Source organism: Piliocolobus tephrosceles, chromosome 17, assembly GCF_002776525.5.
Source record: "Piliocolobus tephrosceles isolate RC106 chromosome 17, ASM277652v3, whole genome shotgun sequence".
In the NCBI taxonomy this organism is placed as follows: domain Eukaryota; kingdom Metazoa; phylum Chordata; class Mammalia; order Primates; family Cercopithecidae; genus Piliocolobus; species Piliocolobus tephrosceles.
In genome coordinates, this window is record NC_045450.1 from 29,619,481 (window position 1) to 29,691,569 (window position 72,089).

At 42.6% G+C, this 72,089-nt stretch overlaps 1 protein-coding gene across 1 annotated transcript; it reads right to left on the reverse strand.

Annotated features, from left to right (window-relative positions):
- Window positions 1–1,733: 1,733 nt before the first annotated feature.
- Window positions 1,734–29,275, reverse strand: LOC111525685 (putative cyclin-Y-like protein 3). The gene is made up of 8 exons (XM_031934440.1): window positions 29,255–29,275; window positions 21,723–21,823; window positions 16,303–16,354; window positions 15,594–15,713; window positions 11,429–11,595; window positions 6,843–7,005; window positions 4,885–4,966; window positions 1,734–1,975 (listed from the first exon to the last, which is right to left on the reverse strand). Exons 1-8 carry the CDS (start codon window positions 29,273–29,275, stop codon window positions 1,734–1,736), a joined length of 948 nt encoding a protein of 315 aa, XP_031790300.1.
- Window positions 29,276–72,089: the final 42,814 nt, after the last annotated feature.

A 72,089-nucleotide genomic window follows, 5' to 3' on the forward strand; every position in this document is an offset into this window, starting at 1 on the left:
TAAAAACCAAACTCAGAGAATCTAGTATCTAGAATATATAAAAAACTCTCATCAGTCAATAATAAAACAACTATTGACCAAGTAAAAATTGACAAAAGATTTGAATAGACGTTTTCCATAGAAGATACACAGTTTGCCAATTTGCTCAATTTCATTAGTTGGTAAGAAAATACAAGTCAAACCACAAATTAATACTAGTTGACACCCGCTAGAATGGCTATACCAAAGATACAATGACAAATGTTAGAAAAGAAGTGGAGAATATGGAACTCACATATGCTACAAATAGGAACGTAAAATATTGCACCACCTTGAAAACAAAACAATACAAAATAAAAATGTGGCTCTCCCTCAAAATGTTGCACATAAAATCACTATAGGACACAGAAATTTTAACCCAAAGTTAGTATGCAAAAGGAATGGAATTCCTATAATCATACAAAGACTCTTATATGAATGCTCATAACATGTGGTAATGTCCATGCAGTAGAATGCTACTTGCCATCCCAGAAATGAAACCCAAAAACATTTGGCTAAGTGAAAGAAATCAGACCCAAAAGACCACATAATTCATGATCCTGGCTATTAGAAACTCTGATAATAGGCTCATCTATAGAGACATAAAATTGATTGTTGTCTAGATCTGACATGGCAAAGATGAATGCAAATAGGATGCATTTTCCTCCTAAGAGATACAAATATTCTAAACTTAGGTGATAATTAAGCTCACATGGCTCTATAAATATACTAAATAGCCTGGTGTTATACTTAAAATATGTGATTCTGTTATATAAAATATACCCTAGTAAAGCGTTTTAAAAAATTAACTTGTCAACATACACTAAGGTTGTTTAAGATTTTCAGAAACCCAAGTCACGGACTGTAAAAATGAAATCTGTTTCTTGTCCATTTCAAAGCGTAATAAAGAAAAGGGAGGCGGCAAGCTAACACGCAAAGGTTTGGTTACTGATGCAGGGGTGTTAATGGGCAGGAACCACGTGATTCGTTTAACCAGGTCAGAAAAGCAAAGGAAATGATAATAATTTATTGAAGACCACTCTGACTCAGAGTGACTCAGATTGTTAGGAATGTGAAAGCTGTACTCGCAGGGTTGGGCATATTTCTTATCAAACACAGCTCGAAAGAGCCATCTCACAGAAAGGTTATCAGCGACTCTCCTATCGGCAGTTGCCTGGAGTTTTCCAGTTGTCTACCGCCAGTCCTAAAACTGCATTGTAGTCACTCATTCTAAATCCAATGTAACACTAAAATCTAATACAAAACTCCACATTTCATGACTACCATATTCAATAATTTGCCTTTTTTTTCTCGGCCAGCCCTCCGCATTCCCTCTGTTTGTAGCCCTACCTGTCGCCGCTCGCTCTGGAGCAAAATTGTCCACCTCGGGAGCTCAGGCTGTGGGTGGCTGCGGGTCCGCATTCTGCACCGAGTGCCAGTGTTGGCTGGCTCAGGAGGTGTGGGGCGGGCTTGGCGCTCACAGGGCGCCGATTTCCGCTGACAGTCCCGGGAGCCCGCGGCCACCCCCCGCACTAGGCCGAGCTCGGCTCAGCAGGCGCCCCAGGGGCTCAGATCTGCGCTGGAAACTGCGCCTGGCAGAGAAGGAGCAGGGGGTGCGCCGACCTCACTCTCCACTCCGCACCGTTGGCCAAGTAAAACCAATTCCAATTCCGTAATAAAAGGGTGCAGAGGTGCGCTACTAGCTCCGTCCGTTCCTACTGCCGACCCTTAAGGGGTGGCCCTCCTATCCCCAAGGCTCGAGGAGGTTCCCCGCCCAGGAGCACCGCGACTCCCCCCGAACTGAGTTTTCCATGCGCCACGTGTGGCAGGCAGGAGCCCAGGCCTCCTGGCCGCGTCCACAGGGCGGTGCAGAGGGCAAAGCCGGTTTCACTTGCTTCCTCCGGGATCCAGAAAGGTCTGACGCCGGGAAAATACCCAGCCCCGGGTAGGGGCGACCCTAGGGGCCCCACGGATCTATCTCACAGACGTCCTACAGAAGGGCCCTGCAAGACCTAACCTGATGAGGCCCCTTCCACCCTTTACCCCTCGGGGGAGCCATCATTCCCCTGCGAGCCCTCCTAGGTTATTCCTGCGCACCCTGCATTGACTTCTGGCCTTGGAGCACCCTCGAGTTTTCCCCGCCTGAAACGTGGGGACCCCACAATTATTCCCTTCCAAAGACGCCTCCCAAACCTGTCTCCTGGCATCAGCGACGCTGACACACGGCGGCGACTGCCCAGGCTGCCCCCTTCCCCGTCCCAACCATCTCATAGTCTCCACAATGACTTCCCCAGGTCGAGGGCTGTACTGAGACCCCGCATAGTGACCCCGACACACAGGACGATCCTCCAGCACTCCCTCAGACATCCCGCCCACCCTACAGTGGAGACCAGGCCCCACCCTCCATTCAGGCGATGACTTCCCCCAACCACCCCTAAAAAGATGCTTTCCCGGAGACCCCTCGCAGGGTGCCTCTGTCACACAGGGGCGACCCTATAAATCCCTCCCCAGACATCCTCGGCCCTCCCCAGATGGAGACCTCACAAGGGGAGGACTCCCCTGGAGAGGATCCTCAGAAACCATCCTCAAAGCCACCACCACAACCAGAAAGACCCGAGGGAGAATCGTGGCCACCAAACGCATCTCCACACACGCACTCCTCCCGGCGCTCACAGCCACCTCATCCCATGGAGACCTCAAAACCTCTCCCCATGTTGCAGGGAAAAGAAGAGTCCAGCAGAACTTCCCACAGAAGAATCCATTTTCCTTTTATTCATTATGCACTGGAGCTAAAGTACAGGGCACGAAGGATTTTACACAAAATTTTAAGTTCTTATGTATAGGTTTTCATGGAAATTTAAACATTTAACAATGATAGGGATAATAGATAATAAACTCATCCTAAGTACATTATCACTAGATTTCAGCAATTCTTACTTTGCCATTTATTTTCAAGTATCAATCCAAATATCCTGGTAGTATTCTAAATCAAATACAAGATACAATATCATTAATTTTGGGAAAATTTAAGTAACTATATCTAACAAGTGAAGATAAAAAAGAAAATATTATCACAACTAATACAATTTTTAATATATAAAATAAATTTGTGTATTTACCAAAGAGCAGACTCTACAACCACTGAAGGTTTTTGCATGAAATGTTTTAACATCTTTAGTCAATATTTTATCTTCAGACACAAAATATCAATACATGTAAATTCAGTTACATATAAAGGGCCACAGATTATGGTTGGAGGAGGAAATCGCAAATCGACCGTAGGATATTCCAAACTACTGCACTGTGAAAGTAAAAGCAAGAAAGAAAATAGGGATTCTTACTGTTTCTGATCAAAGGAAAGGAAAAGTAACTCCCAGAAAGCCACTCCCTCACTTTGCCATATTCAAATGTCTAGGACAAGGCACAGGTCTGGCCATACCCAAGGAAAGATGAGGATTCAGGGTGTAACAAAAGACAGCAGGGATCATGGGGCATCTTAGGATTCTGCCCCCCACATCCACCCTTGCACAAAAACTTGATGTAACGTCTCACATTGGTGGGGATCTGGTCTTGTAAGGAAAAACAAAGTCTCAGAAAGTGTTTCCCGTGTAGGTTCTGAGGCAGTTGATCCTCAGTGCCTTCTATTTTGGAAGCCAGAAAATTCTTTCTTGATTGAGAAGGGGTGCAGTCCTGTGCACCATAGGAGTCCCATTGTTGACTGCATTTCAGTGGGTGCCACCACTTATTACAACCAGAACTGTGTGGGCAAACTTCCTCAGGATGCAGAAGCCACTCCCATGAGAACCGCTGCTCCTCTCCATCTGTGAACAGACTGACAGATGCAGGCAGCACCAGCAATCTCTTGAACCACTGCGGTGCACTGGAAAATGTGAGTCGTGGTGTGTCCCTGTGTTAGAATTATTGAGAGGCTTTTGTTTTGTTGACAAGTGCTGAGACTATACAATGCACTAGGGCAAGATTAGCTGGGAAAATGATCTTCTGATAATGTTTTGAACCCAGATGTTCCTCCTTTGTTGTTTTCCTGGAACTGGGTTAATTCAGTTTTCACTTCCGTAACTCCCCTAACAATCCCAAGGCCAGGTCTTTTACTGCTTCCCTAGGTGGCGTGACCATTATCGGCCTAGAGAAAGATGAGCTGATTTCATCTCTTCCTTTATAACCATGACATGGGGACCTCATTTCACATGCACAGATTCCCTCCAAAGGCTAGATGAGCAGGCCTGAGCCACTGTGGTGCTTGGAGTAATGACAGCCTTGCCCCGATGCCACTCTCTCTTCCCACCATTGTTGACTTTTGGGCCATTGCACATTCAGTGCCTCAGTGGACAGGGAACCAAACCCAGGTGCTCTCACAAATCTGGAGCCAATTCTAAAGGTTTTTGAGCTCCAGCTCAGTTCAGACCATTGTCACCTGCTAGGGACTGTGGGTGACTGTGGACACCACTGGCACCTGCTTAAGACTATGGGTGACTGTGGACTCTGAGCTGGGATGTGCTGTGTCCATGTGACACTCCTTCTCCCCAAGAGTTGTTCAATAAAGTGGTGCCCTAGGAATGCCATCTGGACCCAGTGAAAGAGGAAGGGCAGGAAGCACCTGGCACCCACTGTTCATACCACCATCACCAAGTTCCACAATGTGGCAAACTTGAAGATGCTTCCTCTGGATGAAAATCCTAAACAACAACAACAAAAACAAATAACAAAACAAAGAAAAAAAAGAAAATCCTAATTTTGTTGTTTCTTTAAGCAGAAGTGATATTTTCTAGTCTTTACAGTTGAGAAGTTCAGGGTCTTTTAAGGCCAATTTCTCTCTTTAAGATAAGATGGCATTAGAGCACCGAATACCAATGAAGTTCATGCTGATAGCCCTTTTCAATGCAGCTGCATCTCGATGCAAGTCTTTGTATTCACACGGCCGTGACACAGCCTAGGAAAGTAAATCAAAGAGAAAACAGGTACAATTTTAAAAAGGGCCCCAACTTTTTTTTTTTTTTTTTTTTTTTGACATGGTGTCTTGCTCTGTCGCCCAGGCTGGAGTGCAGTGGCGCAATCTCGGCTCACTGCAAGCTCTGCCTCCCGGGTTCACACCATTTTCCTGCCTCAGCCGCCTGAGTAGCTGGGACTACAGGTACCCGCCACTGCGCCCGGCTAATTTTTTCTATTTTTAGTAGAGATGGGGTTTCACTGTGTTAGCCAGGATGGTCTCGATCTCCTGACCTCGTGACTCACCCGCCTCAGCCTCTCAAAGTGCTGGGATTACAGGAGTGAGCCACCACGGCCGGCCAGGCTCCAGCATTTTTATAAAAGGCATCACTGATAAGAAGCCACACATACAGATTCCTTTAGATGGTTCCCCTGCAACTGCTTTGGCTAAGGTTTACACTGCCAGGTTCTGAGGATGCTACTCTCTGCCCATTCACTAAGGTGATCTCCTTTAAGGGCTATGAATAGATTGCCAGAGCCTAGAGGAACTTACTTTATTAAGTTATTTTAAAATTGGGTTCATCACTTGATGATATAGTCACATAAAAAATAAAATAGGTCTCCCAAAGATTTCAAGAGTATTGTGACACGATCCTAACAATATCATCTGTTACCTGTGCACTTGTTCCTTCAACATAATAAACATGCACTTGTGCCAAAAAATCAATTTACTCAGCGATTCAAATTCTATGCCATCTTTATTAGTTACTATATACTCAAAACAAATTTTCATGAGACAGGTGTGTGCTGGGCTATTTTGGAACATCCAAGAAGTCTAACGACTGAAGTACCATAAGGTGCTACTTATATGCACACTGTGGTGGAAAAATGTATTACTCTAAAGTACCACCAAGATACCAGAGAAAGTGCCAATTTTATATGTGTCGATTTCAGTTGTAATTTTCTTGTATACTCACTGAGGGTCATAAGCCATAAATCTTACATTGCCCCATGTAAGTTACCATTTTCATTAAAAACCCATATCCTTCCTATAGCCAGTACTTGAAACACTGGCACCTTATGCAGTCTAAGTAGAAGTCTCTCAGACACTACTGCTTTGTCTAATAAACTCATGGGACTGCATTGTGATATATACAGTAGACAATGACATAAATTTCCAAACTATGTAAGTAAAAGACAGTCAAGAGTGGTAAGTGCATTGTGTATGTAGATATAATTAGGAATACAATTGCATTTATTCACATATTGTTGTGTGAATGGATAGAGGTTAAAAACACCCATTAAAATCAGATTAAATTTAATTAAAAATATTCTGAATTATGGTCATAGCAGAAAGAATATCAATAATTTTTTAAGAATATGGATCATTGGCCAGGCACAGTGGCTCATGCCTGTAATTCCAGCACTTTGGGAGTCCAAGGTGGGCGGATCACCTGAGGTCAGGAGTTTGAGACTGGCCTGACCAACATGGTGGAACCCCATCTCTACTAAAAATACAGTATTAGCTGGGTGTGGTGGTGCATGCCTGTAATCCCAGCTACTTGGGAGGCTGAGGCAGAAGAATTGCTTGAACCCGGGAGGCGGAGGTTGCGGTGGGCCAAGATCGCGCCATTGCACTCCAGCCTGGGCAACAAGAGTGAAACTCCATCTCAAAAAACAAATTAATTAATTAATTAATAAAGAATATGGATCCTTCTATAAACCATAACAGAAAAGCAATATGATGCCAAAGAAATAAACTCTTTTGTCTGTTAATTTTAAGGCTTTCATTTTCCTAATCACTACTTAATATGATTTTGTAACAAATGTTGGCTTTTGTGGCCAATGGAAAACTCCAATACATGACTTCACATCCTTACCTCTAGTCTCTGTGCTTTATCTTTGTGAAGAAAACTAAATAGAAAGTACAGGTCATGGTCATTTGCCAAGGCACGCAGGTCGAAGTAATATTTTGCATAGACACTGGCAGATACATGAATATTAAACTCAAGTAGCTCCAAGAAACACTTCTCCATCTTGCTCCTGGGGGAGGAGAAACACAATAAAACCAACATAGGACAATTCTAGTCAAGTGGATTATCTTTAAAAATATCATTCTGAGCTACTAGGATGCTCTAAATTGTTTTGAAACAAATAAAGGCTGCCTGGTCGGGTTCCTACACTGATGTCCAAACAAGACACAGCTGCTTGGGGTCTCTTCTGCATTCCAGCACCCCAAGTTTGGGATGAGGGAAAGGTGGAAGCCTCTTCTGCACTCCCGCTGCGGACTCGGGGTTCATTCTTCAGAGTTCCCTTAGGGCAGTTGCACAACTCAGACTCCGTGCTCACTCACAAGCCCCGCAATAACAATCACATGACAAGCATGATGGGTGCCATTTATTAGCTCTGAAGGACCTCCAGGCATTTTTACCAGGACAACAATAGGAAGGAGCTTACTGAAGTAGAGAAGCACCAACAGGAGGACTGGGCGCATCACCACAGCAACAAATGGACCCATGGAGAGCTACCCTATTATCTCAGAGGAGGAAAACTCTAAGGCTACAAGAAGGATTCATCCCAAATAAATACCTGAGCAAGCTACATTCTGTGGCAAAAAGAATCCCCTTCCCTCATGCTCCAGCGCACAAGGCTATGTCAAAGGGGCATAACTCAAGTTTCTGCTCACCTTAGTATTATGAAGAGTTGAAACTGCCACTATGACAGGGCAAGGATATTCTTTAATTTCAAAGGCAGAAAAATCAAGGAGAGACATTTTGGCTAGACTAAACCCGTTTTATGATGTGATTTCTAGTAGGGCCCTGACCTTACACACGCAGTGTTGCTGCTGAGTTGGGAATGCAACCCTGAAGTGCTCAGCATCTGTCACCCCTGGCCAGAACGGGATGTGGGGGAGTTGAATGCAGTGGAACAGGAAAGGGCTGGGAGCCATCCTCTGCCACATGGTCATCCAGCCGCCCTCACCAAGGCTAAATTAACAGGTACACAGTTAGAGTAAATCTGGCTGTTTTCAGAGTAATCCCTGTAATGAGTTAATTGCTTAAAAATGATCAGTATCTGAACAATACATTTGGTTTCTTGGTTTGAAAATTTTAGTGTTTTACCCACTGGCTAAGTCAACAAATACGTGATGTTCTCCTGTAAGGGGGACAGTTAGATCATGAGCCAAGATGTGGTGATCTCATTTGCTGAACTTAAAACCCAGTTGAACCTACTTCCAAAATTAATTTTCTGTTCACATGTCCATAAGTCTATCGAAATTTAAATATATATATTTGAAGTTTATATATATATAATTTGAGTTATATGTATAATTCAAATAATACATGAATAGATAGCTAATCAGGACTAAACTTATTACAGGAATTAAAGGCACTTCACGGTCCCTTTTTTCTTCACTCGTACATTGTAACTGTGTAGAAATACAGTACTTCACAGAATTAACATATTAATAGAAATTTAATCCTGAAGAAAAGCATTCTGTGTATAGAATATGCATCTTCTGGGCTTTGTGGTTTTTTAAAACGGCTAGATGATTGAATAGCATACCCTTTACAGACACAGCAAATTTTCCAAATAGTAGCTACTTAGTTTAACTTACTTTTTAGAAAGGAAATATATTCTAGGGAGACACACAGATGTTGGAAAGTTTTAAGAAAAATCTGATGGACACCAATTTTTTAACTATTACATTTACACTCAAAATGGGACCATTGCAAACAGTCAACAGCAGGGGGCTGACACAAATGTCTATTAAACACTTTGACGTAACGCTTTTCAACTTCCCAAGATCATAAACAAGCAGCCTGTTCGGAGCATAGCTCCTGGGGTGTCTCCATTCACACACCAACAGCACTGTTTGGAACTGGTCTTGTTGGAACTGGGCTCTGCCCCCACTGCTCCTGGAGCTTACTTCTGTGGAACCTGCACATATCCCTGCATGCTCTCTGATCCTGTGACTAGAACTCAGAGCCCCAGCCAGCTTAACTGCAGGTTTTGAGAACAATTCAGCTGTCATAATGGTAGAACTAAGTGTTCATGATTACAAATTTGAAACTGCCTTTGCAAAAATTGTAACTGAGAAAATCGTGACGGTGAAAGAGAGCTGATCTAACTGACTTCATCTTGCTTCTAACCTCCAAGCTGTCCTTGTTCATTCCTAGGCAAAGGCCAAACTAACTTTGGGATGAACTTAGTTTATGGTTTAACTTTGAAACAAAGACGGTAGTAGCAGCCCCTTCCTAAAACAAACCTGCTTCCTGCCTAGGGACTAGACTGCCTTTCCAAGACTAACAAATAGCCACAAGATTAGAAATTATGGTTTAGGAGTCATGTGGCTGAAGGCTGCAAGAGTCTGAACCGCCCCATATTGCTCCTGGGAATAGCATCACTATTGTTAAACCTAAGATCCAGAGCTTGAGATATTTTGCAGGCCCTGTATTGGGATCAGGTGGCACCACTCCAATCAATAAACTTGGCTCATCTGGTTTTGTGGCCCCCACCCAGGAGCTGACTTAGTGCAGGAGGACAGATTCACCTCTCTCTGATTCCATCTCTGATGTGACCAATCAGCACTCCTCACTTTCTGACCCCCTGTCCACCAAATTATTCTTTAAAAAACCATCCCCGAGTTTTTGGAGAGACTAATTTGAGTAATAGTAAAACTCTGATCTCCCTGTACAGGTGCCTCTGCATGAACTAAACTTTTTCTCTATTGCAATTCCCCTGTCTTCATAAATCAGCTCTGGCTAGGCAGCAGGCGAGGAAAACTCAGGCAGTCACAAATCTTGCTTCCTTTGAGGGACCAGTTTGCAAACTGATGACTATGATCAAGGCCACTTTAGTGTTTGCAGTGTCCAAAGTACTTCTATTAGTTTCAAGTTCATTTGCTGTCACACTCTTTGCTAAAATGGCTACCAGAAATACCACCACGATCACTTGGTTTACACTATTAGCAAAGTGGTGTCAACAATAGATTTTTGGTTTTGTTTTTGAGAGAGTCTGGCTCCATCACCCAGGGCTGGAGTGCTGTGATGTGATCACAGTTCACTACAGCCTCAACTTCTCAGGCTCAGGCAATTCTCCCACCTCAGACTCCCAGGTAGCTGGGATCACTATAGCTGCCTGTCACCATGCCCGGCTAATTTTTTTTTTTTTTAATTTGTACGGACAGGGTTCACCGTGTTACCCAGCAGGTCTTCAACTCCTGAGCTCAAGCAGTCCACTCACCTCAGCTTCCTGAAGTGCTGGGATAACAGGCATGAGCCACTGAGCTCAGCCACAAAGGGGTCATTTTTAAACGTAGATATACACTGAGGTATATCTACAATAGACACTATATCTGCAATTGCAGACATACACTGAGGTGATTCAGAATGATAGTATTATCTGGAGTCATGGACAAAGGTCACAAAACTAACTTGTGCCACTGCCTAGAATGATCTTGATCTGCTGCTGCTGCTTAATGTGAACAAGAGCTGCTCCCTTGTCTTGCACAGATGCAGCCTGCACAGCTGTCCTCACTGTCCAGCGGGCACCCAGGAAGGCTCTGCTGGAAACGCCTCCCTGCTTACCCTGCCTGCCAGCTCCAGGGCCCGTCCCTTCATAGCAGTCATGAGGCAGGATTGGAAGGGAGCCCTGGTGAAGCTGTGTTTCAGTGTCATGTTGGTGCATCTGGGAGGAACTCCATGACCCTGCAAGGCTCCTCGCACTCTCATGGACAACTCCAGACCCCAGTGTGCTGCTGCGGATGTCTGAGTACCCATGGAGCCTTGTGAGTGTGGTGGGCATGGGGAGATGCCCCAGAAATGCTTCTCACACTGCAGGAGGTGAACATTGGAGCTTCTGACTCAGGCTGATTTCCAAACACATGCAACATTCCCAATGGGGAGGGGCCAGGGCACAGGAAACTGTGGCTATTTAACTTGATATCTCAAGGTTCCTATAAAAACAGATCTTCAGAAAAAAGGGGGAGGAAAGGACCAGCAAAAGCAACTTCACAATGGGTGTCTTAGGTTGAAGCTATAACTTCTCCATAGTCCAGAGCCCTTAAGACCTTAACAGTGGCCAATTATTTCAAAGGCCAGGTGTTTTCCCCTTAAAAAGGGACTGAAACTGGCAGATAGCTTCTAAAAAACTGTAAAGATATTTACTGTACTGTGTCATTCTGATAGTACACTTGTATGAGTTTTGCCAAAAAACAATCAGAAAAATACTTTTCAGTTTATCCAGGAGGTTATTACAACAATAACACATCAAGACCTACCCATGAATGCCAGAAAATATAAACTGTTATACTAAAGCTGGATAGAGAAAAGTCTGTGGCCTTATGCCTATTTCCTTTGTCTGCACAATGAAACCTATAAAGATATTTTCTACAATGTTAACTTGGAGAGCAAATAAGGTAGGGAAATTGGTTACACATGTCGCCAAAATCTTACAAACTCACATGTTCTCAACTGCAATGTCCTTGGGATTCTGGCTGTCATCCACACTGCACAGACCACGATTTCTCCAAACCTTGGAGGCAAGAAGCATGGCTCCAAGGACAATCTTTTTCCAATTAGTAGGACAAAGATCAATGTTAGCACTAGTTAAAAGTCGTTCGATGTACACCTGTAAAATAGAGCACTGCTCTTTGATTTCAGTTCAGTGTAAATGTGGTGATACAAACATTTAAGAATGAAAGATTTCTTCTGGTTTTGACCAGAAAGTAAGTGCCTTTTATTCTTATGTTCTGCAGAGACTTTGCTCAGACAAAGCAAGAGGCCAAATCACAGTCATAGTCAGATACCTCTGCAGCCTACTCTGCCCATAGACATTTCCAGCCCAATTTCGGTCACAGGGATGACTGGACATCCCTGTGGGCATGAAGAGAGGCACCATCAGTCCCTTCACACTCATGAAAGGCAGCACAAACTCAGGCCCAGTGCAGATTAAGTTGTTCAAGCAACACTCCAGTGCCGTCCGTGTGCAGTGTCACACCTGGCTGGCAGGTAGATAGGAACTTTACAGGTGTGCCATGCTTGAAAATGTAACATCCAAATGATACAACACTGCTGTCTTCTCCTTTTCACAATAACTAACGGGCTCTTGGGACACCAGCTGAGGAACTGTGGGTCAAGAGCGCTTCCCAATGACTGCCATGCAGACAGCATGACACGGGGTCTGTGTGGCTGAGAAATAGTTCCCATATTCAGTGCTTGATAAGGAACACACGTGTATGAGAGTCCTGCCACAGCCCCTATTTTCCACATCTCCACAATCACTTCATGAAAACTCATTTCTTGTCCTACAGTATCTGCATTCAGTCAGTTCGGTTGGCTTTTAGGCAGAGACAGCTGTCGTCCTCTGTTTCCCTGGGGTTCCTCTCAACCTGCCAAGCAGTTTATGAGACAACCTCAGGAAGTATTTCTGTTTATCCAATTTCTGTCCTATAAAGAACTGGGTGAGGGACCAGCAGAGTGAAGGTGACAGAGGTAAGCTGGGAGGCATTGCTACCCCAGAGGGTGCTCTGCAGAAGAGTACATCTCTATGCTACTTGATGTTTTTGTATCAAAACCAAAGGAAAATAGTTCATTTTAAGAGAGTTCATTCATTGTCCGAAGGTTATCAGATTGGCGGCTCAGATCTGGCAATGTTCTCCAAACTCAACTGTGCTGTTGAACGTGGTATGTTCTTTTAAGAGATTCTGCTCCCTTTCCCCCTAACTCTGCATGATTGGGTATCATAGGAATGACCCTCCCTCCCAGGGTTCAACTCCATGGGACTCGTTAGCGAGCACTTAAACAGTATTGGTGAGCCCTCAACCTCCTGTCACCTTTACTGGTAAGCTGTACTTGCTGACACTCAGTAATACCACTTGCCCTCCTGGGTCAGTGAGAAAGGTCCTTTTTTAACACCAACTCTTCTATCAGCACGGCGGATCCCATCCCACTTTTGCAGAACACTGTTCCCCAAATCACCTCTTCTTGAAGACTTTCTCCCTCTCTGCCAGAGATTTTCCCCAATACAAATGTGTTTTCTGTTCCCATCCTGCTCCCCACAGCTCCCCAGAGGCATCCTCTCATTTGCTCACAGCATCAAGCCCTGTTGCCAGCTCCTCACCTCCCATCTCTCCTTAACCCACCTCACCCAACCCCATCACTCACCTGAGACTCCTCTTGCCAAGGTCCTCAGAGTCTTGACCTACAAACCAGAGCCCTTCACCCCAAGTCTCCACTCCCCAAGCTAGCCTTTTTCTTGTCCAGGTAATTGCCATTGGCTGAGCTCCTGGGGACTAATACTTACATGTGAGTTACCCTGTTCCAATCTGTGTGCAATGCCTCTGTGCCTACCTTCACTGGTAGGCTGCCTGCTTCAGATTCTGAGCCGCCATGGGTTACAGCTCACCTACATCACCCTAGCTGCTTCTTTATCCTCTTATGCCCCAACCTTCCTCCCAGCTGCGGTCTACTCTCCCCAAAGCAGTCGCCATCACCTCTTAAATTAAGAACACTGCACTCCCCTGCTCAAGATCTGCCATGAGTACCCCCATCAAACTGGAATAAAACCTGAACTTCTTCCCATGGCCTGCAAGCAAAAGGGCTCTGTGAGCCGTGGCACTGCCTGTGCGGCCTCATCTCTTCCATTCTTTCCTTTATTCCTCTCACCACATGGGCCCCTGCTGTTTGTTCCTTGAACACACATGAAATGTGTTCCCGTCTCAGTCTTGGCACTCATCCCACTGCCTGTCATGCCAGCCCTCCTTATTGTCCTTGCTTTATAGTCAGGTCACTGTTCAAATGTGATCCTCTAGAGAGGCTCTTCCTGATCATTCTATCTGAAATAGTGAGCCCCTCCCATCACTCTCTCTTTATCCTGCTTTGTTGTTTTGCTATTTTCCATAACCCAAAAAAATGCTTTCCTTATTACAACATAAGCTGATAAAGACAAGCACTGTGTTCAACCTGTCCTCTTTATCCCAGCACTTAGGAGAGTGGGACAGGGTCGGCATCCAGAGGGTGTTTATGGAATGGACAACTTCTTGCAGCATTTAGCACTGTGACCACAGTCTTTCCTATCTTGAATCTGTATTTTTCTTTTATTATCCTTTCCTGCTTTTCCTCCTCCCACTCTAGCCACTTTACTGGGGGCTTGTCCCTTACATGCTGGTAGTCCTTACAGAGCTATCTTCTGTCTATCTTCTTTTCTTTTCCTTTTTAGAGATGGGGACTTGCTATGCTGCCCAGGCTGGACAGAAACTCTTGATCTCAAGTGATTCTCCTGCCTCAGCCTCCCGAGTAGGTGGGACTATAGGTATGTCCCACCATGCCCAGCTTCTCCACTTTCATTCTAAATACTTTCTCTGCATTTGAGCAGCTACTCTCTTTTTTTTTGAGACAGAGTTTCGCTCTCATTGTCCAGACTGGAGTGCAGTGGCACGATCTCGGCTTACTGAAACCTCTGCCTCTCGGGTTCAAGTGATTCTCCTGCCTCAGCCTCCTGAATAGCTGGGATTACAGGTGCCCACCACCACACCCAGCGAATTTTTTGTATTTTTAGTAGAGACAGGGTTTCACCATGTTGGTCAGGCTGCTCTCGAACTCCTGACCTCAGGTGATCTATCTGCCTCAGCCTCCCAAAGTGCTGGAATTACAGGTGTGAGCCACTGTGCCCAGCCTTGAGCAGGTACTCTTACTCCTCATTCCTTATTTCCAGTTCAGATTCATGCTCCAGTCCCATAGATCCAAATGTTGACTGCACACGGCCACTCTGCTATCTTACAGGCACACCAAATTTAGTCTGTCTACAGTGAACTCCCCCTTCTTCCAATCCAGCTTTCCCTCCAGCTTCAGCTCTCTCTCTCTCCAGCTGGAAGTTCCACTCCTGCTTCCCGCCAGCATGTGCTGAAATTCCAAAGGGCCTGCAGCTCAATGAAGAGGCCTGCGCCTGATCCAATCCCACAGAGGGATTTCTATGCAGGTGCCTAGCAGAAGCCTTCTTTTCTAAGCTCTAGCCAGATGCTAAAGGAGAGGGTATCTTTTATCTCCTGGCAGTGTGGTTGACATTCCTCTACAGGTTAGTGTGGGGAGGGTAAACCAATCCCAGTCATCTGAAGAGGACTTCATATTCAGAATGAGTCTCGCCACAGGAATTGTGTGAGAATGATGTAGAGGTGAGGACACAGCCACGGCTTAGCAGGCTATCTAGCAAAGCCTGTGTCCAAGCCTTACTGGTACCACATTCCTGAGCTATTTCTGGAGCAGACACAAGAGGTCAGCAGGAACAACAAAGCATTCAGAGCAGCAGCTCTCAGTCACTGCATGCATCAGAAGTGCCCAGGGAATATGGCCTGGGACTCAGCTTAGACCTACATTGGAATCTGTTGAGGGAGAAACCAGAAATCTCTCCTGCTGCCTTTAATAGCAATTATTCTGTGATAAGAAAACAATGGCATCACTTTAAACCATAATGATGATTAAACTCAAATATGTGTATTTACTTTGCTTGCACAGGTTTCTCTTAAAAGATCTGATGATAATTTCAGGAATCTACTTTTAGTTAGAAACATGGCCATACACTGTGTAGGAGACCAGTTGTTAAAGATGCTTTTTAGATAAGAAATATCTTACCAAAGCTGCGATTGCACATGGAGCTGTTAGTTTTATGACTTGAAAAAGAGTACAGAAATATCTGAAAATACAGTTGCGTTTGGGATCATGCTCGAAGGATTTCCCTGGAGCCTTGTCTTGCTGAAAGAAGAAAAAAGGCAATATAAATATCCACTCAAGAAAACTTTTTAGACCTCTTAAGATGGCAGTGTTCACATTTGTGCCCATGTGTCCCTTGCAACAATTTTGATGGGATAAATGTCTTTTAATTTTATAAATATAAACAGCGGGATCTGAAAATATTTTTGGTTTTCTGCAAACATAGGCTCTAAGGTGGTCCTGTGGCTATCATATATCTGAAGAAGGAAGTTTTTAAATTTTTATAGCATTTAAACTTATTTAAATTTAAATTGTTTTCTAATTCTATTCACAGACATTGTGTATATTTGTTAGGACTACTTACAAATACTAATATTGTTTACTGCTATAGAAAATTATTTTTTTTAAATGACACATTTTGTTATTTGTATGGTATATTTACTCCCTTTAGTGCACTAATTAAACAAAGCTGCAAGTCAGCTCTTGCTCCAGCATGCCCACTTGACAACACTCCTTATATAAGATGATTAAATACAACAGAGGGAAGACTTAAAGGTGGGTGATTTTGACTTCAGCATGAACTACATACAACTCTGAGACAAAAATAGAACCTCAAAGAAATAGAACTTACTGAAAGTGGATGTATTGGCTCTTCAAAAATAGCCAGAGATCTATTTGCATATCTATAAAATAAGAACGTACATTTAAGAAATTAATTCGGGAATTGTTAACATCTTGGTGAAGTATCTGCTGGGAGTAGGACATGGAGGGTGGACGGAGATTCATCTTGTTTGCTTTGGTAAAATTTGTTCACTAAAACAGTTTTTGCACATAATGTCCTGAACTGTGAAGTCTTTTCTACATTGATGAGCCAGACTTGCCTTTAAATATTGACCCCCACCGCTAACAAGAATGGTAATAAACTATATCTATTTTCACTCCTCTAACCTCATGCTGGAACACAAGACCATTTTATAAAGCAGTAGCGGTTGCCAATAAAGTGTTTAGAACTTTTAATAAATGTGAATGAGATTCAGATTTCCCAAATTTTCCTTTATTATACATTTATCATATTTGTTTAAGTAGTTTGAGTTACAAACTTAATTGCCTTTTTATTTTAAAAGAGGCCAGTCTTGAATGAACTTTAAAAAACTAACACATTGTGTGCTCACTTAGGAAACCAGTGGTTCTCCAAATGTGGTTTGTGTACCCCTGAGATTCCCTAGGAGGTCCATGATGTCAAAACTTTTTTTTTTTTTTTTGAGACATGGTTTTGCTCTTTTACCCTTTCACCCAGGATGGAGCACAGTGGTACAAACATGGCTCACTACAGGCTTGGCTCCCTGGGCTCAAGCAATCCTTCTGCCTCGGCCTCCCAAGTAGCTGGGATGAAATGTACACACCACCATGCCCAGCTAATTTTAAATTCTTTTTTGATATAGATGGGGTCTTGCCACATTACTCAGGCTAGTCTCAAACTCTTGGTCCAAGTAATTCTCCCACCTTGGCCTCCCAAAGTGCTGGGATTATAGGTGTCAACCACCATCTATGGCCCAAAATGTTCTTATAAGAATACTAATTCAACCTGAGAAGCTGATTGAAAATAAAACATAAGAAAAATTTATTACTTTCTGAACGTATTAAGACATTGCTTGCTTTCTCACTGTCAACACTTGTAATGATTTCATAAAAGCAAAAGTGGGTAAAACTGCTGGTTTCTCAGTATGAATAAAGGCCATGGTGCCAAATTATATTAGTATTCATTCCACTCTTCACTGCCCCTTGCAGTTTTTGTTAAAGTAGCCTGCTTCACTTAATAATGTCCTTGATGAAACAGTAAAAATATAATGGTGTTATTAAATCCTGAACTCTCTTTTTAGTATTCTAAGTAGGAAGTTCACATAAAACACTTCTGCATACTGGAGTATGGTCATGTTAAAGAAAAGCACTTGTGATTTAATTGTGTGCTGAACAAGCCAGTTTTTCACAGAACACCATTTCCATCTGAAAGTATGACTGACTGTCATTCTCAAAAAAGAAGTCAAGTGAGTCTGTCATTTCAAGGAAGATAACAAGAATTTGTCATCTATAATAAAGCTAAAGCTTTCAAGCTGAAAATCAGGACTTGGAAAACTCATACCTACTATTGGGAGCTTGACAGTGTCTCGATATTTGAAGACATTTTTATAATCATGGTGATACTTATGAAAGTGAGTTTTTTTGACACTATATATGAACATGAAGTAATATTTTCCAAATAGCCAGTGCATAATATTATAAAAGCCAGTGAGGGGAAAGATCCATTTATTGTACAAGAAAGATCCATGAGTATTAGTGGAATGAATTCATTGATATGTACAATCCCATTATAACTGTTTTAATAAATCAGCATTTGTGAAGTTTTGGTGTGGTTAAAGGATACCCACAATTACTTGAACGCTTTAAAAATACACATTTTTCCTACTATATATTTGCATGAGGCTACTTCATCTTTTTCTTTCTTCTTTTCAATAAATTGCAAACAAGACATAAACAAATACACTTTGAGATCCTCAATAATTTAAGGGTTAAAAGACTCTTGCAGACCAAAAACCCCACAAATGATTCACTTTAATACTGTAAGATAAGCACTCTACAGCTTATAATGTCCATAATTAAAACATAACAGCGTGTGTCATATTATACAAAGTGATGAGCCGGAGCAACAAGGCAGGTTTTCTAAGAGCTCACCTGTGCTTTATGTTGTAATATATTGCCAAAGTCACACTGTGGAGGGGAAAAAAACATATTTGTAAGAACTGATTTTATCATTTGTTAGGCCTGAATATATGTTTTTAAAAGGAGAGGAGGGAATTCTCTTAGTGGCCCTGAAATCTTCTCATTCAAAACAGTACCATATGAGCACTTTTCTTTTGTTTTAGCTCTCTGGCTTTATAGTGAAAATAGGAGAACCAAAATGCTAGGCAATATGCTGTTAGAAGATGTTTCTGCTGATGGTTATTATATATAAATAATTACATATTTTCCCTGTCACTTGCTCTTCTACCCATAGAACCTTTCATCCCGTGCAAGTCACATCTATGTGTACATATGCTTACATTTAGGCCATATAGTAGTGTTTTGCTTTTTTAGTGGCTAGGCCCTGCATTTCAGCTGATTTAGTTCACCATCACCTACTCACCCATTTGTCATGATTTCCCTAAAAACACATAATGAATGTGCTTTATACCAAATAAAGTAACTTAAAATCACCTATGCATAATTATTACCGGAAAATTTATTAGTAAACATAATGCACACAAAAATTGATGACACTTGTAGCTATCCTGAAATAAGCAGCACTAAACACACAGTGTAACACCACATCATAAAATACTCAGGTATTTCCACATTCGTTTAAACAAAATATTAGTGAACAAATACAACTCTTCAGATGTATGCTACTGTGGTCCTAAGTCATCCTCAGATGTTGTGTGTCAGCAAACAGGGGCTTCTCTTGGATAAGTTCTGTGCTTCCATTTGCCCTCAGCATTTAAAATGAGGCTCAGAATAACTTGAGAAGGCAAATTTGGGTTGTAAAAAGTAGGCCTTACAACATTATTAGCATCTAAGATGGATATTTCTATAGTGCCTCAAACAGTTTCATCTCCAAATTGATTTCAAAATCACAGAACGTAACGTTACATGCTGAAAAGGACCACTGAACCTTACATGACACCCATTTTACAAATAAGAGAACCAAGGCTTCAAACTGATTTGCCCAAGGTCCCCACATAGTGCTTTTGTGAACTGCAGGTGTTCACAAAACACCATGGTATGGTTTAAATTTAAGCATATGCACACATACATAGAAATGACTTGCACAGACGAAAGGCTCTATGGGTAGGAAACAGAGCAAACGACAGGGAAAACGTGTAATTTATACGTTAGAACCATCACTCCTCCACGCAAAGGAAGCAGTAGCCCCCTTGTTTGCTGCACACTGGATCACCCGAGGAACTTTTAAAATGGCCTCACCGCCAGCTGGAGACATTCTGATTTAATTGGCATTGGGTGTGATTTGGGCATCAGGGTTGTTGGTAAAGTTCCCCAGCTGATTCCAATGTGCAGCAAAGTTTAGGAATGACTGAGTTAGGGTTAAGGTCGGAATCATCTGGGATGCTTTTATCCATATAATGATGCCTCACATACTTAACCGTTTTCCTAAAAGGCTTGTGAGTGCCCAGAGATGGAGAGAATGTGGAGCTGGGAAGATGCATGTGTTTGCAAACATATATTTTGAAGAAACATGTATATGTGAGTCTAGTATGGCTCACTCATCCCTTGGACAACAATGGACTACTAACCATGAAAAACATTTTTCAAAAGCCAATTTGCTGTATTAATTTGCTCAGCAAATCTTTATTTAATCAAAGTAAATATATCAAACGATCCCTTCTAAAATTTGAGAGCAAATTAAAACTAACTGTATTTCAAAAATAGACTTCTAGGCCAGGCATGGCAGCTCATGCCCATAATCATAGCACTTTGGGAGGCTGAGTTGCGTGGATTGCTTGAGCCCAGGAGTTTGAAACCAGCCTGGCCAACACAGCAAAACCTCGTCTCTAAAAAGGAAAAAAAAAAATCTGTTTTAGAAAAACTTGTAAGACTTAGATGACGCTGGAAGAAAAAGCAGAACCTCTACTTGTTTGAGCAAGGTGAAACTTAACAACTACTTTTGAATTGCATACTGAAACATCAGAATCTTTTGAAATCAGAAGAAACCAGGGACTTGAGCCAAAACAGAGTGCCTTTTTACTCAGGGTTGAATACAAACATTAAGTGATGACTCCATAGAGGCCAAAGCTGAGGGCTTTAGACATAGATGGAGTCTAGTTCCTACTGAAACAGAATTTGATCTCAGTAATTGTTATACCTGAGAGAGGAAAGTGACATTATTATGAGTAAATTTACCATTTTTAATTAAACTAGGTTACTAACAAATTAGCTTAAAAAGCTAGTACATTAGAAACAAAATTAAGCTTGTAAGCTAGTCATGTTTATAGACTGGAAAGTTAAGTTACGGATAAGGACATTAACATTCAAAGGTAGACTTCTCAAACTGTTTTCCTGAAAATCAATACTCATAATCTAAGGAGATGTTAATAATGTTCCCTGGCCATCTCCAATGGAACTGGGCTTTGTTGTGACTTTTTAAAAAATTTTTATTTTATTTTATTTTTTAAAATTTTATTTTATGACAGAGTCTCTCTCTGTTGCCCAGGCTAGAGTGCAGTGTCGTGACCTCTGCTCACTGCAAGCTCTGCCTGCCGAGTTCACACCATCCTTCTGCCTCAGCCTCCCAAGTAGCTGGGACTACAGGCGCCCGCCACTGCGCCCGGCTAATTTTTTGTATTTTTAGTAGAGATGGGGTTTCACTGTGTTAGCCAGGATGGTCTCGATCTCCTGACCTCCTGATCTGTCCGCCTCAGCCTCCCAAAGTGCTGGCATGAGCCACCGTGTCTAGCCTATTGTGACTTTTTAAAGAAACTTGAACCCGTCGTACAAGGGTGTTTTGAAAAGTCATGTGTGATTGTGGCCTATGAAGTGCTTGTGCATGATGGGAAAATTTAAATGCAGATACACTATGGCACCACTGGAGGATAAGATGTTCCTTCTTCCAAGAGTACTTTCCAAAGTAGTACTCATTGTCTTAGGCCTGTAGCCCATAAAGAACTAATAATTTCTCCCAGAAACATCCAATAAAAAGCACCTCTCTTTCCCATTAGGTTCAACAGTGTCGTAACACAAATGCATCAAATAAATAGCTACACTATTTCTGGGATTGCTTATTTGCTATCTGGCTTTCCCTTCTGCCACACAGCATCTGAGGTTGAAAGAGAAACAGAAAATTCATATTTAGGTCCCAGCAATCCATATATCATTGACATCAGTTTCTTGAACTGCTTGCTGAAAAGGGAAACCAAATGGCTGAGATGACAGAGGATGGCCGGGATGCTTTTAGCATATGGGCGTCTGTCCCTCAGCCCTTGGCAGCCTCATTGTACTCACCTTTCTAGTGTGTGTCTAAGATCAGGCTGGCTGACTGTGCTGTTATCTAGCAATATGGTGGAACATGAGCTGTATTTTCTATCAAGATGCCATGGAGGTATCTGAAGGAGAAAGAAGATAGAGAAAAATGTCACAGTAGGCTGAACCTACAAAACTGTGGACTGTTTTCCTTAGTCAAAATGTCCAACAATAAAGCATTAAGGTATTTCTTATGCCCCGTGACCTGCCTGAGTGTGGTATCATGAGCAGCTCTATGGGAAACTCATTGCGGGTGCTTCACTTCTGCAGGTGATGTTCGAGGAATGGGTTATAAAATGCTGCCCTTGCTATGATACCAATCATCAAACCTGGCTCTATTATGAATTCCCTTTATAAATAATGGGAAAAGTTTAAAATAAGATTTCATGTTCTTTTAATTATGCAGTAAAAAGCAGCTGAGATTTTCTATTTCTATTATTCATTAACTACAACAAAACGTCATACATTAAAAAATATTGGCACAAGACCATTTTTATTGCAGCAAATAAAGACCTAATACTACATTCACTAAATTGCTAATCCTAATCCTAAGTGTGCTCATTCAAGAGACAGTGTGATGGAGCCAGCATTTTAGAGTCAGAGAGTCTGCGTGCCAGGGCGGCTCAGTGACCAAACAAGTGAGGGGCCATAGGTTTCTCTGGGCCTGTTTCCTTGGGGGAAGATAGAAAAAGTACTGCTTTAAGACTCTCTCACATCTGAAAATGAGATGATGAAAACAACTTCGGGAATTTAACTTTCACTTCATGTTTACATAAGACTGCTATTACATTACTCAAATGAGAACCTCTGAGAATACTTTGCATTCATTTCAAAAGTTGATTGATTTTATCCTGTAAGTTATTTGACACACATCATGGCACTTTCCTGCCTCACTCATGCTGCTCTCTGCCCGGAATAGCTATTTCCCCCTTGTCCCAGCAAGCTTCACCTCCTCTGCCTTCTGGGATCCCTCTGCCAGCAGCCACACCACAAAACATTTCCGGTTTTGTATACTCCTCAGTTTAATTCACCGTTTGTTACATGATAGCAATTGCCTGCAGAGCATCCCTCTGGTGAGAAAGTAAGCCTCTCCAGGGGAGGGAGGGCCCTTTCTCTCCTACCTGCAGCTGCTGAGCACAGAATGTTGGAGAAACTAAGGAGTTCAATGAGTGCTTGACAAGTTATTTAAATCAGTTACAATTTGAAAGGTAAATCTTCCTACAGTTACAAATCGGTGACAATCTATCTGCAGTGCTATCAGAGAGGTTACAGTGAACCTTTCCAGCCCTCTAGAAAATAAAGTATCTCTGAAACACTTTAAAAGTATCTATTCATTTGTCAAGAGTGCAACAGTCAATATGGAAACTGCCTCATCTATGTTTAAAAAAATGTTCTTCCTGGCTGGGCACGGTGGCTCACTCCGGTAATCTTAGCAGCTTGGGAGGCTGAGGCGGGTGGATCATGAGGTCTGGAGTTCAAGACCAGCCTGGCCAAGATGGTGAAACCTCGTCTCTACTAAAAATAGAAAAATTAGCTGGGTGTGGTGGTGGGTGCGTGTAATCCCAGCTACTCAGGAGGCTGAGGCATTCCAGCCTACGTGACAGAGCAAGACTCCGTCTGAAAACAAAACAAAACAAAACTCTTTCTTAAAAATAATGGCAGTAACCAAATCCTAGTTACCAAATAGTTGAAGAGATCAACAGCATTATTTAAAATCACAAAATACCAATTATTTTAGCTTTTAAAAAAATAACTCAGATGAGCCTTCCTTCCTCCTGTTGGGATATGCTTGTCTGCATCATGTTATCACACTCTTCCATCAGGGCCTCCCACAAGTACATAAAAGACAGGGAAGGGAGAAGATCTAGTGATTGTTTATAAAAGTACACAGTATTTAAAAATTGCCTGTAGCCAGTAATCAGAAATATCCATACAGTCTAACACCATTTTGCTTGTTTTAGATGCTTTTTACTGTAAATTCACTTACTTTTTTTTTTTTGAGATGGAGTCTTGCTTTGCCGCCCAGGCTGGAGTGGAGTGCAGTGGCCGGATCTCAGCTCACTGCAAGCTCCGCCTCCCGGGTTCACGCCATTCTCCTGTCTCAGCCTCCTGAGTAGCTGGGACTATAGGTGCCCGCCTCGTCACCCGGCTAGTTTTTTGTATTTTCTATTAGAGACGGGGTTTCACCGTATTAGCCAGGATGGTCTCGATCTCCTGACCTTGTGATCCGCCCGTCTAGGCCTCCCAAAGTGCTGGGATTACAGGCTTGAGCCACCACGCCCGGCCAATTCACTTACTTCTTAACAAAAATCCCAGATGTTTTTGAACAATATTACTATATGAAGGACCAAATTTTCCTTCAAGGTAGAAATGTTATAACTGTAGCTAAACTCTTATGTTTCTTAAGCTATTCTATTAATATGTATACTTTACATTAACAGTGTATGTGTGTCGATGTACATACTTTTATTGCCTCAAAAAACAAATATACTGTGAAAAATGAAAATTGACTCATTCAGATACTTTCATTCCAAATGAAAGAAGGTATCCCTTAAGGTCACTACTATTAGGGGTAATACAGCATAATACTACACCATAACAAAAGTTGTTTCTGAGGAAAAATCCATATATGAGAATAAAAAGAACAGAAAAAAAAAATGTACCCAAACACAGACTAGTTGGTACAGCTTTAGATGATATCTGTCCCCATTTTGTTCTATTTAAAATTTCGTATAATGAACATATATCGTTTTTTGTTTTTGTTTTTTTGAATTCTTGCTCTGTTTCTCACCCTGGAGTGCAGTGGCCTGAACTCACCTCACTGCAATCTCTGCTTCCCAAGTTCAACCAATTCTCCTGCCTCAGTCTCCTGTGTAGCTGGAAATACAGGTGTGTGCCACCATGCCGGGCTAATTTTTGTATTTTTAGTAGAGACAGGGTTTCACCATGTTGGCCAGGCTGGTCTTGAACTCCTGGCCTCAAGTGATCCACCTGCCTCAACCTCTCAAAGTGCTGGGATACAGGTGTGAGCCAACACGCCCAGCTCTCAAGATCACTTTTTTCTCCCAATTTTTTCACAAGACATGTTTCAGATATTTTAAAAATAATTAATGACTTTTAGCTAACTTAAAAATTTCTAACACTTTGTGCACTAACAAAAACAGTTCCATCTATGTTGTACAGCAATAGGACCTCATGGCAGGTATAGAGTTTGAATAGAATTCTTACACAAGGCCTGAGTGGAAAAGTGTAATATGCTTATTGTAGGTATAAATAGAAATTGTCTGAATTAATGTATAATTATGTCAAATTTAAACTTAGATTTACACTTATATATGGGTTCTAAATTTGGATTAAATATGATGGATTGAGCAGAAATTTATTTTCTCTTCCTTCTGAAATCTCATTAGCATTAGTCATAAAATAAACATTTTATACAGGACCAGGAGACAGGATAGATGGAAGATGATTCTGAGTCAATGTTGTGAGTTGAAAAGCAGATAGAGGAGTGGCAACTGACATGGAAGCACAACTTTGGAGCTGGCAGGGAGTGACCGGAACAGAAACAAGCAATCTTGTTTGAAGAACCCAACCCAGGCTCCAAAATCAGAGGCACATGGTACCTGGGAAGGTAGCATGAAATATACAAGACCAGCAAGTTCAACTGTAAATCTGTGCTTAGAGCCTCAAGTCTACCTCTCCTCCCATCTTATAAGGAATTTGGATGTGTATTCTCTGGATATATTATACCTGAGGGTTTCTGGGCTCAGAGCTACAAGGGCTGAAACCTGGGAAATGGGAATAAATTGCACACACAAAGTGAAACTCCACCTTCCTTCCCAACCCTGCTTCTGGAAAGCCAGCAGCCATGCTTGCACTGCCCAGGCAGAAAATTGGGAGACCCTTCTTGGAAGAAAATGGAACCAATGCAAAGAAAATACCCTCATACCCTCATATGATACACTGAGGTCCCCCAAAACAAAAGCTGACTTGACCTCCAAATCCCCACAATGAGATCCCTCAGTGAACAAAGGTCCTGCTTCCAAATAAAGAAAGCCAAAGGCCACCATACATCTGAGGGAAGTCTCCAATAAGAGTTCAAAATAACAGGAAAAAGGAATTCCTGGGACCAGTAAAAATTCAGGAGCAAAACTTTTTTAAAAATCTTAAAATAATCTCCTTAAGGAGATAAAAAAAAGTCAATAGAAGAGTTAGCACAGAAAGTCAAACAATCTCTAAGAAGCAGAGCAAAAGACAAATTGGAAAATAGGAGGGGAAGAAATTAAAGATCAATACAGAAATACTGGTCTAAGAGGCTCAATATCTGAATCATAAGAATATTAAAATAATAATAGAGAAAATAGGACAATTCTCTAAAAGAGACAGTCTGCAGACTTAATGGCCGCAATAAAATAAAAGGTTCCCACGAAGCTGTATTATACAATTCCAGAATCCCAGGAATAGAGAAGGTCCTAAAAAGCTCGAGAAATGTAAAAATGTGTTAAATATGATGTATCACACAATGGCAATAGTTTCAAGAGCAGTATAATGAAAACACAATACAGAAATGTCTTCAGAGCCGTGAAATTTAGTTTTCGCTGTAGGATTTTATACTCTATAACTCTATACATGTATGCCCATGAGCTTTTCCTCAGAAACTGTGCTCCAGCACCACTGGGGAGTAACACAGGGCAGAGGGCAATGCACAGTCTAGGACTCAGGGATCCAACATGAGTGGTCACAGAAGAGTTCAGAGAGGGCTCCCAGGCAAACAGGCTCAGGGCAGCCTAGGGATACACAGTCCATCCTGGAGGAGGATAACCAAAGGCCAAGGAAAGTTGCTTCCAGAGAAAACATGGAACATATGTTTTAGTAGATAAAATATTATTTTTGATAGGCATGTAACAAATGTTACAACACTTGGGGAAGAATAGCTGTCAAAAAAGAGGCAAAGGAACATAGTCAGAAAATTAATTCCACACACAAAATAATGAAGGATGCGAAAACAAAGAGGCCAGCTGGGGGCTAATGGTCGCATTTGGCTTTATGAGCTATCATGGGCTAGGAAAAGGGGGGTTATCTGGGAGAAGTGCAGACGTGTTCAGATTTCAGAATTACTTCAGAGAAACAATGAAGGATGTACAAGGAGGAGGCACAGTCAGAATACTACATGACTCAGCAGTGAATAATATGTGCATGGTCATAATCATGTAAATATCAATTAGTGATTTAATAAAAAATGTGTTTCAGGTGGAAGAAATGGGGAGGGAAATAAGGTCACAGTGGAGTGAGGAAGCTACTCTTTCACCTGCTATGACAGGAAGTCAGCAGAAAGTGTTGAAGAAAGTGGATTTAGCTATTTTTTAATTTTATTGGAATACAAAAGATTTAAATATTTAAGGCAGATATTTTTATCACAACCAAATTTTAGTAACTTAAATGTCAGACACCCTTAAACATGGTCACAGTAAGCTAAAGACTTACTTACTTAAAGTATAAATCTGATACTTAGGAAAATAGAAGAGATTTAGAAAATCCACCAAAAAATGATCATGCTAATAGCACTGACTTCCTGTTAAATTTTTAAGGAATCATGACAGAGTTTTAATTCAAACAATTTCTTAACTTTTCAAAAGCTTACTTACATAATATAGGTGAGAGCTCCTCCTCTTTTCTTGCACTAAGAATGAAAAAATAATCAGTTCTGGCATAAATACCATAGAATAAAAGTAGTTGCTAATCATCTGATTATCACTATATAAAATGAGATAAAATTCCATTTTTAAAAATTCTTACCAAAAAAATTTATAATTTAAATAATCTGGCATGATGAATCTCATAAAGTAAAATCTAAAAATATAGTTTTACTTTTTGACCTAACAGATATTCTATTGCATAAAAATGAAGGAATTCCCATATACACAAGGAAAGGCAAAACAAATTAGGCAATGTGTGTGCCCTCCAAATCTCATGTTGAAATGTAGTCCTCAGTGCTGGAGGTCAGGAAGTATTTGGATCATGGGGGCAGATTCCTCATGAATGGATTAGTGCCATCCCCTTGGTGATGAGTGAGTTGCTGCTCTGAGTTCATGCATGATCTTCTTGGGTTTTTGTTGTTTGTTGTTGTTGTTGTTGTTGTTCTGAGATGGGGTCTCACTCTGATGCCCAGGCTAGAGTACAGTGCTGTGATTATGGTTCACTGCAACCTTGACCTCCTGGGCTCAAGTGATCCTCCCACCTAAGCCTGTGGAGTAGCTGGCGCTGCAAGCATGCACCACCACACCTGGCTAATTTTTAAATGTTTTGTAGAGACAGGGTCTCATTATGTTGGCCAAGGCTGGTCTCAGACTCTGGCCTGAAGTGATCTGCCTGCCTCAGCCCCCAAAGTGCTGGGGTTACAGGCATGAACCACTGCACCTGGCCTGATCTGCTTGTTTAAAAGCAGGCAACACCTCCCACTCTCTCTTGCTCCTCTCAATATGCAAGAGATGACTTCACCTTCCACCATGATTATTAGGTTCTTGAAGCCCTTGCCAGAAGCAGATGCTAGCACCACACTTCCCGTGCGGCCTGTAGAACTGTGAGCCAATAAAGCCTCTTTTCTTTATAAATTATCCAGTTTCAGGTATTCCTTCATAGAAATGCCAAAATACAGGACAGATGAGAAATTTAGCTAGTAAAAAATTTACCTATTGTATATATGAACCCCGAAGCAGTAGTGTTTTCTGATTCTACATTTACACATAGCTTACTTTCATTACCAGGATCTGATAGCTGACAGCTCTAAGAACCAGTTTCTGGCCAGGAGCCAATCTCTAGATGCACTAGAATCCCTGCCAGCATCCCAAATGACTTATCGGTCATCTACTAATATGTCACTAAAAAAAAAAAATGGGTCTTTACACAACTGAAAAGTAGCCTATCTTAAACTCAAATGTTAAAATGAGTGTGCCAACATAACTGAACATGGCATCCTCAGCACACAAAATCATTTTGTTCTAACACAGGTCTGAAGAAAAAAAGCTACAAGGAGGACTTGGGCCACACTTTGTTCCCTACAGTGCCTCCTGCTTTGAAGTTGAACTGGTCTCACTGACACACATTTCTCACTGATGAAGGGATGGGGACATGGGGTAGGTTTTCTTCTACTTCCATATACTCCGTGTGTGAGAAGCCCATGGCTCCGGAAGAAACTGAGAAATACAACAATCCTAACCAGAAGTTACCAGCTCAAGACAGGCAAAGTCGACACAAACTATGAAAATGCAGGGGAGAAACCCATGTTTTATTGTGTGGCATTACTTCAGATGTTATTATAGAATCCCCACTTCTTGTATTCTTGCTATTGAAAATAACCGAAAAACATGGTGTATGGCTTTTTTGAAAATAAAGTGAGATTTAACAGAATGTCACAAAAAATAAGCAGGAGTACAGAAAACTCCTACAGTTCTATTCTCATCCTAAAACAAGCAGGATGTGGAAACTTTACCCTAGTTTCACACACTAAGGCTAACCTGGAAAACAGCACAGGCCATGTTTACCTTTCTATTACATTCGAATGAAAAAGTTCTGAGTAGCATGAACATGGATGTGATAGGCTCATGTGGTTAGAGCACTGTGTAAAAAGGAGGCCAGAATCACAGATCCAATCTAGAACAATGGATTCTTTTGATTTGTTCAAGTGAAATCCAAGCTGTAGCCTAAATCCTATCACTCATCATTAAAATGTACTCTTTGGAGCAAGGGAAAAATGGCAAAGATGTATGAAGAAAAAGGCATAAATCCATGACTACTAAACTAAATCGTGGCCAATTAATTGCATTGATAAAAATGTCACCAAATGTGTAAACACAAAGTCTGCATGTTTCCATGAACAGTGACAACTAAAGGAAATTATGTCACATATTAATTTAAGACACGTAAATATATGAAAAGCTGAAGTTTTAACTAATATCTGAGTTCCTCTAAATACTTTCTGTAATACACAAAACAGAAAGGTTGTAGTTTTTTGCTTGGAGGAAGAAACAATATTGTCTTACCACTCATTTGATATTTTCTCAGGAAGAGTGTGCTTTCCCTTGGATGGTCAGAAGCAAAATCTGTAGAGGAAGAAGAAGGGAAAATGTAATAATTTAGATGAGCAGAAAAGATTCTTTTTAAAGCTACACATCCATTTTAATCACTTTTAACAGTCTTGAGAAAAGTTTTTAGTGATAAATGTAAAGAAAATAAAGGATACAATGTCCAAATTCTACTGGAGAATGCAAAAATCACAGAAGTTCTCCACGTATGTGGAATAAAACAGGCTGTGTCTGGGACTTCTTTTTAAAATTTGCACCTAAATAAACTGATGCAACTTGTAAATGAATCATATACATGCCCTCCTCCTCCTTCTTATCAAATAAAACCACCCTCCTCTATGCTGCTATTACCAGCACATTTTAGGGAAAGTCTCAAGCAGCAAGTGATGCTGTGGTCAATTACTGTCAGACACCGGCTCAATATGTCAAATATGTAAAAACAAAGAGCAGGGCCGGGTGCGGTGGCTCAAGCCTGTAATCCCAGCACTTTGGGAGGCCAAGACGGGCGGATCACAAGGTCAGGAGATCGAGACCATCCTGGCTAACCTGGTGAAACCCCGTCTCTACTAAAAAAAAAAAAAAAACTAGCCGGGTGAGGTGGTGGGTGCCTGTAGTCCCAGCTACTCGGGAGGCTGAGGCGGGAGAATGGTTTAAACCCGGGAGGCGGAGCTTGCAGTGAGCTGAGATCTGGCCACTGCACTCCAGCCTGGGCGACAGAGCGAGACTCCGTCTCAAAACAAAACAAAACAAAACAAAAAAAACAAAAAACAAAAAAAAAACAAAACAAAACAAAAGAAAAACAAAGAGCTGTTTTGGGCAAAAAAAATTTTTTTAAAGAGACAGGGTCTCACTCTGTTGCCTGGGCTGGCGTGGTGCAATGGTGCGATGGAGCCAGCATAGCTCACTGAAGCCTCACACTCCTGGGCTCAAGAGATCCTCCTGCAGCTGAGACTATTGGTGCAAGCCACCATTCCTGGCTAAGTTTTAATCTTTTTTTTTTTGTAGAGACAGGGTGATATATGAGACATACATGGAAATGTGTTGTAAATCCTAAAGAATGACATAAAGAGTCTATTTTGGGCTCTCATCCAGCACTATCCATCTACTGCCTAGTGTGTAAAACCACTCAGAGGCCTACCTTACACCACCAAACAAGGAACAACATTCACAAGTACTTGCATGCTTTGTGTATAAAGGTACAATTCATTCACATACTGTCTTTGTTCATTCTTTCACGATTTGTGAATATTCCGAGAGTACAGTACTTTCTATCTACAACAAAGGCTTCATCATGAAGCTTAATAATTCTAACGTTTAAATAAATTAAGAGGCCAACCAAAGTTTAAACAGAAGAGCTGTAAGACACTTCCTCTATAGGAATGAAATCTATAGCATACATTTTCTATTTTGAAAACTTAGTTTTCGCCTAGCCTTGGGAGATGAGAAAGGGGCCAGAACTGGGCACTGGGGTAGGGAGGAGGAAAGAAACCACCAGATGCAGCAGGTAAAAAAAATGGGGGTGGGGGTTTGAGCACGAGGCAAGGGCAGTCCTCCTGCCTGGTGCCTGGGCCTAGGAAAGCTGGCTAGGGGTAGGAGGGAGGAGCCCGAGGCTGTGGATGACTCTAGGGGGGACCTTGGGTCAGCAGCGGCCAAAGATGCACCTGAGGGCAAACAGTATCAGTCGCCTCCTTACCTTTGGGCGTCTCCTGGTCGCTGATGTTCTGCAAGTCATGGCCCTCGCGGGCTCCCAAATCCGACTGGGCAGGCTCCACATCAGTGGGGTGTGGCGCTACTGCCACCTCCGCCTCCGTGAGGTTATAGCTGCAGGGCGGTTCCGCCCACCGCACCCTGCGCTGACTTGGCTTGAGGCTGGCATTAGGGAGCAGCATGTTGCATCTGCGGCGCCTCTGCTCCTCTCTGCCTTGGCCTACACCATTGCTTGAGACTGCCTCATAGATGTCAGCGCTGCAGGACAGCTCCCCAGACCTCCTGCGCTGGCCACACTTGGGGCTGGCGTTGGTGCCAAAGCAACAGCTCAGCGTGTTCCCCATGGGGTAGCTGGGGTCCTCTCTAGCAGCTTGGGCCTTCCCTTGCTTCCAAGTCTGCAGAGCTTAGCACTTCCACCTCTTCCCAGCAAAGGCACGCTGGCAGGGCCAGCCCCTGGCTATGGGGCTTCACCCCACCAGCAGCCCGCACCCCGCCTCAGCCGCCTCCCCTGAGCTGACGCCTCTGCAAGGGTCCCTTGGGAACCTGCTTGGTTTATTTAGAACGGGTCTAGATGCAACAAGCCTGAGAGCTGTGATTGCGGAGAAGAGCGCACAGACGTAGCTCCTCCTCCTTCCACTGCTTCCCACCAACTGAAGGAGGTTGCCCTGCCAACCGCCAGAGCTCCCGCCTGGTTCCCAGGAACCAATCAGGCCCAGAGTACCCTCCACGCGGCCCCGCCCCATTGTGAGGTGGGAGCCTAGGCCCCTGGCTCACCAGGCCCGGCCCCGCTGGCAGCCCCGCCCACCCTTTCATTCATTGCTAGCTGCTGGGAGCTTTCAGGTTTCTCCACTGTGAGGAAGATCTGATGATTTCAGCAAAGGAAAAGACTTATGTAAAAGAAAACCGGGCCTGGAGCGGTGGTTCACATCTGTAACCCAAAAAACTTTGGGAGGCCGAGACGGGCAGGTCACGAGGTCAGGAGATCGAGACTATCCTGGCTAACATGGTGAAAACTGGTCCCTAGTAAAAATACCAAAAAAAGCCGGGTGTGGTGGCACGTGCATGTAGTTCCAGCTACTCGGGAGTTGAGGCAGGAGAATCACTTGAACCTGGGAGGCGGAGATTGCAGTTAGCCAAGACCGCACGGCTGCACTAAAGCCTGGGCGACAGAGCAAGACTACCTCTCAAAAAAAAAAAAAAAAAAAAAAAAAAAAGAAGAGAAAGGGAGGGGAAGTGAGGAGAGGAGAGGAGAGAAAACCACACATAATAATATTTTAAATGTGATCATAATTGCTTTTTTTTTTTTTTTTTTGCTTTTTTTTTCTTTTAGACGGAGTGTCCCTCTCCTTGCCCAGGATGGAATGCAATAGCGTGATCTCGGCTCACCATAAACTCCACTTCCTGGGTTCAAGCTATTCTCCTGCCTCAGCCTCCCGAGTAGCTGGGATTACAGGCATGTGCCACCTTGCCCAGCTAATTTTGTATTTTTAGTACAGAAGGAGTTTCTCCATGTTGGTCAGGCTGGTCTGGAACTCCCGACCTCAGGTGATCCACCCGCCTCTGCCCCTCAAAGTGCTGGGATTACAGGCGTGACCCACTGCGGTCGGACAGTAAGCACTTTTAATTATGTACTAGGTGCATAGCTCCAGACAAAGAACAGTGCCTAGAGTTACACGTCTGCTTATCTAGAAGGATCAAGTCTAAGGGCATAAAGTTTTAGACAACTAAAGCAAGTATCAGAAGCAAAATTTTAACTTAAATGAACTAACGGATACTGATTAATTCAGAACAAATTTCTAAATTTTGGAGACTTTTTTTAATCTATAATCTTAAAACAATCTATGTATAGGATATATATGTATATATATATAAAAGATAGGGCCTCACTCTTGCCCAGGCTGGAGTGATTTATGTAATCTTTCTCATCCTTGGTTTATCTAAAAAATACAAATAATAACACAAATTTTATAAACTTACTCTAAAAATTAAATGAGGGACATATAATACTCCTCCCTCCGTATATTGAACATTTACAAAATTGCAGGCATTGTGTCTAGACTTTTACACATGTACCATATATAAGCCTCATAACAACCCCATCTTTTATAGGTGAGAAAACCGAGACTCAGAGGAGTTAAAAATACATTCACGATCATATAGTAATGAACGGTGGAACTGGGATTCAATCCAGTTGTGTCTGACTCCAAAGGTGGTGCATCATCTTAATGAAGACCAAGTTATTCTCAGCACATGAAGGTACTCAAAAGATGTGGATTCCCTCTTTCTATCCCCTTATGTGTGAATTTCAGTGGCTTTCACAGCCTCAGAACAACCCCACACACCCTCCCAGGTTGGCTTTCAGTGGTTCCCTTCTTCTTGGGGCTGATTAGGAATCTGCATATTTAGACTGCTTCTTTAATCACCTCCTTATAAACATGTGTGGATCAAGTAATGAAATTTTCTAGGCCATAGGTTACTAACTGTGAATTAATTGTCTAGCTTTTTTATTGCAAATTTATATGTAACACATTTTATTACATAAAAAAAAAATCACAGGATCTACTGAATTTGTGTAGAAAGGTCCCAAAGTACACTGCAGAAACATCATACTGACTACACAGGAAGACCAGCCCGAACACGCAAAGCAAGAGTCCCTCCAAAGGCCAGGTGTGAGGTGGTTCTTGCCTGTAATCCCAGCAATGTGGAAGGCCAAAGCTGGTGAATCACTTAAGGCCAGGAGTTCGAGTCCAGGCTGGCCAACACAGTGAGACCCAGTCTGCATAAAAATTTACTTATTATTATTATAATTAAAAAGAGTACCTCTAACATTGCTTTAGAATAGAGAGCTCTGGTCTAGAATTCAAGATACGGAGTTATGAGTCCCAATGTGGTTACTTAACTACTGTTGTGACTTTGGGCGGGTTATGTAATCACTATGATTCTCAGCCCTTTCTTGCAAATTATCAGCATTGGAATAGATGATTTTTAAAAGCCCTGACCAGCTCTAGCATTCAACGATTCTGTATTAGAGGATACTTGTCAAAACCATAATTTACTTCTTTAGTGATGCCCTGAGGTGCTCCTGTGGTTACAGGAAATGTGGAAATAATATAGTCATATTGATCATAGGAAATATGACCATATGGTCAAATATGGTCATAGGAAATAAATTTGGCTTTGCTTTTAAAATGGGTGATTTAACCACATGGAATCTATGACTATTTTGAGAAATAACATGAGACAGTCAATGTGATGCAGCCTAATGTGGTCCCAAAGTGTTTCTGCAGGATCAGAAACTCACAAAAGCATTCACTTCCCCATGAATATACCAGTGAGTCCTCTAGCCACAAAAACTTACAGTCCATATATGTTGTAATGTTTAATACTTGTGTGAATTACTGCATTTATAATGCACTCCTTGAAAGGGTATGGCCTGCTTCCCAAAGTCCTTGGTACTGGAAGCCCAACTGCCATTCAGTGACTGGAAAACCCTCTCCCACCTTCTCCTATTTCCTTCCATGACTGCTGGATTATGAAGGAACTGAAAACCACAATAAGTGAGGACTGGTTAAAGAAACAAGTGATGTTCATCCTGAGAATGACTGACAACATTTCAGTGAAAAAAATGAGAGTAGTCTTTGAATAACTGAAGGTCTACTGTAGAAGAGGGTGTCAGCTGGATGTGTTCTGTAGACCTCTAGGATTCATGGCATGGTAAGCCCCTAGTGAATGTTTATTGAGTGAATAAATCCTGTACTGCTCCCACAGCATGGACCAAGACCATGGGCTGCCATGGGGTCCTGGGGCTGAACTGAGCCCTGGCAGGGGTAGTCCTCACTCTCCTTTGATCAGAAGGCTGCATGTGCTCTACGTTTTAGAAGTAACCCTGTGAACTGGGACATTCAGACTCCAAATGATGAGTACCATTTGCTTTGAATCACACCTGTAATCCCAGCATTTTGGGAGACTGAGGAGGGCGGATAACAAGATCAGGAGATCAAGACCATCCTTGTGGGGAAAAGACAGGTCAGCCTGTTACTGTGTTATTATAGAAAGAAGTAAGTTTAAGAGACTCCATCTGGCTCTGTATTTGAGATGCTGTTAATCTGTGACTCTACTTCCAGTCTTGTCTGACCAATTAATGTAGCTATTTGATCCAAGTACAATGTAAAAGTTTTAATTGTATTGTGAGGAAGGAATGACCACTCCACAAGATCAGTATTTTGAACAATGATGCCTATTGGAGAATGCGTAGTGGCAAAAATCAAAAGTTGGAGTGGGGCTAAAGAATCTATTTTACTTATTTGTGCTGACTGAATTTTTTCTTCCACTAATTTAATTTCTTTTGTTGCCTCTGGGGTCAATATTCTTCTACTCTTTAAGTCTGGATCTCCTCTTAGGATAGAGAATAAATTTGACATGGCATAAGTAGGAATGCCTAGAGTTGGCCGAATCCAATTAATATCGCCTAACAATTTTTGAAAGTCATTTAATGTTTTTAATGTATCTTTTCTTATTTCTATTTGTGGCTTAATTTTTCTATTTTCTATTTGCATCCCTAAATAATGAAAAGGAGCAGAGGTTTGGATCTTATCAAATGCTATTGTTAGTCCTGCGTTGGCAACCTCTGCTTGCAGAAATGTGTAACAGTCAATTAATTTGTCTCTTCTTTCTGCAGCACATAAAATATCATCAATATAGTGAATGACATAACAATCTGAAAATTTGTCTCTAACTGGTTGAAGGACTTGACCTACAAAAGTTTGACAAATAGTTGGACTATTAAGCATTCCCTGAGGTAAAACTTTCCACTGAAACCTGGTGGCTGGTTCTTTATTATTTATGGCTGGTATAGTAAAGGCAAATTTTTCACAATCTTGCTCTGCCAGAGGAATGGTAAAAAAGCAATCCTTTAGATCAATTATAATTAAAAGCCAGTCTTTTGGAATCATGGCCGGAGAGGGCAATCCAGGTTGGAGAGGCCCCATGGGTTGAATTACAGCGTTTACGGCTCTTAAGTCCATTAACATACGCCATTTGCCCGATTTTTTCTGAATTACAAATACAGGAGAATTCCAGGGTGAGAATGAAGGCTCAATGTGTCCCTTTTCTAATTTTTCCTTTGCTAATAAGTGTAAAGCCTCCTCTTTGCTTTGGTAGCGGCCACTGATTTACCCATACCGGTTTTTCTGTTTTCCAAGTTAATGGAATGGGTTTAGGAGGCTCTACAGTGGACGCCCCTAAAAAAGATACCCTATTCCTTTTCTTTTTTGATTTTTCTTAGTCTCAATTGGGACTTTAATGCCATTTTCATTTTTTCCTAATTCCTTTCCTGGTATATATCCCATTTTAGTCATGATTTTTTGACTCATGGGGCTGTATAATGGAGCAGGCATAATGATTTCTGCACCCCATTGTTGTAACAAATCTCGACCCCATAGATTAACAGGAATTGAAGTAATCATTGGCTGAACAGTACTTTCTTGATTATCTGGCCCTAAACAATGTAAAATCATTGTACTTTCATACACTTCTGAAGCTGTGCCTACGCCGACAAGTCTTGTAACAGCCTTTTGTTTAGGCCAATTTTTTGGCCACTGATTTAAAGCAATGACAGAGATATCTGCTCCTGTGTCTACCAACCCTCAAACTGTTTTCCTTGAATAATGGCCTTACACACAGGTCTGCTCTCAGAGACCAGACTTGCCCAATATGCAGCCTTTCCTGTCAGATCAGTGCTTCCGAACCCACCTGTTCTTTTTATCTCACTGTTTCCAACTTTAATATAAGGTAGGAGTAATAATTGAGCGATCCTGTCTCCTGGACTGGCACTCCAAGGAATTGAGGAACTAATAACCAATTGAATTTCGCCTTTATAGTCTGAATCAACCACACCAGTATGAATTTGAACTCCTTTTAGATTTAAACGTGATCTTCCTAAGATTAGTCCTACAGTCCCTTCAGGCAATGGGCCGTATACCCCTGTGGGGATTTTTTGTGGAGGCTCCCCTGGAAGCAGAGAGACTGCTTGTAAAGTACATAAATCTACTGCTGCACTGCCACTTGTGGCGGGGGATAATTGCTGTATTGTGATAACTGGCTTATTCCCTGAGACACTTTTGACAGTGGGGGTTGTTCCTGAAAACCCTGAGGAACAAAGGGTTGAATTTTGAATGCCCCAGTTTGTTGCGGGGCCTGAGGCCCCTCCTCTCGTTTCCCAACAGTGGTTGCCCATTTTTATCATATTTAGAACGACATTGATTACCCCAATGTTTTCCCTTTTTACATCTTGGACATAGGCCAGGTGGCCCTTTATCTGTTAGTAACTTGAGTAGTTACATTTTGTTTATTTGTGACTAGGCAATTCTTTTTTAGATGACCAATTTGACCACAATTATAACATTTTCCCCCAAATGTTTTCACTTGTCCTGCTAAAGCAACTCCTGTGATTGCCTGAGCCATAAGCATAGCTTTATGCATAGCTCCTCCAATTCCATCGCAGGCTTTAACGTACTCTGAGATTACATCTGATCCTGCGGGAACCCTTCCTTTTAATGGCTTAATGGCTGATTGACAATCCGGATTGGCGTTTTCATATGCCATCAACTCCACTATGACTTTACGGGCATTCTCATCGGTAATTGACTTTTGAGCAGCATCTTGAAGTCTTGCTACAAAATCAGGGTAGGGCTCTTTAGAGCTGAAAAGACTAAAAGGCAGAAATGAAATCCACAGGCAGACAGCCCGGGCGGCGCCCTGAGCCTGGTTAAAGATCGACCCCTGACCTAACCGGTTATGTTATCTATAGATTCCAGACGTTGTATGGACAAGCGTTGTGAAAGTCCCTGTCCTGTTCTGTTCTGATTACCGGTGCTTGCAGCCCCTAGTCACGTACCCCCTGCTTGCTCAATCGAAACCACCCCCCTCCCACCCATGGTTAAGCAAGCAGTTTGTCTAAAAAAAAAACCCCTAGACGTTTGTAGTTTAAAAAAGGGCGGGAGCCAATCAGAAACTGCCGAATGTTCAAACTTCAAAATGTCAACCAATCCCAATCTTGTAACTGCAAAAATGCTCTAATCTTCTGTAACCTGTTTGTGCCTTACTATAAAACGTAGGCTTGAGCTGTGCTCGGGACCTCTCTCTTGCCCTCCTGACTATGCCTGTACGGAGAGAGGTCCGGGTTCGAACCTGCAATAAAGTGATCCCAGCCGCTTGGCTTTGACTTCGGTTTCTGGTGGTCGTCTTTGAGGGGGGTCTCGGAACTCAGGGCACAACAGAGCCTTGTCTTACTGTATTAAAGGAAGGGCAGGCGGTTCCTGGGTCTTGGATTTTCTCCCAGGCCCTAAGGCAGATAGCCCTGATTTGCTCAATGGCCTCATTTGGCATTATTGCTTGTTGGTCAACAGTGCTCCAATTTTGACCTATTCCTAATAGTTGATCTGCATCTATGTTAATTGGAGGATTGGCAGTCCTATTTCTTCGGACCTGCCCTTGTGCCCCATCAATCCACCAAGTCTTAAATTGTAAAAATTGAGAGGGTGAAAGTGAGGATTTTGCCAGAATCTCCCAATCATAAGGAATGAGTCTATGTCCATGAGCAATGGAATCTAATAATGTTCTCATGTAAGGAGACTTGGGTCCATACTGTTTTACTCCTTCTTTCATTTCTTTTAGCATTTTTATAGAAAAGGACTGATATCTGGCTTCAGCTACGGGAGGCTCTCCCTCTTGGGCCCCTTTTCCAGGTGGTCTTGCTTCTAATATTACTGGGAATTGCCATGCCTCAATATCTCCCTGTTTTCTTGCCTCATCAATAATTTTATGTATTGCACTACCCTGTGTACTAGGCGGTGCTGTAGGATTAAGTCTCATGGTGGGCGGCTGAGGATATGGCGCCCTGCCCTGTGGCACTGGAAATGTTCCTGGCTGTCCATACAGATTTTCTGGGGGCTGCAGATACTGCAGTTCAGCTGGCGGCCAGTATTGATAGGCTACTGGCGGCTGGATCTTACTTTCTACCTGCTGATGTTGTGCACACTGTATTTGGATTGGCATTGCTGTGACAGAGACTCTATCTTTCTCTATTTGATCTTCTTTTGGAGTTTGTACTTGTTTAACCTGCATTTGAGGTTCTAAGGTTGCAGGCATCTGAGCTGTTGTAAAAGGAGTTGGCCATCGTGGTTTAGACTCTGATGGCTCTGCTAATTCTGGATCTTTTTCCTCTAATTTTAACGTTTCAGGATATATTACCTCCTGTAATTGATTATTGTCAACATTTTGCATTGACTGAGCCATTACCGGCTCTGCTACATATTTACAGTGTGAACTTTCTTTTCCTTTCCTGGATTCTATCCCTGCTCACAATCTACTGCACAGCTTTTAGGGACATCAGAAATTGAAATGTTATCTTCTTCTGTTTGCAACGGTTCTAAAGCTACTTTAACAATGACCCAATCATTCCATACTGTAAGTGGGATGATTTTACCTTCCCTACTTGCTTGTTTTAATTCTTTGCCAATTTTTTCCCAATCTTTTAGATCTAAAGTTCCCTGTTCTGGAAACCATGAACAAAACTGTTCTATTGTTTGAAAGAGCGTATTTAGATTTTTGGTAGACACTTTAACTCCCCCTCTTTTTAAGAGAATTTTTATAAAGCTGCGATAAGAGGCATATTTACTTTTAGTTTGCCCCATTGTTACCCTAGGTTCTTCCGAGCGCACAAGCTTACCGCAAGGCTGACTGTAGACGTACTCGGGAGTCTCTCGTCGACTTGTCCTCAATGACCACGCTCCAGCGTACCTTCACCTTAGAGAAAAGCCTCCACGTTGGGCACCAGATGAAGGGGTGGCCTGCCCCTCCACACCTGTGGGTGCTTCTCGTTAGGTGGAACGAGAGACTTGAGAAAAGAAATAAGACACAGAGACAAAGTATAGAGAAAGAAAAGCGGGGCCCAGGGGACTGGTGCTCAGCTTACAGAGGACCCACACTGGCACCAGTCTCTGAGTTCCCTCAGTATTTATTGCTAAAAGATAAGGGAGTAAATCAGCAGTAAGACATACAGATACACGGAGATGTTCCATTTCCTAGGGACGGAACAGAGCCATATCTTTTCTCCTTTTGCACACAAATAGGAGAGATATCGCTAAATTCTATTTCTCAGCAAGGAATATCCCTGAGAAGGAGAATGCGCTCTAAGGGTAGGCCTATAAACCCCTTGGAGGCGTGCCTCCTTTTACAGTTGAAGCCAAAGGGATGAAATAAGCCCCGGCCTCCTGTAGTGCTCTCAGGCTTATTAGGATGAGGAAATTCCCACCTAATAAATTTTGGTCAGTCAGGTTGTCTGCTCTCAAACCCTATTTCCTGATAAAATGTTATCAATGACTATGCGTGCCCAAAATTTCATTAGCAATTTTAATTTTAATGTTAACACCATCCTGTGATCTCATCCTGCCCCCACTTACTTTGTAATATTCTATTACTTTGTAAAGTATGTAATCTCAGTGTCAGGATGACAATGGTGGTTTTGTTGAAAAGAAAAGGGGGAAATGTGGGGAAAAGAGAGGTCAGCCTGTTACTGTGTTATTATAGAAAGAAGTAAGTTTAAGAGACTCCATCTGGCTCTGTATTTGAGATGCTGTTAATCTGTGACTCTACCCCCATTCTTGTCCTTACAAGAGACATTGCTGTGGTAATTAAGGTTTAAAGGATTTTGGGCTGTAAGGAATGTGCTTTGTTAAACAAATGCCTAAACGCTGCTTGTGGTTAAAGGCCATCACCATTCTCTTAAATCTCAGTAAAAGAAAAACATCTGTCTCCTGCCCGTCCCTAGGAAATGGAACATCTCCGTGTATCTGTATGTCTTACTGCTGATTTACTCCCTTATCTTTTAGCAATAAATACTGAGGGAACTCAGAGACCGGTGCCAGTGTGGGTCCTCTGTAAGCTGAGCACCTGTCCCCTGGGCCCCGCTTTTCTTTCTCTATACTTTGTCTCTGTGTCTTATTTCGTTTCTCAAGTCTCTCATTCCACCTAACGAGAAGCACCCACAGATGTGGAGGGGCAGGCCACCCCTTCACATCCTGGCTAACACGGTGAAACCCTGTCTCTACTAAAAATGCAAAAACTTAGCCGGCCATGGTGGTGGGCACCTGTAGTCCCAGCTACTTGGGAGACTGAGGTGGGAGAATGACGTGAACCTGGGAGGCATAGCTTGCAGTGAGCCAAGATCATACTACTGCACTCCAGCCTGTGTGACAGAGTGAGAATCCATCTAAAAAAAAAAAAAAAAAAAAGCTTTATTAATCTAACAGTGGGGTTATTAAAAGGTATCTCCGTAAAATAAAGTACTTTGGCTTCACTTTCTATAAACAGTTTCCTCAAACACTATGTGTTATATCAGAAATCAATGTGCTCTGTCTACTTTGTCTCTGTTATCTCCAGAACCAATTTTCCTTACCTTCAATTAGTCTTAGTGTGATATGTAACAGAATCAAGTGTTATCACTATTATCTCAAAACCATGTTTCTTTTTTTTTATTTCTTTTGTTATAGAGACCAGGTCTTGCTCTGTTGCCTAAGCTGGTCTCAAACTCCTGGCCTCAAGCAATCCTCCTGCCTTGGTCTCCCAAAGTGTTGGGATTATGGGCATGAGCCACCACACCCAACCTAAAAATCTGTTTCTTAAGGAGTAATGCAGAACACATGACATTCTTAAATATACCCCAGCCTTCTCCAACTAAGCCAAATTGTTTAAAAGTTCTATAATATTTAAGATTCAGGATACTGTATTTCAACTTCCCTAAAAACAATGTATTAAATCTTAGAATGCGTGTGCCATAACCTCACTTTTCTGACAAACAGTAAAACATTTCATGAGCTTGGTACAATGACTTGAAATAAAATGGTGAATTAAAAAAAATTAAAATATACATCCTGCATTTTTTTCAATTACATATGTCAAAAATAGTAACCTAGACTAAGACATCCATTTCAATCAGTAGATGTTTCAAGCCACAAGATTTAATAATAAACAATATTGGGTCTAGGTAACAATTCCCAGCTAGATCAGGGAAGCCCTAGCTCTACATGGTATTACGGTATAAACATAGTGTCTCTCTTCACTGTCAGAGAGGGATGGCTCATCTCTGAATATAGGATGCACCTTCATGAGCCATTTTACTTACCATACTGTATTTCTTTGCTAAATTAAATACACATTGTTTTGGGAGAAGATGTAGCACTACATGGTACCAAATACCAACCAAAAAAATCATACAAAAAAAAAAAAAAAACGGGTAAATAATAAAACATTCAACTTCTGAAACATAGCAACATTAAGCCACCTCAGTTTTCTTTTCCCCATACTTGCAAAACCCCCAATTCCTCATCTTATGAAAACATGAGGAACAACATGTGGTATGACAACGGGGAGTTACATCTCAAAACCATGAAAAACAGCTTTAGAGCTCAATGTTAACTTCCAACAGAAGTAAAGAGCTAATGAGTCTTTGTAACTTTTTAGTTACAAAGATGATGCACTGGCAGAAATAGCTCATCCTCTTACAATATTTTCTGTTATCGCTGTAGTTATGTGAGAAAGAGATTATTTGTCTGTCTCAATTGAGAAGACTTCACTGTCTGATTCTTTCTTCAGGAACCATGCACCTCCTTGCACTGTCACTCAGCTACTCAGATATCTCTTGAACATCTCTTGAACAATTCTGTTGTTGGAAGTTTATAATGTTAGGTGCCAGCACACTTGAAATGTGTGAAAATGAGGTGATACACACAACACTTCTGTTCAAGTTTTGATTCAGCCTGCCCCAGTGACCTGGCCTCTTTTCTCACTGGATGCAATGGAGAGGCCATCAGCATTAGACTCTGTTCTGAAAATCAGAGGACATTGTGTTTTGCTTTCATCTGAAAAGATAATAAATAAATCAGGAACCCAGAAAATGTAAAGGCTATGAGTGATTGTAATGCCAGACACTGGCTATTTTTCTCAGGTTAACTGTCAACATGATCAGTGCTACCAGACAGCTACAATCTTGTCTGTGGAATAGGAGAGAGAGACAGACCCGCTTACAGTAAAATGTAACAGTGTTGTCCTAGTTCCTTCCTGACTTGTACTGATGTCACAGTCCTAAGATTAATTCATCAAAGTTTCATTAGGGATGATCACAGTTTTTAAATGGGCTTTGTAGAAAAATTAAATCATTTTAAGAAACAGCAGCCCCTATTGTATTGAGGAGCTAACAAGTTTTGGTGGCTCTTCTGGTAAAGTAGCATAGATTTCTAATATTGTTTAATCTTAAGACAAACAAAACATTGTTTTTTTCATTTTCCTTAGAGCATGATTCATGAAATGCTTTACATAATTTTAAATGTTCAAATTATAAACAAACCTTTCGAATACAAAATATAAAAAGTCCAATAGTATACATTAAAAGTTTGCAATCACATTACAGAAACAGTATCTTTTTTTTTTTTTTTTTTTTTTTTTGAGACCGTCTCACTTTATCCCACAGGCTGGAGTGCAGTGGTGTGATCTGCAACCTCTGCCTCTTAGGTTTAAGAGATTCTCATGCCTCAGCTTCTGGAGTAGCTGGGATTACAGGTGCCTGCCACCACACCAGCTAATTTTTTGTATTTTTAGTAGAGCCAGGGTTTCATCATGTTGGCCAGGTTGGTCTCCAACTCCTGACCTCAGGTGAGCCACCTGCCTCAGCTTCCCAAAGTGCTGGGATTATAGGTGTGAGCTACCGTCCCCCCCCCCCGGAAATACTATCTTATTATTGCATAGTTTTAATAATGTAAAATATTTACTCACAACTGCTTATAATATTGTCGATAACTGATGATGAGATTTTGTCTGTAACTTGTTCTCCAATCATTGGGCTACAGACCACACTAGAAAATAACTGTCCGCAAAGCGGCTACAAACATTTAAATTTTAAGAAAAAGCTTGTTACTGACAGGTACTTGTACACACAAAGCATGCTATCTTTCCCAATAGAACTTCACATTGCATTGAAATAATCCACTTACTTCTAGTAAAACAAATCTTGCTTTAAAAAGTTTACCTAGCCAGATGTTTTCCGAAGTAAACTTTATTTAAGGTTGGGGCTATTATATTGCCTGTTGCCCACATAATCTTAACATTATAAATATGTCAGAGGAAGATACTGTCATAGTACACAGCATTTGGACTACTAAACCACTTCTTTTAAGATGAAGAGTTCTCAACACATAGTTCAAGTGTCTAATTCGAGCAAAACCAGCAAGTGAGTTTCACTGGAATACTGCAGGGGACGCCCTTTCTCCCTCTAGGGACTATTAGGTTTTAAGAGAAAAAAAGTGAGGATTGTCTGGGTGCTTTCTGTTCCTGCGGCCGTTTTCCAGTCACTTTTTTTTTTTTTTTTTTTACTTAAAAGTTTGCAGAGTTCTCAAGAACAGTCAGATTCACTGTGGAAGGACCCGAGTCCCATGTGTTCAGCTAGTTTATACCCTCTCCTTGTTCTCCTGGGTGACCTGGCGAATGGAGGCTGCCTGCTGTGCAGGCTGCTGAGGTGCTTTGTCCAAGCTGACAATGGGAGGGCTGTTTTGCGCGTTTTGCATCCCAGGGTACCCAGAGGGATGGTGCAGCAGCCAAAACGTTCAGGGATCTGGGAAAAGCCTCTGTTCCAAATGATGGAAATCTCATTGTTCTTTATGGCAAGCTCCTGGGAGAGAGCTGCAGCAGGCTGTTTCCAAAAATTGGGGTCGCCATTCATTATTTGGGCTGCCAGATCCTTCTTGAATGTTTCACAGAACTTCAGGCCATCACCCCCTAGCAGAGTCATGGACTGTTCCACCGAGGCAGCTCGCCTTGGGGGAGGGTATGAGGGTCCTTATTCCACATGTTAGTGCCAAGTGTACCTGGAGGTTGCCTTGGTGGTGAAGGCCCTGCCTCAGATGGCGCCGCAGAATGGCTTCTCCCCAGTGTGGGTGCCCTCCTGGAGCTGCAGGGCACCCGCGGCGCCACAGGGGAGGGGGCAGCAGCGGCGCGAAGCCCGGGCCCATCCCTGTCTTAAGTCCAGCGGTGTCCTGGACTCCCCCCGCAGCATCGGGCCCTGCCCGGCCTGATGGCCTGGTGGTGACCTTGAGCTCCACCTGTGATCATGGTGTGCGCGGCGCTGGAGACCCGACGCTGGCCTGTGTAGGGCCCTCCTCTCTGCTGATGAACTGCAGGCTAAAAGGGGACTTTCTTTGCCGACCGACGTAGGCGGCGGGGGCGGTGGTCAGGTCCTGGCGACTAGTGGCCGGGGCAGGCAGGCGGGCTGTCCAGCCTCTGGGTCCTGAGCGCTATTCCCTGGGCTCCTCCAGGTTGCCCAGGCCAGGAACTTGGGGCGGAAGCGCTTGCCCTGCACCAGGGCAGGTTCTGTGCCCGGGTCTTCCGCAGCGACAGGTTGGGCGCTGGCCCTTGCAGCGCTTCGCCAGGGGGACAGCTACAGGAGACCCTGACTGTGGCGCGATGCCGACCAGCGGGCGGGGAAGACGCTGCCAGGAGGGCTGAGGCAGAAGAAGGCTTGGCAGGCTTGGCGCTGATCTCAAGAGGGGCGACCCGCGACGCTGGAGGCAGGGGCGAGGGTCGGTTCCGCGCTGGGGGTGGCCAAGGCTCAGAGTCAGGAAGAGCCGCTGCGGAGTGGGGGGCGCTGGAGCGGGTGCAGGCTGGGACAGGAACCGGGAGCCCGAGCTCGCGGGGTCTGCGGGGACTCGGGCAGACAGCCGGAGCGCCGGGCGCGGGTTCAGCAGGGGCAGCTGGCTGGGCCAGGGCTAACGCGCTCGGGGCTGAGCGAGGGCGGCAACCGCAGCGGTACCTGAGGGCCCCGGGGCTGCGGATCTACTGCATGAGCTGTCTCTGGAGGCCCTGCCTGCGCTGGGCCAGGAGCCGCTCCAGGATCCCGGCACAGCTACCCAGCCGCCTGCCTGCGGGCGCCCTGGAGGAACCGCGCCTGCGCCACCTGGTGCTCAGCGGCTTCCCAGCTCCTGCGGTGCTGGGCGCTGGGGTCTCTGGCGGGGCCTAGCGCGGTTCCCCCCGACGTCTCTGCTTCTACAGGCTGGGCATCCTTCTCTGCCGGCCTCGCCTTGCCTTCCTGGCTGGCTCCTCAGAGACCACTCTCTTGGCCTGGTAGCCGGGAGAGGTGGCAGGAGAAGGTTCCGGATTCCTCGGCGGGTGGGGCCCTAGGCTGTGTGCAGTGAGATCAGCAGGGGCGGGGTTCCCCAGCTCTTCTGCTCTAGGAAGTCTGGCCGCTGGAGCTCCGCAGTTTCTAGCTGTAGTTGGTCTCTGGCCTGCTGCTGCTCTCCACCTGCTGTTTGGGTCGTGGGGCTTCCCCCAGTGGCCTGCTGGGGAGTCCCCGCGGGGGCCAGCAGCTCCTCCTCCATCTTGAGGAGTGGGGCTTGGCCTGCTTGCACCCAGACAAGCTGTCATCGGTGCCTGTTAACCATCTACACACACACGTATGCACACACAACGGCTCACTGTGACGTGTGCATGCGTCACACACACATACATATGTTCAGACACAATCTGGTTGTCTGAAAGATTAAACAGCTCAGATAACTACCAAGAAAAACAGAGTAGTCAGGGGACATCTCTGAGTTAACAGAAGGGAAGATAAGAAATAAGGTTGCTAGAATTGCTTACATAATAAATGTAAACCAAAAGATACATATTTTAATACATACGATGTTATAGCAAAATTCTAACTTATGCTCCAGCATCCCTGCCTTCTGGTCATCATTCAGAGCATGGTGACTCTCCGTTTATGCTGAATTTCAGTGATACTGAAAATTTCTCAATTCACAGCAAATTGGAAGCAGCGATCACAAATCTCTATCTGTATTAAATAGTCATACTGTCAGGAGATTAACCTTCAGTAGATATGGAACTATTTTATGTTAGAATATGGTATACTTCTGACATGATTTTAGTGTATATTGTTTAAGAAACGAAGAAAAGCCAACAGTTACAATTCTTTAAATTTGATTACTTCAAAAATATATTCATCCTAGAAAATTCCCTTGTATGAGTTTCCCCAAAATGCTGAATATGTGAGTCATTGCTTCATTTAATTCTCCTTTCTGTATGTAATATATTTTAGAATTTTAGCTGTTAATTTATTACTGTTTTATGTTTTTCAAATTATAAAGAGCTATCTGTAACCAGTATTTCAAAGTATTCCCCAAAAGACTACACAACCATCACTAATCTTTTAAAGAACAATGATTCACTAACAGATGGTATTTTGACATTCATGTTGCTCTATGATAAATACCTTAAAGATACATTTATGGGCATCTCATTATCATTATGGATACATAGTTTCAATTTTTGGTTGAATTACTCCACCTCATCAAAAAGTGAAAGATAAATTAAGAAAATTACTTTATTTTAAGAAGCATACTGTCAATAATATTAAGTAGAAAAGGAGTCAACCAAAGGTTAAAGAGGTTACTTGTACTTTTAAAGAGTCATTTGTGCTTTATGCAAGTTTGTTCATACAGAAAAATCAGAATAATATTTGTTAGGGAAGATGATGATAATGCCAGTACTCATCATGACACACGGTGATGGTGAGAATGAGAAGCAACTGAAACCAGAAGAAGACCGGAAAAAGGGCAAGGGGACACTACTCCTTAGTTTACACTTGGAAATAGAAGTTTATTAGCTGAGCTTTTACCCTAAACTCATCATCCTGAGACTTGTTTCTATAAATTGAAATATAATAAATATAATGACTTGGTTCTGAACACCTGTTAAAACAATCACACTAAATAATTAACTTTTTTTTTTTTTTTTTTTTGAGATGGAGTCTCACTCTGTCGCCCAGGCTGGAGTGCAGTGGCCAGATCTCAGCTCACTGCAAGCTCCACCTCCCGGGTTCATGCCATTCTCCTAGTTAACATAATTTTTAAGAAAAATGAGATAAGTGAAAAATATGTGAAGGCAATTTAAAGAGAAATATGACAGTCTTATTAAATGACATACTTATTTTATAAAGTGTTATAAAATATTCATCTTGTAGTATTTCTGCACACTTTGACTTGACATATTTTGTTAAGTCAACATGTGAATCACAAAATACATAAAATCTCCTTTCTCTTAATGCTTTTACATACCATGATTTTATTTTGCTATAGGATGAATGTTTATGCCTTTCCCCCAAAATTCATATGTTGAAACCTAACACCCAGTGTGATGGCATTTGGAGGTGGGTATTTGGGAGGCGATTAAGTAATGAGGGTGGAGCTATAACAGTTATCTAATGTTATATAACAAATTTCCCTAAAATTCAATAGCTTGGTTAAATAATTTTATTATCTGTCATGGTTTCTATGGATCAGAAATTTAAGAGCAACTTGGCTGTAGAGTTATGATTTGAGATCGCTCATGAGTTTTAAATCAGATATTAGTCAAGGATGATGTCATTGAAAGGCTTGACTGCGGTTGGAGGATCCCCTTGTAAGATGACTCAGTTACATGGCTATTGGCAGGAGGTCTGTGTTCCTTTCCACCTAGACCCCTCCACAGGTCTGCTTGAGTATCCTGCTTGAATTTCCCCCAGAGCTAGGGACCTAGCACTTCTACTCAATTTTTTGAAATAGTTTTAGTAGGAATCTTACTAGATCTTCTTTATAAAACTGGTAAAATTTGGTTGTGAATTCATCTGGTCCTGGGATTTTTCTAGTTGGTAGGCTTTTTACTACTGATTCAATATCAGAACTCATTATAAGTCTGTTAAGGAATTCAATTTCTTCCTAGTTAAATCTTGGGAAGTTGTAGGTTTCCAGGAAATTTATCCAATTCTTCTATGTTTTCTAGTTTGTGTTTGCACAGAAGTTTTGTGTGCATGTGTATGTGTGTGTGTGTGTGTGTGTGTGTTTTAAATCTCAGTATTTTTGTATTTCTGTGGGGAAGGTGGTAATGTCCCCTGTGTCATTTATCATGTTTATTTAGATCTTCTCTTTTGAATCTTGGATTTTTCTCATTGGTCTAACTAGCAGTCTATTAATCTTATTTATTCTTTCCAATTATTTCCCATTATTTTCAAAGATTTTCTAGATTTATTCCTTAATTTTATTCTTTACCCTAAAGTCATTCAGGAGCAGGTTGTTTGAGTTCCATGTAATGGTATGGTTATTAGAGATTTTCTTAGTACTCATTTCTGTTTTATTGCAGTATGTTTTCAGAGTGTGTGTGGTATGCTTTTGGTTTTTAAAAATTTGCTAAGGATTGTCTTATGGCTGAATGTCTGTTCAATTTTAGATTATGTGCCATGTGCAGATGAGAAGAAGGTATATTCTGTTGTTTCGGGGAGGAGAGTGCTCCAGAAGTCTATTAGGACCATTAGGTGGGTGTTAAGGTCCCAAATATCTTTGTTAGCTTTCTGCCTCAATGATCTGTCTAATATTGTCAATGGGGTATGGAAGTCTCCCACTACTTTTGTGTGATTATCTAAGTCTTTTTGTAAGGCTGTAGGATCCTGCTTTATGAATCTGGGTGCTCCTGTATTGGGTGCATATCTATTAAGGACAGGATTTTTTCATTATGTCCTTCTTTGTCTTTTTTGTTCTTTGTTGGTTTGAAGTCTGTTTTGACTGAAATTTGAATAGCAACCCCTGCTTTATTAGTTTTCCTTTTGCTTGGTAGATTTTTCTCCATCCCTTTATTTCAAGCCTGTGGATGTTACTGTATCCAAGATGGGTCTCTTGAAGATATAGTTGAATCTTGCTTCTTTACCCAAGTTGCTACTCTGCCTTTTAATTGGGGGGCATTTAGCCTGTTTATATTCAAGTCTGTTTTGTGAGGTTGAAAGTAACACCCAGCATTCTCAAGTTTAACATGGGAGGATGCACTTAGCTATGGGTTTGCTTATGTTTACAATTCAACCATTTTTCATTTACAATCCCTGTGTGCACAAATACAACTGTAAACCGAAGTCATTTATTTGGAAAATAACTCCTGTTAGCTGTGCAGTCTGCAGCCAGTTATTTAAGCTGCCCATACTTGAATTTTGTCATCAGTAATTTAGGAGCACAATACCTACCCCCACTGGCTGTTGAGAGATTAAATGAGATGTGTATAAACTGCCTACCACATGGGGAGTCTCAAATGATAGCTCTAAGACAGTAAGAGGAAAGAGAGTGGGAGGGATCCTGGTTGTGGTCCACTCACTCAGACGTGTGGACGGGCTGCCTCCTATGACTCCCTCTACCTCTGTACATCCCTGGCTGCAAGTGGTCCCCAGTTGGGTCCCTCTGCTTGTCCCCTGGGACTTGACAGCAGAGACTATTGTCCCTTGCCCCTTGTGAGCTCTAGGAGTTTGGCAGATCTAATGAAGACCTGGTTTTCAGTTTTGCATGCTGTAAACCTTGATTTCCTTGCATGATGTAAACCTTGATTTGACCACAAGTTAAAACTGAGTCATCAAAGCTGAAGCTGGGCTGTGACTGCCGGTCAGAGTTCTTAGAGGATTTCACAGCAACGTGAAAGCTCTTCCAAACTACCCCTCCTTCTTAAAGTGTCTGCTAGACACAATGACTTCCTTTCAAAGTCCCTGCCACATTCTGCTTTTCCCTGCACAGCCAGCCAGAAAAACCCAAATTAAAAGTCCCTCAGGAGAACGACAGTGTGGATAGATTGCTGTTTGGGGAACATGGCCAGTCTGCTCTATTCACAGAGTGGCGCAGCCAGCCTGTTAGACACGCCACATGCTGCTGCATTCACTTGATGATGATTACACGAGGAGCAGCATTCTGAAGGGAAGGTCTGCCCAGCCAGCAGCAGCTGATTTATTCTTTATATAAAATTAAAGGTCAGGTTTCAAATGAATGCCAGCATCTGGGAAAAGCCATTATTCATGTATGGATCAGACTGAATATTTGTCATTTCTCTGGTGACTTCACATACTACCTGTTCCTTGAGACTCAAATTATATTAAGCAGATGCTTTAAATCTCTTATTTAGTTTAATTTTTGATCTTATTCCACTTTTTCAGATTATCTGGACTCATTCAAAATTAGCCCTTGCTTCTTCTTCATATATTAAAACAGGAAAGGAGGGGAATTTCTTTTTAGAATGTATTGCATGCTAAAGATGAATGCAAATGATTCGACTATGATTCTTAGTGACCCACTATTAACATAGTAGAAAACTTAGTACATTAATGCAATACCTCTTTTCACGTCATTACTCCTAATGGAACTGTTACCAGGATAATAGCTTGACCTTTAGCTATAGATTTAGGTAGCAAAAATGCATTCTGTCTCCCTGATACCTCTATTCACAAAGCATATTGACTGTTTGCAGATCAATGCAATGACAGTCTTTTGGCCTTGTTCTTGAGGCGTCATCTGCTATCATAATGGAGAGAATAGGATTTCGTCTTCAGTAGGGAAATTCCAGTTAAAGTCTCTTTTAAGTTTAGACACAATCCATGAACTAGAGTGTCGATAATGTGTCCAGTGGAAATATTTATTTGTGTAGGTATTTTTTGAAAAGCCTATTGTGGCACCTTCAAAGATCTTAGACACAGACCCAGGAGACGGTGATTTTCTTGGCTTCCTTCTATTGAAACCAAGTAAGTTTTCATTGGAACTAGAAAAAAAATAACCGGACACAGTTGCCCTTTTAGTGACTGAGAGAATATTTGAGCTCAAGGTTGGACTAGAAGGGTCTGGTCTGAACCTCCTCATGACGTGGGAGCAGAGTCCACAGTCTCCTTTGGCTTATCTTAAACTTCTCGCCCGCACACATGGGAATCATTCAATGTGGTGTAGTCCAAATCCACTTTGTTAATTTGGAGCCATGACTTTCTAATGTGTGCTAATTTGGACACATGCATTTCACAACCCAAGAAAAGAGGGGTTGCTATGGAAATTAACTGTATGAATAATATTACAAGGGGAGAGATGTTTACCTGCTAAGACAGTGGATTCAGCCATTTTTGTAGCACACATTTTTATATAAATAAATAGGATGCTAAAGGCAAATATTTTGTTCTGTTTATTAAAGCAGGACTTCAAGAACCTTTTGGAAATTATCTGATTAGTAAATGTTCTTGTGGACATTTGAAGGCAATAAGACCTTGCTTCTTTAAATAGATCCTATTAATTACCCCCAGGGATAGCCTTTCCTCGGCACATCCCCACCTTGCTCTCCTGGTTCCCCCATATCATACATTGGGCAGCCTGGTTGATTTTCTTCCCGGTCATTAATTCTGCTTTCTAAGCATCACTGCCCCTCTCTGCAGGTGGGGCTTCAATGGAACCTTTCCACTGAGACTCTTATCATAGCCCTACATCTTCCTCTCACTCCCCAGTCCCACTGTCATCCTGACCACTTCTCTGTCCACATGACAGATGGCCTAGCCTATGTAGTCGCTGGACCTCATTCATGGTGACATTCACCTCTGCTGCATTTCAACCCTGCACTGTTGGCCACACCTTATCATCCTCACATGCATCTGCTCCTCAGCTGCTGCTGCATGTTCTGGTATCTCAGGGGACAATTCTTCCAGCTCTGTGACCCCTGCTTGCCAACCCATTGACATCTGCATTCCCTGATCTCTATAGATATCTCCAAGCCCATGAGTCTTTTTCTGTCTTCACGTCCTTCCATCCTTCCTACATTTGGGGGGTGAAGGAGATGGGAGGGAGTGGAGAGGTGAGTTCATTCATGCCAGGTCACACCTTCAGCATCTTCAAGGGATTATATTTTGTTCTTCTGCCAAAACTGTCCAGCAAAATCCTGAGCCTAGACCAGCCCTATCATCCATTGTCCTAAAGGAGCTGCAGGGGACTGAGGTGGAAAGCCTGTAGCCTGTTGCCACACTGCATAGCCCTTCCCCATAGCTCATCTGCAGCTTGGCAGCTGTATTAGTTGTCTGTGGTCTGCTTCCTCTCCGATTCTTCTCAGAGACGATCCCTCACCTCCCCCACACCCTCCATCCTCCAGAGTCCCTCGCCCCTGAGCCCACTGAGGCCTCAGGAGTGTTTGCTCCAGCCTAGAACCACTTCTGAATCGACCATCTTCCCTTCCCGTGGGTTCAGAAAATGACGTTTCTGTCCTTCTGTTAGAGGAAGCCCCTTCATATCTATTCCAGATCCATCAGCCCCAGCCCTCCCCCAAGGGTGGTGCCTTTGACCATCTCCTCTTTTTCCCTATATCCTGCTCTCTCCTCCTACACCACTGCTCCCTCAGCCTGCACCCCACACCCAAGTCCCCATCCCTTGGCCCTCCTGTCTCCCCTCTTCTTCTGCCCTCCCCTCTGGACCAGATGTCCTGAGAGTGGCCACACTTCCTGGCCCTTACTGACCTTCAGAGGGCACCAAGCTGTCTCTCTTACCCTTCTACCCCTCTTCTGCCCTGCAGCATGCTGGTCCCTCCTTTTTATTAGAACCGCTCACTGGCCTTCCCACCACTCTCCTCACCCCTCCTGCTGGCCAGCCATGCTTGGGCCACTTCATGCACTCCTCTGCCTCCACCTTCTCCTTGGCAGTGTAGCATGCCCCAGGGCTCCCAACCCAGCCTATACCCTTTCCACTCTCTGTGTTCTCTCTGGTGAGCGTTCGCTCTCTTACTATTTTGTTTTGTTGTTGCTGTTGTTGTTTTTTTGAGTCAGAGCCTTCCTCTGTTGCCCAGGCTGGAATGCACTGGTGCGATCTTGGCTCACTGCAGCCTCCATCTCTTGGGTTCAAGTGATTCTCCCATCTGTCTCAGTTGTCACCTCTCCTGTCCTCTCCCCCCCACCTCCCCCCCACCACTCCCCTCAGGGATCTGGGGACACCGCTGGCTCATTTCCCAGCAGCATAGGAGTTCAGCTGCACCATTTACTGAACACCAAGTGGGCAGACTCTGTGGGTGTTTAGGGTGACCGGTTTCAGGATTTAAGAAGGGGGCGAGAGAGGAGGTGGGGGCATGTCCTGGCACTAAACTGTGCTAGACTTGTACTATACCGAGGGGCTGGGACAGCATGGGCAGCCAGGGAGCACCTGAAGAGAAAGGTCTTGATCGGAGTCCTATCTTATGTTGATCCACCTGGCTGAAGCTGGAGCATTTGCAGGAGAGGGCGGGCTGAAGACAGGGGATCCCATGAAGAGGCTGTTGGAAGAGGCCCAAAACCCACAAAGCCACATCTGAGAAAGAGTCAGCTCAGGCTGGAGGAGGGAGAACGTGTCAGAGCTGACACCAGGTTTCTGGCTTGAGAACCAGAGGGGGTGTCACTTGCACTCACTAAGATAAGGAACACAGGGGTGTGGCGATTTGGAGAAGACAGGTGAGTTTCATTCATTCATTCTTTCATTCATTCATTCCACAGGTGCTTAGGGTGGGCCCTGCACTGTTCTGTGCAGGGTTGCACAGTTGAGTGCAGCGGTGAGCCAAAGTCCCTACTCTTGCAGAGCTCACCTCAGACAATGTCACAAGAAAAGGGACAGATGGCAGAACCCTGGGAGGAGCAGCAGCTCCTGTTCCTGAACAACCTTACCAGGGAGACAGCTGAAATGGGAGCTTTGTTCCAAACCAGCCAAGACTTTAAGCACCATTCATTCCTCATAACTCAGGTCTCAGCTACACTTCATCATCAGAGAGGGATTCACAACTGTCCCACGCCAAGCTCAATTCAGTCACAGCCTCTGACCCTTCACATCGCTTGCCTCTCTCTGAAATCATCTTGCTTATTTGTGTGTGTGTTTCTCACCCATCATTCTACTGGAATCTAAGCCTTGTGATGTCAGGTGTTACGATTTCAGGCCCTGGTGAAAACATGTTCAGGATGCCCTTTCTCCCCTTTGCCCAGCAAGAGTGGACTGATTAAAGTTGGACCTGAGGTTTCTATGAATATGAAACTGAGTCATTCTGACTGGAGTGAGCCGTGGCCTCCCAGTGCTGCCAGTTATAGGAAGTGACTTCTCTTCTCCCATCAGCCCAAACCGGAAGCCTTTATCACAGAATCCAAGAGTGAGGGGAGGGTCAGGCTGGTTGGACAGTGGCCGTATCATGGTATGCATCAGGAGCCTTTTACTGCACTCTCCTTTCCCCTGTATCCCATCATCTTAGATCACATGGACTTGCCTTTCCCCTAATGCCGCCCCCTCACTGCTCTTCATAATTGGGGAAACTGTGTCAATAAATCGATCAAAGAGATGCAGGTTGTGCTCCATGATAATTTAATAAATGGTAGTGATTCAGACCAACTTGAATTTACACAGATCAAATCTTACTGTGTTTTGTAACCTCAAACGCGTGAAATTGATGATCCTCCCTAAAATAATATATACCGATATGTGTGTATATACATATTTGTTTATTTCTATTTTGTTATTGGTGAAATTTTTAAAAAAAGTTTAAATGAATCACAGTTTAAAAAATGTTCTAGAAATGGAGCTTGGAGTGGGTAGTGCCCCACATGCTTTACACACACTGATATTCCAAATAGACCTGATAATTAAAGGCATTTTTAATTGTTTTATTTTTGGCTATTTTGGACTTTTGACTAAAAAATGGAAAGACATTTTAAACCTAAACTCTAAAACTAAGCTACTTTATCATTCCTTTAAAATGCTTTCCAAAAGTGAAGCTGATACAAGCACAATCAAGGGAGGAGTGGTCAGAAACCAGCTGTCTAGACTTCCATTTGTGCCTATCCTCTAACACGGTGCCAAAACATTGGAAACATGGAGTGCCCTCCCTGTGAACATGGAGTGAAAATCAATTTTACAAGGGAAATTAAGTGTCTTGAGTTGTTTCAATGAAGTGGTGGCCCAGTTGCATATTCAGTTAGAAAAACTATTTTCTGCTATGCTCTAGCAATGGAGAGAGAAAGAGAATACATTAAAATAGAGGATACTTATGCGTGTATTACTAAATTAAGTATCCTCCAAAAATGATGTATTTGTAACCATCAGACAGAGAACATCAGAAGTGACTCAATTAACAACACCCAGGCTAACCCCATCCCCCTCTGGTGATGCACACAGTAACGGTGTTCTGTCCTTCTGGGAAATATTTCACTAGTGTGAAGCTATACCACCTTCTCCCCCTTCCGAATCTCACTGATGCTTCCTAGAACATGGGCTGAGAGTCACAGGCAGCTTTGACTCTTGTTAAGATTTTGTGTTTGTTTCTATTATTATACCATGCAGTGTTCAAGTGCATTTGTCCTTCCTACCTGCCCCCATTAATATTGCCTGGCAACAATAACCACAGCCCGTTCCTTCCATGCCTTGCCCCAGTGGGATCAGTTCACTAGTCATGGCAGAGTGGACTTATTTTAAATGTCTCACTGGCTTACGGACACTGGCTGGACACTGACTCCTAGCCAGGAGCCTGCAAGCACCATGACCCTGTCGTTATGCAGCTTTAGGAGATGGTGGAAGTTGGCGAAATTAGTTGAAGCCATTGGAAAGATTGAATGCAGGTGTGTTCGTCCATTTTCACACTGCTATAAAGAAACACAGAGACTAGGTAATTTATAAAGGAAACAGGTTTCATTGACTCACAGTTCCACGTGGCCGGGGAGGCCTCAGGAAACTTACAGTCATGGCAAAAGGTGAAGGAGAAGCAACCACCTTCTTCACAAGGTGGCAGGAAACAGGGAAAATGAAGGAGGAACTGCCAAACAGAAAACCATCAGATTTCGTGAAAACTCACTCACTATCATGAGAACAGTTTGGGGGAAACCACCCTCATGATCTAACCCCCTCCCATCAAGTCCCTCCCTTGACACGTGGGAATTACAATTCAAAATGAGATTTGAGTGGGGACACAGAGCCAAACCATATCAGCAGGAGAAAAGCCCCCCCCCCAAAAAAATGCTTTAAACAATGTGAGAGGGTGACTGGGTGCAGTGGCTCAAGCCTCTAATCCCAGCACCTTGAGAAGCCAAAGCAGGAGGACTGCTTGAGGCCAGGAGTTCAAGACCAGCCTGAGCAGCATGGTGAGACCCCTGTTTCTTTTTCTTTCTTTCTTTTTTTTTTTTTTTTGAGACCGAGGCTTGCTCTGTCACCCAGCCTGGAGTGCAGTGGCATGATCTCGGCTCACTGCAACCTCTGCCTCCCAGGTTCAAGCAATTCTTCTGCCTTAGCCTCCCGAGTAGCTGAGATTACAGGTGTGTGCCCACATGCCTGGCTAATTTTTGTATTTTTAGTAGAAACGGTTTCACCATGTTGGCCGGGCTGGTCTCAAACTCATGACCTTGTGGTCTGACTTGCCTCAGCCTCCCAAAGTGCTGGGATTTCAGACGTGAGCTACCATGCCCGGCTGCCTAATCACATTTTTAAGAGGAGTATTTACAAGCATGTTCAGAAAAAAGAAGGAAGTTGTTAACAGTGGTTATCTCTGGCTGGTAGAACTACATGTGATTTTTAAAAAATATATGCTTTAAGTTTTCTAAAATGTGCACGTATCATTCACTAAAAAAATGTTAAAGGAAAAAACTCAGTGGTATATGTATTAGTATATATGTAATGCTTGCTGCTTGGATACTGTCAGGAAAACCTGAAATATCTTGAAATATAATAACAGGCTTCTCATGTATCATATAAACTCCAATAAAAACTTCAGCTTCCAGCTCCTTGTACTCCCATAAAATGTACATCAAACCTATGTACAGAACTCTGTATGCTTTACTTCGAAGAGAAAAAAAAATCATTCTGCAGCTTAACAGGAAAAGGATATCTTCTCTGCAGTTTGAAAGGGAACTGGAGACAGAGGTTTATTTAAAAAAAATGCATTAGTTGCAACCCGAGAAGAAACCCATCTGAAGTGTAAGTGCATTTGACACATCAGTTCAAAAAACAATACTTCCAAGGCCTTTGGAATTTGGAGAGAAAGACTACCTAAGAAAAATAAAACATGGGGTGGATTATTGTAAACAAATAAGTCCAAGAACCTAACGAGTTCAAGCCACGATTATCTGTGCTCTCATATGCTTCTTCCTGATCTATGCAGTTTTACACCGACCTGGCAGGTGATGTGCTTTGGAGAAATAGATTTGTGATTCTCAAACCATGTGTAGTGCCAACTCCCTCTGAATACTGTCAAACACATATCGGACTTGCAGTGTATGCTGGGCACTGTTCTTTTTTGTTTGTTTGTTTCACTCTTTTTGCCCAGGCTGGAGTGTAATGGCACGATCTTGGCTCACCGCAACCTCCGCCTTCCAGGTTCAAGCAATTCTCCTGCCCTAGCCTCCCAAGTAGCTGGGATTACAGGCATGTGCCACCACACCTGGCTAATTTTGTATTTTTAGTAGAGATGGGGTTTCTCCATGTTGGTCAGGCTGGTCTCAAACTCCTGACCTCAGGTGATCAGCCCACTTTGGCCTCCCAAAGTGCTGGGATTACAGGCATCAGCCACCATGCCCAGTCACTGGGCACTGTTCTTAAGCTTCATTCCTGCAGTTTAACTCATGTCATCCTCGAAACTATCTGTATTAGTCAGGATTCTCTAGAGGGACAGAATACATATATACACACACACACACACTCATCCTATATACTTCCATATATATATATGAGTTTATTTTATATACATGGGAGTTTATTAAGTGTGTGAGTATATATATAATGTATATTTTTACATGTATGTACATGTATATTTAAGTATAAACTCACATGATCACATAAATATACATGTATATTTAAGTATAAACTCCCATGATCACAAGGTTCCACAATAGGCCATCTGCAAGCTGAGGAAGAAGGAGAGCCAGTTCGAGTCCCAAAACTGAAGAACTCGGAGTCTGATGTTCAAGGGCAAGAAGCATCCAGCACAGAAGAAAGATGTAGGCTGGGAGGCTAGGCCAGTCTAGCCTTTTCACATTTTTCTGCCTGCTTTATATCCTGGCCATGCTGGCAGATGATTAGGTGGTGCCCACCCAGATTAAGGGCGGGTCTGCCTTTCCCAGCCCATGGACTCATATGTTACTCTTCTTTGGCAACACCCTCACAGACACACCCAGGAACAATACTTTGCATTGTTCAGTCCAATCAAGTTGACACTCAGTGTTAACCATCACACCATCCTCTGAAGCAGATACCACTGCTGTCCCCACTTAACAGATGAAAGAGGTGAGGCACCTTGTTCTAGCTCACATAACTAAGAAGGAGTTTTTTTAGCCAGGATTGAACCCAGGGAGTATGACTCCAACTCACATTCTTAGCATCTGTTTTGCCTGTCAAGTAGCCTTATTAGTTGAGAGAAGCATCCAGAATAACCCTAGTGGGGGCCCAGCCCATGTGGTTTGCCTTTACAGTGATCTTTATACTTCAGTTTGCACAAAAGCATTGAACCAGGAATGATAGCCCATGTTGATTAAATGCTTCTTATGAACCAGGCATTGTCATAAGTATTTTACGGATAACAATTCCATTATCCATTATAAGCCTGTGGGTACTGTTATCGCCATCCCCACTTCACAGGTGAGAAGACTGAGTTACAGAGAGCTTAAGTAACTTGCCCAAAGTCACATAGTTAACAAGTAGCAGAGCCAGGATCCAACCCCAGGCCTTCTGATCTAGAGCCTGTACTGCTGATCTCTATGCTATGGGATGTACTTCTAGGGAAATGTGTTGCTTACTGGTTCTATGTCAGGACTTGTTTAAAGTGTGTTATTTGAATCATCTCATTGGAAAGTCCCTAACACACTGCCAGAAAGCGGCTGGGAAGCAGTTTCTTCAACCTAACAGCTGGTTCTCTATTAAAATGTTACCAGGCCAAGCATGGTGGCTCACGCCTGTAATCCCAGCCCTTTGGGAGGCCAAGGTGGGTGGATCACGAGGTCAAGAGATCGAGACCATCCTGGCCAATATGGTAAAGCCTGTCTCTACTAAAAATACAAAAATTAGCTGGGCATGGTGGCGCACGCCTGTTGTCCCAGCTACTGGACAGGCTGAGGCAGGAGAATCGTATGAACCCAGGAGGCAGAGGTTGCAGTGAGCCGAGATTGAGCCACTACACGCCAGCCTGGTGACAGAGCAAGACTCTGTCTCAAAAAGAAAAAAAAAAAAATGTTTCCAAGGGAACCTAGTAGAATGATTCCAAGAGGGAGCTTTGTGATCAGAATGACCAGCGTGCAAATAAATACTGGCTATACCTTTTTTTTTGAAACAGGGTATTGCTCTGTGGCCTAGGCTGGAGTGCAGTGGTGCAATTTTGGCTCACTGCAACCTCCACCTCCCCAGTTCAAGAGATTCTCCTGGCTCAGCCTCCCCAATTGCTGGAATTACAGGCACATGCCACCACATCTGGCTAATTTTTATATTTTTAGTAGAGACGGGGTTTCACCCTGTTGGCCAGGCTGTTCTCAAACTCCTGACCTCAAAGGATCAGCCCTCTCGGCCTCTCAATCTACCACTTGTTAATAAAGCTCTGGTGCCTTTTTTTCCTTCATCCACACCCCTTACCCCCTACCCTCTCCATCATTCATCCATCCACCAAAAGAATTAGAGGAGATTGAAATGGCAGTCAAAACTATTCCCAGAATGGTGAAAACCACCAAAATCACTGGGAGCCCCCACTTTAGTGGGGAGTCATTTGCTGCAGGTGGCTGGGGGAGCAGGAAAGAGGTGAGGCTGTTGAATGGTGCTCCTTGAAATGAGATTCCCTAGACCAGCAACATCGGCATCACCTGGAAACGTACTAGAAATGCAATGTCTCCAGCTCCGGCCCAGACCACGAGCTCAGAGGCTCTGGGAATGGGGCTGGTGTGTTTCATGACGCCCTCCAGGTAATCCTGGTGCACATTCAAGTTTGGGGACCACAGCCCAAGGAGATGTGGAAGATAGGGCGAGGCCCCAACCTCAGAGCCCTGAGTGGGATACAAGTAACTTGGAAGTAGTAATAATTAGGTGGAAACTCTCTCCCTCAGTGAATTGGAACAAATTCAGTTTTCCCTGTGATAGCATCACTGTCCCTTTCCTTCTGATGGAGGCATCTAGGTGGCATGACAGAAGCATCTGGAAGGGCCAGTCCCCCGGGTGAACCTCTGGAGGTGGGTCAAGCCTGGGAGCCTGGACAGTTGGTGTTGCTGTTGTGAAAAGTTTAACACTCGGTCCCCTCTTTTAGAGCTCTTGAAATTGAGGCCTACCAAGGGCAAGGAAGAGGCAGAGCCAGGACCCGACAATGGAACCTCTGGCCACATAATCTGACTGTCAGCGCCCTTCCCCAACTCCTTCTTGGGCCCAGTTGTGTGTTCCTTGGAACGCGCTTTCTCCCCTCCCCTTGTATGCATGCTCTGGAATGTACATGCCCACCTAACTCTGCTGGCCTTGACCTTCACTCTGCCCCGCAGAACCACCCTGAGTCCCACAAACATGATGTTCTAGAAGGCCTCAGTTCCCCTTGATTCCTCTAGCAGCTCTGCAGGTGCTCAGGGGAGACAGAGGCACCGAAGGGAGGCAGAGGCGCCAAAGAGAGGTGGAACAGATGAATTTGGAAAGTTCTTCTGAAGAAGAGAGTAGGGAAGAGGAGCATGGCTTGGCATAGAAATGTGGGAAGGCAAGACATTTGAGAAGACAGAGGTGAAACCCACTGATATTTAGAGAGACTATTTCTTAATGCAGAGGAAAAGTACTAGCAGTATAAAAACAAAACTTTCACTAAAGCATATGGGCTATATGATCCCACTTTATTTTCCAAAGATGTATAGATTTTCTTAAGAGTCTAGAAATTGACATCAAAACATTTGCAGTGATTATCTCCAGATGCTGCAAGTGCAATTTCTGTTTCCTTCTTTTCTTGTTTTCCTCATTAAGCATTCATTGACTTTTTTCAGATATAATTCACATACCATAACATTCACCACTTTATTTTAAAGTATGCAATTCCCTGGTTGTTAGTTTATTCACAAAGTTGCACAACCATCATCACTATCTAATTCCAGAACATTTTCATAACCCCGAGAAGAAACCCTGCACCCATGAGCAGTCACTCCCCAGCATTGCTCCGTTCCCAGCCTGAAGCAACCACTAATTACTTTCTCCCTTTGGATTGGTCTCTTATGGACATTTCAAATAAATGGAATCATACAATGTGTGGTCTTTTGTGCCTGGTCTCTTTCACTGAGCACGTTTTCAGGGTTCACAAATGTTATAGAAGGTATCAGCACTTCATTGCTTCTTATTGCCATATAATATTCCATTACATGGATAAACTGCATTTTATTTATCCATTTATCAGGTGATAGAGCTTTGAGTTGTTTCCACTTTGGGGCTACTGTAAATAATGTTGCTCTAAACCTTTGTGTACCAGTTTTTGTGCAGACATATATGTTCAGTTCTCTTGGGCATATGCCTAGGTGTGGTATTGCTAGATCATACAAAAACTCTGTTGAAAAAAAATTTTTTTTTTTGAGACGGTCTTGCTCTGTCACTGAGGCTGGAATGCAGTGGCACAATCATACCTCACTGCAGCCTTGACCTCCTAGGTTCATGCAATCCTCCCACCTTAACCTCCAGAGTAGTTGAGACTACAGACACACACCACTGACTTTTTCTTTTTTAGCCACTGAGTCTGACTATGCTGCCCAGGCTAGTCTCAAACCCCTGGGGTCAGACCATCCTCCTGCCTCAGCTTCCCAAACTGCTGGGATCACAGGTGTGAGCCACCATGCCTGGCCTATGTTGGGCTTTTTGAGGAAACACCTGTTTTCCAAAGAATTAGAACCATTTTACATTTCTACCAGCAATGTATGAAGGATCTGATGTCTACACACACTTGATAATACTTGTGATTGTTTGTTTTATTATAGCCATCCTAGTGAGTGTGAAGTGGTATCTCATTGTGGTTGTACTTACATCTCTCTGATGATTAATAATGCTGAGCATCTTTTAAAAAGTATATTTTTACATATTTTTTATCTTTGACAAATAACAATTGTATATAACTATGGGGTATGATGTGACATTTTGATATATGTGTACATTATGGAATGATCCAATCTAGCTAATTTACCTATTTATCACCTCACACACATCATTTTCTGTGATGAGAACATTTGAAATACATTATCTTAACAATTTTGAAATATACTATATGTTATTTTTAACTACAGTCACCATGCTGTGCAATAGATCTCAAAAACTTATTCTTTCTATCTCACTGAAACTTTGTATCCTTTGACCAACATCTGATTCCCTCCCCACTCCACCATTCCCCACTCCCAGCCCCTGGCAACCACTATTCTACTTTCTACGTCTAAGAGTTCAACGTTTTTAGGTTCCACATAGAAGTGAGATCACACAGGGCCGGGCGAGGTGGCTCACGCCTCTAATCCCAGCACTTTGGGAGGCAGAGGTGGGTGGATCTCCTGAGGTCAGGAGTTCGAGACTAGCCTGGCCAAGATGGTGAAACCCCGTCTCTACTAAAAATACAACAATTAGCCGGGCATGGTGGTGCATGCCTGTAATGCCAGCTACTTAGGGGGCTGAGGCAGGAGAATCACTTGAACTCAGGAGGTGAAGGTTGCATTGAGCCGAGGTCATGCCACTGCACTCCAGCCTGGGTGACAAGAGCAAAACTCCATCTCAACAACAACAGCAACAATGAAGAAGAAGAAGGAGAAGAAGAAGGAAAAGGAGAAGAAGAAGTGCGGCCACACAGTATTTGTCTTTATATCTGGCTTATTTTACTTGGCATAGTATCCTCCAGGTTCATCTGTCTTGTCACAAATGACAGGATTGCCTTCTTTTTAATAGCTGAATATGCCCCCATTGTGTATATGGACCGCATTTTCTTTACCCGTTGATGGACACTTAAGTTCGTTTCTCATCTTGGCTGCTGTGATAGTGCAGCCATGAACATGAGCGTGCAGGTATCTCTTCGACAGACTGATTTCGATTCCTTTGGATGTATACCCAGTAGTGGAATTTGCTGGATCATGTTTTATTTTTAGGTTTTGGGGGATCTTCCATACTGCTTTCCTGTAGCAGCTGTTCTAGTTTACATTCCCACCAACAGTGGACAAGGTTCCCTTTTCTCTGCATCCTTGGCTACACTTGTTTTCTTTGATCATTTTGATAATAGCCACCCTAACAGGTGTGAGGTGACAACTCATTGTGGTTTTCATTTGCAGTTTTTTATTTCAGTAGCTTTAGGGGTAAAAGTAGTTTTTGGTTACATGAATGAATTGTACAGTGGTCAAGTCTGAGATTTTAGTGTACCCATCACCCAAGTAATGTAAATTGTACCCAATATGTAGTTTTTCAATCCCTCACCCCCCCCCACCCTCCTCCTTTCTGAGTCTTTGATGTCCATTATACTATTGTATATGCTTTGCATACCCAAAGCTTAGCTTCCACTTATAAGTGACAACATGTGGTATTTGCTTTTCCATTCCCAAGTTTCTTCACTTGGAATAATGGCCTTCAGCTCTATCCAAGTTGCTGCAAAAGACATTCTTTCTTTTTTATAGTTGAGTAGTATTCTATGATATATGTATATTACATCTTCTTTATCCACTTACTGCCTGATGGGCATTTAGGTTCATTCCATATCTTTGCAATTGTGACTTGTACTGCAATAAACATATGCACGCAGGTGTCTTCCTGAGAGAATGACTTCTTTTCCTTTGGTAGATACCCAGCAGTGGGATTGCTGGATCAAATGGTTGATCTGCTTGTAGTTCTTTGAGAAATCTCTATACTGTTTTCCATAGAGGTTGTACTTAATTTACATTCCCAGCAGCAGGCTATAACCATTCCCTTTTAACTATATCCACACTGGCATCTATTGCTTTTTGACTTTTTAATAATGACTATTCTGGTTTGGGGTAAGGAGGTGTGCTACTGTGGTGTTAATATGCATCTCCCTGATGATTAGTGAGGTTGAGCATTTTTTCATTGTTGGCCATTTGTATGTCTTCTTTTGAGAAATGTCTATTCATGTCATTTGCTTACTATTTGATGGGATTATTTGTTTTTTTTTTTTTTATTGCTGATTTGTTTGAGCTCCTTGTGGATTCTGGATATTAGTCCTCTGTCAGATATATAGTTTGCAAATGTGTTCTCCCATTCTGTGAATCGTCTGTTTATTCTGATGATTATTTCTTTTGCTGTGCTGAAGGTTTTTAGCTTAATTAGGTCCCATGTATTTATTTTTGTTGTTATTGCATTTGATTTTGGGGTTTTAGGTGAAAATTCTTTGCCTAAGCCAATGTCCAGAATAGTTTTTCCTAGTTTTTTTTTTCCTGAATTTTTATAGTTTCAGGTCTTAGATTCAACTCTTTAACCATCTTAATTTTTATATATGGTGAGAGATAGGGATCCAGTTTTATTATTCTACATGTGGCTATCCAGTTTTCCCAGGATTATTTATTGAATAGAGTGTTCTTTCTTCACTTTATGTTTTTGTATGATTTGTTGAAGATCAGTTAGTTGTAAGTAACTTGTTTGGTTTGGTAAGTAACTTGTTGGTTTGGCTTTATTTATGGGTTATCCATTCTGTTGCACTGGTCTGTGTATCTACTTTTATACCATTACTATGCTGTTTTGGTAACTATAGCCTTGTAGTATAATTTGTAAAGTAATATGATGCCTCCAGATTTGTTCTTTTGCTTAGGATTGCTTTGAACTATTTGGGCTCTTTTTAGGTGACATATGAATTTTAGGATTTTTTTTTCTAATTCTGTGAAAAACAAAGTTGGTATTTTTATAGGAATTGCATTGAATCTGTAGATTGCACTGGGCAATATAGTCATTTTCATATATTGATTCTTCCAATCCATGAGCATGGGATGTGTTTCTATTTGTTTGTGTCATCTACAATTTCATTCAGCAGTATTTTGTAATTCTCCTTGCAGAGATCTTTCATCTTCATGGTTAAGTATATTCCTGGGGTTGTTTTCATTTTGTTTTGTTTTTTTGCAGCTATTGTAAAAAAAGATTGAGCTCTTGATTTGATTCTCAGGTTGGCTGTTGATGACTAGCAGTGCTGCTGATTTGTATTCATTGATTTTGTAACCTAAGACTTTACTGAATTCATTTATCAAATCTAGAAGTCTTTTGGAGGAGTCTTTAGGGTTTTCTACGTATACAATCATATCATCAGCAAACAGAGGTAGTTTGACTTCTTTTCCAATTTGGATGTTCATTCGTTCATTCTTTCTTTTCTTTCTTTCTTTCTTTCTTTTTTCTTTCTCTCTCTTTCTCTTTCTCTCTTGCTTCATCTTTCTCTTTCTTTCTCTTTCTCTTTCTTTCTCTTTCTCTTTCTTTCTCTCTTTCTCTTTTTCTCTTCTTTCTTTCTTTCTTTTTCTTTCTTTCTTTTTCTTTTTTCTTTCTCCCTTCCCTTCCCTCTCCTTCCTTCCTTCCTTTCTCCTGCTTCATTGCTCTTTCTTTCTTTCTCTTGCTTGATTGCTCTGGCAAGGATTCCTTAATTTGCATTTCTCTGACCTGAACATCTTTCTCTGTGCTTATTGCAAAATAGAATTCTTATCTCTGTCTTGCTTAAGAGGGTACTGACCCTCCAAAACGTTAAGTGCCTTCCCAAAAATCATATAGTAAAAATAGAATAATTGTTTAAATTCAGGCTCTGGAACAAAAATCCTGGCTTTTCTACTTATTGGCTCTGATGTTCAGGCCTCAGTTACCTCATCTGTAAAATGGGAGCAATTGTAACTGCCTAAAAATGTGCTGTGAGATTCAGAAATAAAATATGTCAAATTGCCACCACTACCTGACCCCTAAGAGACTCACTCTATAAATGGCAGCATGGTTATTATCTTCGGACAAGGCAGGGTGAGGGCTGCATGATGTGAAGTGGACTCTCCTGACCATTCCTGCCTCTGCATGTTGGTGGACTGGCCTGTCCCTTTGCTGAATGTTTTTCCCATAGATATTAGATAAAATCTAGAGTTGTCATTCATGGAGGAAGACAGACAAATGGGAAATCTGTATCTCTCTTGATCCCAGATCAGTTATTTAGAGAGCCCAAATAACCTGTCGTGGTGGTACCTGAGAGATGGAATCAGAAGGGAAAACAAAAAAAGAGCTCTTATTTTTTGGAATGATCTTTGTTTCTGTCAGTCCAGGTTGCTGTAATAGTCCAGGTTGCTGTAATAAATTACCATAGGCTGTGGGGGCTTAAACAATGAACATTTATTTCTCATAGTTCTGGAGGCTTGAAGTCTGAGATCAGGGTGCCAACATGATTTGGTTCCTGGCAAGAGCCCTGTTCCTGGTTCACAGACAGCTGCCTTCTCACTGTGACTTTACATGTTTACATGGAAGAGAGTAGAGAGAGAAGCAAGCTTTCTTTCTTTCTTTCTTTTTTTTTTTTTACTCAGAGTCTCACTCTGTCACATAGGCTAGAGTGCAGTGGCACAATCTCAGCTCACTGCAACCTCTGCCTTCCACGCTCAAACAATTCTCCTGCCTCAGCCTCCCAAGTAGCTGGGACTATAGGCATGCACCACCATGCCTGGCTAACTTTTGTATTTTTAGTAGAAACACGGTTTCGCCATGTAGACCAGACTGGTTTTGAACTCCCAACCTCAAGTGATCCACTGTTTTGGCCTGCCAAAGTGCTGGGATTACAGGTGTTAGCCACCTCACCTGGCCTTTCCTGTCTTTTATAAGGGCACTAATCCCATCATAAGGGCCCCGTCCTCATGACCTAATCACCTTCCAAAGGCCCTACCTTCTAATATCATCCCACTGGGGGTTAGGATTTCAACATGTGAATCTGCAGGGGACATACAAATGCAGTCAATAACCATCAGAATCCCAATGGGCTCCTAGTCAATGGTCATTGATCCAACTTTAGTTTTCTGTGCTACAATATGACACTGTGATATGGTTAAAAAAAAAAAAGAATAATAATATTATTATAATTATTACCATGAGCCAGGCATGGTGGCTCACACCTATAATCTCAGCACTTTGGGAGGCCAATGTGAACAGATGACTTGAGGTCAGGAGTTCAAGACCAGCCTGGCCAACATGGTGAAACTCCATCTCCACTAAAAGTACAAAAATTAGCTGGGTGTGGTGGCACACACCTGTAATCCCAACTACTTAAGAGGCTGAGGCAGGGGAATCCCTTGAACTTGGGAGGCGGAGGTTGTAGTGAGCCAAGACCGTGCCACTGTACTCCAGCCTGGGCAACAGAGTGAGACCCTGTCTCAATAAAAGTAATTAATTAATTAATTAATTAATTAAAAAATAATTATTATAGAATTTGGAAAGATCGGGGCACTGGTAATTCAATTCAGGGGGGTCTTCTGATATTGGAACTCACGAGTTATCAAGCCAAATGCTGCAGCTACACAGGGAAGACGGAAAAAGTGAAACCTCTGTGTGTTTCCTCACCCTGCCTACTAACCAGCCCCTCCATCCTGCCAGTTCCATGCTGGCGGCATAGGGAGACAATATTCCTCCTTAGAACTGAGAGAGAGCGTACATGCTAAGGAGGCCTGAGACTTACTCTCCTTTTTTTTTTCAACGAATTTAATTCTTTTCCAAAGATGAAATATAAACATGCAAAGATTCTCTGTAATAAGGATGATATATAAGCTACCATTTATTGGATTCTTAACCCTGGGAGGGTCCACACAGATGTCTCAGCATGCGTTATTCCATTTAATATTTACAGAAAACCCATGAGTTCAGAACCAATGCTAGAGATGGAGAAAAGGAGGAGCATAGGCAAGTAACTCGAGTATTGTAACATTGTCTCAAAGCTGAAATCCTTAACCATCCATCGTGACATCTAAAAACCTGGCCTCCTTCCTTTCTGCTGAGTTTCTCTGGCTCTACACCTGAATAATAGTTTCAATAAACACCACCAGGTGTCATCTACCTATTTTTTCACAAATATGTCAAGATACAGTTTATCATCCTCTGAATGCTAACAAATTCTGGAGACGTAAAACCTACAGGGTGTGTATAAATAATTTGACTCACCAGTGTAAATATGAATTCAATGCTGTTTAAAAAATGAACAACCTTGTTTCCCTAAGTTGTTGTGCTACTTCTTCTCTCCTGGATTTTTTATTGGCTGTCTGATGTCAATAGGAACCTGTTCTGAAACTGATTAGCCCCGAGAAAGACTCTGTAATCAAATCAATCTGAAGTTAGGCGTACTTTCGATTTTTGTTTAGAAGTGAGATTTTTTTTTTTTTTTTTTCTAAACAGGACATGTTTCCCAGAGAAAGCTTAGTGTCTTTTGTATTCTAAAACATGTCTGCTTCTGTGATTCAAAGAACAGTAGAACCAATTCTGCTTGTAACTGGCCAATTTCAGTTCCTGTGAAAGACTGGTGGAGGAAGTGGTTTGTCAACAGGATTTGAATAAAACATATTATTAAATCTCAAAGAGAATCAATAGATTCTAATGTATTTTTCTTGCATTGCATCAATAAAGCAACGTTGTTATGAAGGCACTGCAAACTTGTCTTCTCTTGTTGGTTTGAAAGCTTGTTTTTTGTTGTTGTTGATCGGCCTTTGCATGGTCTATCAGAAGGACTAATTCATTTGGTTCTGCAATGCGTCATTGCTGCAACCATACCTTAAGGCTCAGAACACCTAGGGAGATAAATAGAAGTTATCTTGTTATGTGGGATTTATCAGTAATAAGTTTCAACTTGGAAAGATTACACGATATGCCCTGAGTCCCACATTCAGCCACAATGGGAAGGCTGAGCACAGTTCTAGGCTGAGCCTTAACACACTGAAGACAGGAGGAATCTGGGGATCCCAGGCTCGTCTCTTACTTTACTGCGGATCTCAAAGACAATAAATAGAGGCCTAGCACAGTGGCTGACACTTGTAATCCCAACACTTTGGGAGGCTGAGGCAGGCGGATCATTTGAGATCAGGAGTTCAAGACCAGCCTGGCCAATATGGTGACACGCCATCTCTACTAAAAATACAAAAATTAGCTGGGCATGGGGGCAGGTACCTGTAATCCCAGCTACTCAGGAGGCTGAGGCACAACAATCACTTGAACCCAGGAGGAGGAGGTTGCAGTGAGCCAAGGTTGCACCTCTGCACTCCAGCCTGGGTGACAGAATAAGACTCTGTCTCAAAAAAAAAAAAAAAGAGAGAGAGAGAGAATCAATATATTCTAACGTAGTTTTCCTTGCACTACATCAGTAAAGCAATGTCATTATGAAGACACTGCAATCTTGTCTTCTCTTGTTGGTCTGAAAGCTTGTTTGTTGCTGTTGTTGATCAGCCTTTGGATGGTCTGCCCTAAGGACTAATTTGCTTGGTTCTGCAGAAGCCAGTAGGGTTAGAGGCTGTTACAGACTGAACTATGTGCCCCCCTCAATCTCCTAGAATTCATATGTTGAAAAGCTAAGTCCTGGTACCTCAGAATGCAAGTGGGTTTGGAGATAGGGTCTTTGCAGAAGTCATTAAGTTAAAATGAAGACATTAGAGTGGGTCCTAATCCTAATTCTAAAACCTGGTGTTCCAATTACAAAAGGAAGATTTTGACACAGATGAGAAGCCACGGGGAAAAGATGGCCATCTGCAAGCCCAGGAGAGAGGCCTAGAGCAGACCCTTCCCCCACACCCTCAGAAGGACCAGCCCTGTGGACACCTTGACCTGGACTTCCAGCCTCCAGAACTGTGAGAAAACACATTTCTGTTACTTTAAGTGACTGCAGCCTGAGCATACTAATACCTGGGCCATTGCAGCTGCCTTACCCATGATGATTCAGAGGCCCGAGGTGTCCTGATGCTGAGCTCTACACCCCAAGACAGTGTCTCTGAAGCTAAAAGTACCAAATCCAGAAACCAGACTGACCAGTTGTTTGGTGCTTACACACCCCATGTCTGTCCTACATAACCTGGATACACAGTGCCAGGCTTCCACCCCAGAAAATCTCAGTGGAAGGTGTGAAATTGGAGCCTTCTTGGGCAACTGGTCTGAGGTTGAGTTGACCTCCTGCCTTTCTCTCAACAATTCTCTGGCAGGGGTAAGGTTTTCCTGGGAAATCCTCACTCACGTGTGGACTTGTGGAGGCTGTGCCCACCCAGAACCTCTCTTCTGACATTTTGTTCAAGAATAAACAAATATTCTGATATTAAACAAATATTCTGATATTTTGTTCACGTCGTTCTTATAAAGCTCACAGTCATGCCGCCCTCTCCCCAGAATCCCACATGTTCCCAGTGGCCCTAACTCGAGTGTTTTTGTGGACAAAGAGGAACAGAGAGTTATCAAGGCACTGCGCCAAGCACTTTCCAGGCATGATCGCATCTCACCTTCACCGCCTCTCTGAGCGGAAGGCATCGTCCTCTCCATCTGCCAGATGGAGAAACTGAAGCACAGATGGGTTAGGAACTTGTCCGAGTTCACACAGCTCATGAGTGAGGGGAATGGATTTGCTTTTGAGTTTCTAAGGCCTGTACTTTGCTGCTACACAATGCGAGAGGTGACCAGATGGCCTTGAGCTCCTCTCCCTCCAAGGTAACCATGGGGAAAGGCCCAGTCAGGACCTAGCCGGGTTAGTGCTTGTGACATTTTGCCTCTGGAAGTTTCAGAATCTGTCGCACAGAAGCTGGCAGGGGGCATGC

What these genes read in the sequence shown, in the direction of transcription:
- LOC111525685 (XM_031934440.1), bottom strand. Translation starts at nt 29,275, where the DNA reads ATGGCCTGTGCTGTTTTCCAG. An exon ending in CATGTGCAATCGCAGCTTTG is followed by an intron (nt 11,596 to 15,593) that starts GTAAGATATTTC and finishes TCTATTTTACAG; the next exon opens with GTGTACATCGAACGACTTTT. An exon ending in TATCAGCATGAACTTCATTG is followed by an intron (nt 1,976 to 4,884) that starts GTATTCGGTGCT and finishes TGGGGCCCCTAG; the next exon opens with GGTCGCCCCTACCCGGGGCT.